General features: G+C 38.9%; 1 protein-coding gene across 2 annotated transcripts; it reads left to right on the forward strand.

The window, feature by feature from the left end:
• The first annotated feature begins 2873 nt into the window (after nucleotides 1–2873).
• LOC143856908 (Methyltransferase family protein) lies at nucleotides 2874–35335 on the forward strand. 2 transcript variants are annotated; one of them, XM_077367161.1, is made up of 7 exons: nucleotides 2874–3007; nucleotides 12660–12769; nucleotides 28365–28576; nucleotides 28690–28781; nucleotides 30876–30978; nucleotides 31181–31323; nucleotides 34896–35335. In XM_077367161.1, exons 1-7 carry the CDS (start codon nucleotides 2996–2998, stop codon nucleotides 34992–34994), a joined length of 771 nt encoding a protein of 256 aa, XP_077223276.1. In that variant the 5' UTR covers nucleotides 2874–2995; the 3' UTR covers nucleotides 34995–35335. The 2 variants fall into 2 exon arrangements, with proteins under 2 accessions (XP_077223276.1, XP_077223275.1); XM_077367160.1 differs by lacking the exon at nucleotides 2874–3007 and adding an exon at nucleotides 3604–4069.
• The last annotated feature ends 33550 nt before the right edge of the window (nucleotides 35336–68885 follow it).

The raw sequence follows: 68885 nt of genomic DNA on the forward strand, positions 1-68885 counted from the left end.
TCACCCCTATGTAAGCACCACAGAACAATCAAGTATAGCATGTGATACAGAAGTTTTGATGCATACAACAATAATAGAGTTCTGAAATATAAAATTATACCTGTGAATTTCATAAATTGAAAATATGTGATATGGTTTCACTTATACAATACCAGAATAAACCAAGTATTGCATTTTTTTATGTCTTTGGATTAAACCAAATGAGTATAATTTTTTTTTTAAGCTTTACAAATCCTTGTAATCAGTGATAACTAGGTGCCAATCATTCAGTGAACTATCCAACTACTAAAGAAACTACATACTAGGTCAGTCCATATAACACATGGTGAAGTTGATATAATTTTCTAAATGCCCAACACTAAAAGAACAGCATCCTCGAACATTCATAACACTACCAAAATATTTGAATGTCTTAAGATTATCCCCAAATGAAATACCCAACAAACACATACATTGCAAAATATACAACAGGTTATTCAAGAGGGCTGCAAATATCGAATGGGTGGGGGCTGCCATTATCAAGAGGATAGCTTCTTCAAACATTCCATAGGCACCATACACTTTCCAATTATTAGAACATTATATGGCTTAAAATTCTGTGTAATCAAGTAAGCAATGAAATCCAAAATAGAATCGGTGTAACCAATCAGTCATTAAACATGATTGTGATGATATCTATCCCAAAAGGGATACTCATATCATAGATATGACCTCAGTTATATGTTTATTTCATAAATCACATAGTCACACACACACACACACACACACACTCTCACACACACACACACACACACACACACACACACATTCATGGACATACACACATATACACTCACATACACTTACCAACATATACACACATACTCTCATAGACACACATACACATAGATACACACTCACAAAACACATACACATACACATACACACATATAGGTACTCACACTCAGCTACATGCACATATACATATACATACATGCGCTCACACTCACATATTCTTACAGACATATATATAAACACTCACACATATGTTGACCTTTCTAAAGCTTTATGAAACCATCAAATCATAGCTGTTAGCTTCCCATATGTTCTTTTCATCGTTCTCGGTGCAACGTGGGTTTCCCCATCTTGTTATTTGCAACTGTAAAATGGGTTCCCATTTTATTCTTGTTTTACTTTCATTTGAATCCGATTAATGATTAAACTGTATACTAATTGGGAGAAGGCATGTTTCTTCTTGGGAGTTAAAGGGGCAGGTTGATCTCTCCTTTTTCAACACCAAAAACCTTCCCCATCCTCTGTTTTTTTTTTTTCGATTTTCAATGCCTGAGCAAGCTTTGCCGATATGAGAAGGCAATTTGGATTGATTTAATCAGGAACCATGGGATTGTTCAATTCATTCCCTTCCAACTTCCTAATTGGAGATCCACGGCCATGGAGATCGTCTCTTTTCACTGGAATTTTTTCTTAACAAGTAAAGGGGCGAAGAGGAAGTGTTTCACTGAAATGGAAGCACGATCCTCCTTGATGTTGGGGCAGGAAAATAAGAAAAAGGAAGGATAGGATACCGGGTGACCTGTTCTGCGAAGTTTTAACCCTTATATTCTGAACCGCACGTTTAATCATGCGGTTCTTGCTTGGCAACGAATCTTTTTATAGTGAGTCGCGATGTAGGGGAAACGACCTCTAGTTGAGGCCGATTCACCTGCGTCGCTACACACTATAAATTCATTCGTCATGCAATTAACGGCCGCACGATTAAACATGCGGTCTAGATTAAAAGCGTGAAAAGTAAGTCGAACAGGTAACCCGGTTACCTCTTTTCTCGCTTTTCGTATCTTTTAGCCCTAAAACTAACGAATAGAATTGTCCCAAGAAAAGGACACTATCCTCCATTACCACCCACGACTCTCATCTTCTGCAAAGCTATGGAATGAGATAGACGAGGAAGAAGAAGGGAGAAGTTGAAGACTAAGAAAAGAGGATATGTTGTTCCAGGTGTTGAAGCACTTGGATGAGAAATCTATGGCGACCCCTTTCTTTCTTTCTGTCTTTTGATCGGAATTTTTCTATGTTAGTGTCCATTTCTAGATCTGTAACATGTAACCATATGTTCTTTTCATCGTTCTCGGTGTAACGTGGGTTTTCCCATCTTGTTATTTGCAGCTGTAAAATGGGTTCCCCTTTATTCTTGTTTTAGTTTCATTTGAATCTGATTAATGATTAAACTGTATACTGATTGGGGGAAGGCATGTTTCTTCTTGGGAGTTAAAGGAGCAGGTTGATCTCTCCTTTTTCAACACCAAAAACCTTCCCCATCCTCTGTTTTTTTTTTCGATTTTCAATGCTTGAGCAAGCTTTGTTGATATGAGAAGGCAATTTGGATTGATTTAACCAGGAACCATTGGATTGTTCACTTCATTCCCTTCCAACTTCCTAATTGGAGATCCACGGCCATGGAGATCGTCTCTTTTCACTGGAATTTTTTTCTTAACAAATAAAAGGGCGAAGAGGAAGTGTTTCACTGAAGCACGATCCTCCGTGATGTTGGGGCCAGAAAATAAGGAAAAGGAAGGGTAGGATACCGGGTGACCTGTTCTGCGGAGTTTTAACCCTTATAATCTGGACCGCATGTTTAATCGTGCGGTTCATGCTTGGCGACGAATCTTTTTATAGTGAGTCGTAGGGGAAACGACCACTAGTTGAGGCCGATTCACCTGCTTCGCGATGCACTATAAATTCATTCGTCGCGCAAATAACGGCTGCACGATTAAACATGCGGTTTAGATTAAAAGCGTGTAAAGTCGGTCGAACAGGTAACCCGGTTACCTCTCTTCTTGGTTTTCGTATCTTTTAGCTCTAAAAATCATGAATAGAATTGTTTCGAGAAAATGACATTATCCTCCATTACCGCCCACGACTCTCATCTTCTGCAAAGATATGGAATGAGATCGACGAGGAAGAAGAAGGGAGAAGTTGAAGTCTAAGAAAAGAGGATATGTTGTTCCAGGTATTGAAGCACTTGGATGCGAAATCAATGGCGACCCCTTTCTTTCTTTCTGTCTTTTGATCGGAATTTTTCTCTGTTAGTGTCCATTTCTAGATCTATAACATGTAACCATATGTTCTTTTTATCGTTCTCGATGTAACGTGGGTTTTTCCATCTTGTTATTTGCAGCTGTAAAATGGGTTCCCCTTTTATTCTTGTTTTCGTTTCATTTGAATCTGATTAATGATTAAACTGTATACTGATTGGGGGAAGACATGTTTCTTCTTGGGAGCTAAAGGGGCAGGGCGATCTCTCCTTTTTCAACACCAAAAACCTTCCGCATTCTCTGTTTTTTTTTTCGATTTTCAATGCCTGAGCAAGATTTGCCGATATGAGAAGGCAATTTGGATTGATTTAACCAGGAACCATGGAATTGTTCAATTCATTCCCTTCCAACTTCCTAATTGGAGATCCAAGGCCATGGAGATCGTCTCTTCACTGGATTTTTTTTCTTAACAAATAAAGGGGCGAAGAGGAAGTGTTTCACTAAAATGGAAGCACAATCCTCCGTGATGTTGGGGCAAGAAAATAAGAAAAAGGAAGGATAGGATACTGGGTGGCATGTTCTGCGGAGTTTTAACCCTTATAATCTGAACCGCAGGTTTAATCGTGCGGTTCTTGCTCGGCGGCGAATCTTTTTATAGTATGTCGCGATGTAGGGAAACGAGCTCTAGTTGTAGGGGTGGAAACATCAACAAAACGTAAAAGATGATACAGGAGTGCCAATATCAAACCAGGGCTGTAGATTTCATCCGTAAATATTTTCCAGAATGATATCACTTCTCGGCTCCGTCTGAAGACCTTGCTTTTGCCTTCCAAAGCACGGAGGAAGGAATGAGTGAAGAAACCGAGTATTTCTCGAAAGATTTCGATTGGGAAGAGCTTCGAGATGAGATTGAAAAGGATGTTTCACATCGCCATCATATCCTACCTTTTAGCCCCTCCCCTTCTCCTTCTTCTTCATCTTCATCAGAGGCATGGAAAAGCTTCCATAAGCGTCACTCTACTGGAAGATTTTTCAAGGTTCTTTCCATGTCCTTTCGCTTTCCCTTTGTTTGTCCTACTTGAAATTTCATCTTCATTTCACGCATATTTTTGCTTGATTATGTGGGTTTCTTTTTTCTTTCGAATCCTGTCTTGTATGGGTGCTTTTCTTTTCTGTTTGCTATTGTTTTGGGGATTTGATTCAATTTGGGATTTTGTGGATTAGACGTTGGATTTTGTTGGCATGTTTTTTTTTTGCTTCATTGAGAATTAACTTAGAGATGTGGATCTCCTTTGGCAAGACCTTATTTTAGCAAGTCTTTATTTTAGGCACTGTTACGTTTATTTTAAGCATTGTTCCGTTGTCTTTCTTATTTTACCTATTCCATCTTTGTGTTAATTCCTATTCGGGGAGCCATAGATCATCTATATAATGTAGATGCCGTATGGCTAGTGAATCATGTGAAATTCTATTGCTTTCCTGCTCATTGGGAGGCCCGGGTTACCTCGAATCAACCCATTTCTCTTTCTCTTTCCCTCTTTTTTTTTTTTTTTTTTTTCTCATTGTTGGGACCTAGGGTTCTAACAAGTTGGTATCAGAGTCCTTTCTTGGTGCATGGTACTGACTCGCCATCAGAAAGAGTTTTCTGGCATCACCAACCCCCACATCTATGCCATGGCGGATGCCTTGAAAGCTGAAATCAGAGAAGAACTCCATGCAGTTTATCAGGCATGATCCAACAACATTGAGATGCAGTTACAAAAGATCACGGATCTTCTTCTGCTAATGCGTCTGTCACCTGAGCCAACCATTACTCATGACAATTCGGCTGCTGGGCTTAGATCCGTCAACACACCGGATCGACGGGACGAAGATCGTGTTCGTCGGGAAGTTGGCTCCGGCTTTGAACGAGAGCAATACTGTCCCCGTATGAAGATAGACTTCCCACGATGTAATGGTAGTGATCCAGAGGGATGGGTGACACGAGCAGAACGTTTCTTCCGATTCTATCAAACTCCTATCGACCAACGGGTTATCATCGCCTCCATTAATTTAGAAGGTGATGCCATCCAGTGGTTGAAGTGGTTTGAGGGGATCTATCATGGATCACTAAACTGGAGAGAGTTTGTAAATGTGTTGTTAGTACATTTCAGCCCCTCCCAGTATGAGAACGTTCACAGTGAGTTAGCAAAGATACGACAAACTACGACAGTCATAGAGTATCAAAGCTGTTTCGAACGACTCGCCAATCGTGCACAATATTGGTTGCAAACTCAGTTAGTGGGAACATTTATTGAAGGACTTCGCCCCGAAGATTTGGCGGGAAGTCCAGATTTATTCTCCTCGCACTATGTCCTTGACGATCTCGTATGCCAGGTTATAGGAAGAGTGTCTGAATGAAGATTGTCAATGGTCTTTTCGTACCGCAACCAGTCGACCTTCTGAAGTCTCTTGGCAAAACCCTATAAAGGTCGTTAGTCAAAACCAGCCAGTGAAGCGGTTGATAGACGCAGAGCTCAAGGATCGAATGGCAAATGGATTATGCTGGCGATGTGATGAGAAGTGGCATAGGGGTCTCCAATGTAAGGAAAAACGACTTCTGATGATTGATGCTGCCGACGACCCTGATGACCCATGCTTAGAGGGTGGGGATAGTGACGAGCCAGAACAAGAGGACCCCGAGGGTAACAATGACCCTATCGCAATTTCTGTCAATGCTCTAGGTGCTTATTCGTCACACCAAACTATGCGAGTCAATGGATTCATCAAACGTCAACCTGTGACGATCCTGATAGACTCGGGTAGTACTGATAATTTTCTTGATGTACGGAGGGCCAAAAGAATCGGTTGTCCCATAGAGCAGTCAACAAAGTTTGACGTAAAGGTAGTCGACGGAAGAACTTTGACTAGTACGAGAAAATGCTCTCATGTTAAAATTTCCGTACAAGATCACGAGTTAACCACAAATTTATTTTTACAACCATTAGATGGATGTGACATTGTTTTGGGAGCCTATTGGTTATGCACGCTGGGTGACATTGCTTGGATTTTTTCAAAGCTACTTATGCAGTTCACACTGGATGGAAAGGCGGTCACAATCAAAGGCAGGAATGACAGCACTGTTACAACAGTAAGCAACCACTGTATGGAGCGCATCCTCCGAAAAGGATGTCACGCATACCTATTGCATCTTCGGTCACTTGAGAACTCATCCTTCGAAAAGGATGTGAGCATACCTATTGCATCTTCGGTCACTTGAGAACCCACATCCTCTACCAATGATGGAACATGAGCTAGAGTTGCTATTGTCAGAGTTCTCTGACATTTTTGAGGAACCCAAGGGTTTGCCACCACATCGTACCCATAATCATCACATTCCTCTCATTCCGGGTAGCGGTCCTGCAAATGTCCGTCCTTATTGTTACCCCCATATTCAGAAAGAAGAGATCGAGAAGATAGTTCAAGAAATGTTGCAAACAGGAATCATCTGGCCTAGTGTAAGTCCACATTCATTTCCAGTGCTTCTAGTGTGAAAGGACGGAACATGGCGTATGTGTGTCGATTATCGGGCATTAAATTAGATCATCATCAAAGATAAATATCCGATCCCAGTCGTGGACGAACTGCGTTACAAGCTTAACGGTGCTCAATACTTCTCCAAGCTGGATCTTCGATCTGGGTACCACCAAATTAGAGTGAACGAGGAAGATATTCCAAAGACGGCTTTCCAGACTCATGACGGCCACTACGAGTTTCTTGTGATGCCGTTGGATTGACCAATGCGCCATCCACCTTCCAGAGCTTGATGAAAGACATTTTTAGGCCACACTTACGTAAGTTCATTTTGGTATTTTTCGATGATATTCTCATATATAGTTCGTCATTTACGGATCATCTGCATCATATTCGTATTACTCTCACCCTCTTGCTAGAGCACTCCTTGTTTGTGAAGAAGTCTAAATGCAGCTTTGGGAGATTTGAGGTAGAGTACTTGGGTCACATCATTTTTAGTAAGGGAGTGGCAGCAGACCCTTCCAAGATCAAGATTATGATAGAATGGCCTGCACCCAAGTCCGTCAAGGCATTACGCGGATTTCTCGGCTTAACTGGCTATTGCCGCAAGTTCGTGAAAGATTATGGCAAAATTAGCGCACCATTGACAACCCTTTTACGGAAGGATTCCTTCAAATGGAGTTCAGAAGCTGATATAGCTTTCACGGGATTGAAGAATGCCATGTCATCCACGCCCTTCCTGATTTTAATAAAAAGTTTGTGCTAGAGTGTGATGCTTTCGGGTGTGGGAGCCAGTTTTTTCCCGTGTTGGCACAGGGCGACAGGGGATCACCCACGATTGGGATTTCAGAAGAAAGGGGGTGTGCATTGATCTGCGCTATTTGCGAACTCGGGACCAAGGTCCTAACTTCGCAAGTTTAGAGAACTCAGAGTCGCCACCTAGGTAGGGCCTAGGACCCGTGTTTATTCTTCCAAGGAAATGAGTAGCGAGTTGAATTTCGTTTGGAGAATAATAATCAGGGGTTCCTTTGCTCTGGGCCTAGAACCTTATATTTTACTTTGTTGGCCATAAGGCGTGGTCTTTACATATATTTGGGTAAGGGTCGTGGTTACAATTGGGGAAGGTCTTAGGCACCCCGCTTGCCCGGTTTAATCCAGTCTCCTAATTTGGATTGGCATTTTCGAAGGATTTGAAATGAAATAACTTGATTTTATTCCCTTGTTAGGTTATGCTTAATTTCGAATGTAAATGGAGTGGATTTATAAAAGAAGACGAAAATAAGCGAAAGTTAACCTGATTGATATTGTAAGTTGCTTACGGCAGAGCCTAATTTTGCAACTTACTCACAAAACGGGTTAACTTAAATCAAACGGAAAATGACTATACAGGAATTAAAGAAAAAAATCAAAACAAAGGCGCGGTTTGGTTCGATCCTATTTGAGATCATATGTCACAGCCTCCAAAGGAGACACTGCAACATCTCCCAAATAAATTCTCCCATCTCCGTAAATTAACGGAAAATGACAGTACAGAAAGTAGAGAAGGCGAAGGGGTTTATGTCATATCATGACACCACCTCGCACCTTCTGTGTGCAGAAAGCTGTAAATGACAGAAAGTAAGAGAAGAATCAAATAAAGGGTTTTAGCATAAAAAACCTGGGGGCTAAATGAGCCGGAGGTTTTAGGACGAAAACCACTCTATAAGTTTATTAGATACGCAACTGAAAAGTAAAGGGATTACATTTTTTTTAGTTTATATCGTGAATTGCTTGCGGCAAAGCCTGATTTCGCAACTCACTTTATGACAGAAAAGTAAATGGGTTATCCTTGTTTTAGATTTGTATCATAAGTTGCTTTCGGCAGAGCCTGATTTCTCAACTTACCAAAAACAGAGAAAAGGGATTACACTCTTACCACTAAGAAGTTGGGCAGCGTCCCCGCGCTTGTTTGAAGGAGAGGCTCCAAAGATTGCCGAAATTTTAGCACAACCACGACGCTATATTGAGAATAGGGCGTTGGGTTCTTCGAAATTCGGCAGCGCTACCGCGCTGTGTTGGAAAGGAGCCTCAGAAGCTGAAGAGAAATCGGTGGCGTAATGGCACTGTACAGTCGAATCGCCTCCGAGTTTGTTGAGATTTCAGCAGAACAACGGCGCTACTATGGAAAAGTAGCTCGTAGTTCTGCGAAATTCGGCAGAACAACGGCGTAAAATAAAAAAAACGCTCTGAACCTTCAGAAACTCGGCAGAATGCCGGTGTCCGAAGTGAGCAACCTAGTGTTTCTCTACTTTCTATCTTCTAAAGCAAGCTAACTAGGGTTTCTGTCTGATTTTCTGCAGGGGTTTGGGGCTTTGAAAGAGGAGAAATATACCGAAAGAGGGTGTATACACCAAAGGGAGAGAGAGAGAGGAGAAGAGGTGTAAAAAACTCTTAGGGAGGGGGTAAAAAATATCCTGGCTCGACCAGAATTTGTCCTAGACGAATTGTAATTTGTCTGGAACGAATTGGAGGATGACATGACCCATAAATATTTGGGTGATGTCGTCATCGGTTGCCGCGATAGTTCGTCTCTTCTCCGTAAATATCCGTTTTGTTTTGTAGTGTATTCGTCTTTTATCGGTACTTTCGGTCGTCCATATCTCTTCCGATTGGACTCCGATTCGCATGCGGTCAGGTCCGTTTGATTCCTCGTGTTCGGAACTTTCCAATGGACCAGACGTCAGGTGCTTTCGGGAAACCGGGTGTCCTTTGGGAGTAGAAAGTAAGTTTCGGACCCAAAGTTAACCTACCGATTGAGAATGCCGTGTGCAGACGGGCTCACCGACGAATGCCGTAAATGGCGGGTGCTGAGTGGACAGGCTTCTTGTTCAACGAAAATATCGTTTGCTGTGTTTAAACAGGCTTCCGGGTGGAGGTGTTTTCGTCTCCTGGAAATGCGGTTGGTCGTCCATATCTCTTCCGATTGGACTCCGATTCGCACATGGTCAGGTCCGTTGGAATCCTTGTGTTCAAGGCTTTCCAATGAACCATAAATCGAGTGCTTTCAGGAGAGACAAGGTGTCCTTTGGGTGCAAAAAGAGAGTCTTGGGCCCTAGGTTATCCGACTGATTGGAATGCCGTGTGCAGACGGGCTCACTGGTTTATGCTGTAAAGGCGGGTGCTGTGTAGACAGACTTTTGGTTTTGTTGGGAAAAGGCAGGTGCTGTGTTCAAACAGGCTTTCGGTGGGTAAAACAGCTTTTAGAAATAGTTCGTTGCCCTAAAGAGAGATTGAAAGAAACACAACTGGTGCTCTGGAACTCATCATAAGGTTCTTCCTCGCATTACCCATCACTAATTCTAACTTGACAAAATTGGGTGTCTACACCGGCGTAGGCATTGATGGTGTATTGATGCAGGACGGTCGTCCGTTGGCCTTCACTAGCAAGGCCCTTTCCCCCCTCCACCAGAAGCTTTCAGTATTTGACAAAGACATGTTAGCCATTGTTCATTCTGTTCAGAAATGGAGGCCTTACTTGATTGGACGTCGCTTCCAAATCAGGACAGATCATAGAAGTTTAAAATATTTTTTGGAGCAGAGGATCTCTTCTATGGAACAACAGAAGTGCGTATCGAAGTTGCTAATCTACGATTATGAAATCATTTATAAAAAGGGGGCCGAGGATGTAGTCCCTGACGCATTGCCCCGTATTCTAGAGCAAGCACAACTATCTACGATATATATGCCTTCGTGTGTCGATTTGGATGACATCAGGAAAGAATAGGTGGATGACCCGACTACGCAAGAAATTATTCAAAAGATGCAACATGATGCTATAAGTGTACCTCACTACACTTGGAATGGAGTTGACTTGAGGTATAAGGGTCGACTGGTGTTGACAGCCACTTCAGCCCGAAAGCACGTCCTACTTCATGAGATGCACTCTTCCCTAACTGTTGGTCACTCTGAATATCTTCGGACCTACAAACGGCTATCACGTGCCTTTTACTGGCGGGATGCGGAAGGAAGTCCAGCAATTTGTCGAAGAGTGTGATGTATGCCAACGAAACTAAGGAGAGACAGTGGCTAGTCCTGGCTTACTTCAGTCCTTGCCTGTTCCAGATCAGGTATGGACTGACATTTCTATGGATTTCATTGATGGACTACCAATTTATAAGGAAAGAATGCTATACTCGTGGTTGTTGATCGCTTGACAAAATATGGTTACTTTTGCCCACTATCCCACCCTTACACTGCTTTGACTATTGCACAAGTGTTCATCGACAACATATTCAAGTTGCATGGGATGCCTTAGTCTATTGTTAGTGATCGCGACCACATATTCAATAGCAAGTTTTGGAAGGAACACTTTCAGTTACAGGGTACCAATCTGAAAATGAGCACAGCATACCACCCAGAGACCGATGGACAAACAGAGGTGGTTAATCGGTGTCTGGAAACTTATCTCCGCTGCTTTACTAGTGACCGTCCCAAGGACTGGGTCCGATGGCTCCCGTGGGCTGAGTGGTGGTATAACACTAATTATCATTCTGCGACTAAGACAACGTCGTTCGAGGTGGTCTACGGGCGTCCACCTCCTCTCATCACCTCTTATACAGATGGGTCATCTAATGTCTATAAGGTGGATTGTGACTTGCGAGACCGCGATCGTATCCCTAAGCTCTTAAAGGATAACCTAGTTGGGGCTCAAGCCTGTATGAAGCAGCAAGCAAACAAGCATCGGTTGGAATGTGAATTTCAGGTTGGAGATTGGGTCTATCTTCGTTTGCAGCCTTATCGGCTGACCTCGATCAATGTTCGTGCATTCATGAAGTTATCATCCAAGTTCTATGGGCCATACAAAGTGCTTGAACGAATTGGGCCTGTAGCTTATCGATTAGATCTTCCAGAAGGGGCTAAGATATACCCTGTCTTTCACATGTCTCTCTTGAAGAAAAAGGGTGGGTGATACAATTGTGGTCCATAGCCAGCTTCCGGATTTGGTTCCAAATGGAGAGCTCAAAATCCAACCTCAGACTATGTTGGAACGACGGATGGTCAAGCGTGGTAATCGGGCTGTGACAGAGATATTGGTGCAATGGACAAATTTGCCAGCAGAAGATACTACGTGGGAATCCTTTCAGTCGTTACAAGAAAGATTTCCGGAGTTTGTGGCTGGTCAACCTTGAGGACAAGGTTAGATTGAAGGGCGGAAGGATGTTACGGTCCGTTCTTTGGCAAGACCTTACTTTAGCAAGTCTTTTTTGAGGCACTGTTATGTTTATTTTAAGCATTGTTACGTTGTCTTTCCTATTTTACTTATTCCATCTTTATGTTAATTCCTATTCGGGACCCATAGATTGTCTAGATAATGTAGATGCCGTATGGCTAGTGGCTTATGCGATATTCTATTGCTTTCTTGCTTATTGGGAGGCCTGGATTACCTCGAATCAACCCATTTCTCTTTCTCTTTCCCCTCCTCTCTCTCTCTCTTTAATTTTCTCATCCTTGGGACCTAGGGGTCTAACATATACCATCTATTGGAACTTATTTGAATCTTTTATCTTTAGGCCAGTTGCCTGGATGAAGGTTTTAGCAGTGTTGCAGATACCTTTTTTATATTATTATTAATAATAATAAAGCTACTGATATTGGCACTACCATGTTTTTATAATTCCATAAACTCAGCTTTTCTTTTCTGTTTTAATTGGCTTAGGAGAGCTTTTTGAGAACTGTACCTTTGACATTTTTTTAAATGATAAAAGACAAAATGAGTTAGTGCAATTATTAAAACATGGCAGTGCCAATATCAGTAACCTAAGAATAATAAGGAATTTGCTAGGGACCATCACAGAAGGCATTTCGTGGCTGGGCTGTTGCATGTGAGAACAGCCACACAGGCTCAGCTTTTGTCTTATTCAATTAATTCATCTCAGGTGGCTGCTGTCACACGCAACAGCACGGCCACGAAATGCCTTCTGCGATCGTCCCTAGCAAATCCCTAATAATAATTTAAAATTATTGTTATTATCAATATTGTTAATTACAGTCATTTGTAATGTTGTAGAAATGGGTTGTTGACTTTCCTCTCTCCCTCTCTCTCTCTTTCTCTCAACATCCTGCTTTTGGGTGCAGGAAAGGAGATATTTGTTGAAGGAATTCCCAGAGCTACTTTGTTGTGGTGAATTTTCCAAGGTATTGGAGGTGGGCTGTGGGAATGGAAGCACTGTTCTCCCCATTTTGCGGTAATCTTAGTACTTGCTGTGCTCATTTTAGTTTCATGATTCCTTTATTTTAAGTAAATGAAATATCTGAATCAGTACTTTAGAAATCATTTATAGTAATTGAGGTCAAGTCCCACTATACTTTTTTTGTGCTTTGCACATTGTGTGTGTATGGAGTTGGGTAGAGCCCAACCAGATTATTAAAGAGTAGAGAGATTACAAACTAGAGAACTTCTTATTACTTCAGTCATCATTTATAAGAAGGTGGAGATCATTAGGTAGAAGAGGGGGAGTAATATCTCTTCGTTTTTCCAGCGCATTATCTTTTGGAAAAGAAATTGACAGCAGCCTCCATGTATGAGTGATTTTCCTTTGTGAGAATTGGCACACAGGAACTGATAAATCAGGCCAGAAATTGATCTCGCTTTCCATGGGCAGATGTTTTTGTTCATGATGATATCGACAACCACGAGAGAATCAGACTCTACCCAGATTTTTTGAATACCCTGCTCAAGGGCAATCTCCAATCCAATTTTTATAGCATTCAGTTCAAGAATGTACTGGTTGAAGTGGAAGCTTGCCTCAGGAGTTCTGTGCAACCGTAAAATCCCTACCAAGTTGAAGGGAAAGTTTTATAAGATAGCTGTGAGGCCAGCCATGCTGTACGGCTCCAAATGTTGGGCCACCAAGAAGCAGCATGTGCATAAGATGAGTGTAGCGGAGATGCGAATGCTTAGATGGATGTGCGGACCCACAAGGTTAGATAGAATTAAAAATGAAGACATTCGTAAAAAGGTGGGGGTGTCACCAATTGAGGAGAAGATGATAGAGCACCGCTTAAGATGGTTTGGACATATCCAACGTAGGCCTTTAGATGCTCCACTGAGAAGAGGCGACTCGTGCCAAATTCACGGAGTAAAAGGAGGTAGGGCCAGACCGAAAACAACTTGGGTGGAAACAGTGAGGAAAGACTTGACAGCTAGGAACATAACAGAGAACATGACCTTGGATAGGATAGAATGGAAGAAAATGATCCACGTAGAAGAACCCACCTAGAACCAGGATTAGATCTGGGTAGATTCCTTTTACCTTCTTCATGAATTTTTTCTAAAGGATTCATTTAGCCGACCCCAACTAGTTTGGTACAAAGGCTTTGTTGAGTTGAGTTGAGTTGAGTTCAGTTCAAGAATGTAGATGTTAAAAAGATGGCAATTTATGGAGAAAGCCTTTATACTAAACCTATTTTCCTCTCTTAGAACTCCACCCACACTTTCAAAGGGGCCTAGGGAGTCATCTGAAATACCTTGAATTTGAGTTTTAACTAACAATTTATACAAGGGTAAATATAATTAATATCAAATTTGTAAATATAATTAATGCCCAAGGGAATTTACGGAAAAAGGAGGAGAAAGAATTTTTCTGGAAAATTCTGAGCCTTTAGCTGAGTAAGAGAGGATTTTAGCAGTCTTGACATCTGTAAATCCAGATGTCAAGTGACATCTAAGTTATAAATTCTGTTTCGTTCGCCGTTTCATTTTGGTGACCGGAACAGAACGTTTCGGTGTTTCATCAGTTTCGTTTGGTGTTTTGTTCGAAACTTTTCGTTCCGCTACGACGATGGAATTTGTTTTTTAATAGTTAAAAATATGAAAAAAATCCAAAAAACAGAAATGGTTAGAAAAATATAAGAAACAATTAATTGAACAAAATATGTAAAAGATCCAACATTTACTTAAAGGAAAATCTTAAGTGTGTTGACTAGTGCCTAACAAGATGAAAATTTATTAAAGGCCAAATTATGAGATTTTTTTACCGAACTTTTGGGATTTAATAATGTATGGACATGATTGAATTCATGAATTTTTAAAATTAGAAAAATGCCCCATTGTTTGGAAGTTATGGAAGTTAAGATTTTGACCCTACCCATTCTTTTCGAATTTTATACTAGAACTAGAAAGTTGGCTTTTTATCCTTTTAGATTTGGGTCTTGAAACTATTTTTAATAGATGCAAATGAGGGGTATTCCTTTTTTACATGTAAATCTTAAGTAAATGGATTTTATTGTCCATTTACTTAAAATTTACATGTAAATACTAAGAAGAAAAAAGGAAGAAAAAAGGAGAACCTAGAAGATGAAACGAGAGGAGATGAAAAAACACAAAAAATGCAGAATTCCAGACGAAACATGGCATTCCTCCTGTTTCGTTCGGAATTCCGAATTTCGACAGAATTCCGGCCGGAACGATCAGAATGGACCGGAACTGAATATATGGTTGTTCCGTTCAAGATTCTAGACCGGAACCAGAATTCTGGTCCAATCCGGCCGGAACGGAATAGAATTTATAACTTAGAGTGGCATGCTAAGTCTAATTCAATTAGACTTAAAATTAAAAAGAAAAATTAAGAAAAATTGATGAAAAGAGAGAAAAATAGGGAGAAAAAGCTGTTTGAATATGTGCTATGAGGAAAGGAAAACCAAAAGTGACTTCGGGTAAGTAATATAGTAGTCTTCTGTGTTTCAGTAGATGTTATGCAAATCAAATGATAAAATTATGCTATGATTGTTTGAATCTGGAATTTTATATATATGTATATATATGCGTGCATGTGTATATATATATATATGTGTGTGTGTGTGTGTGTGTGTGTGTGTGTGTGTCTCATTACATATAATGGAATCAAGGAAAATACACATATGTATATTTATGGGGATATACATATATGTATAGAGATGAAATTGTAAAAAGTAAAATGCCTTCTGAGCATAATATTGAAAAGTAACGATTGCTAATAGATAAGGGCATAGGTGCCAAGTTGATAGCTTTGTGTAGCTCTGTGAGATCTTGATGATACAATATTAGCTGATTAGCACTTTGTAGCTTTGTCATGTCTTGATGATTTGATTATGATATTTGGTTTCCGAGCACTTATCCTTATATGAGCATATTGCATGCTTCTTGGAACCTGCCAGTGGGTAGTGATACGCTGGAACCCGCCAGTGGGTAGTGATATGCTGGCATACAGATTGTGTTTTAGTATTATTTCTGCTCGCTATCATTGCACTCTATAAATGACCTGATAATGAACATGAATATGAAGTGCAATGATGTGAATAACCCAATATCTGATATTATTAAAACCAGAAACATATAGTGATAGATTGCTATTGTACTATATTGCTTACAAGCTTTGGCTTATGTACGTCTGTTGCATTCTTTTCAAATATTGATCGAGCCAAGCATGAGCATCATTTGACAGTTATTCTTGAGACACTCAGACAGTAGAGGCTTTATGCAAAGCTGAAGAAGTGTGAATTCTGGCTCGATCGAGTAGCCATTTTGGGGCATGTGATATCTGGGGATGGGTTGGCAGTCGATCCTCAGAAGATCGAAGCAGTGATGAGTTGGAAACAGCAGGGCAGTGCAGTGCAATCGAGATCCGGAGTTTTCTGGGCCTGGCTGGTTATTAGCGGCATTTTGTGGAGGACTTCTCCAAGATAGCAACACAACTTACCATATTGACCCGGAAGGGGGTCAAGTTTGTTTGGTCCGATTATTTTGAGCTCAGCTTTCGAGAGTTGAAGCATAGGTTGACAATTGGCACCAGTATTAGCATTGCCGGTGACTGGTCAGTTTACTGTCTACACAGATGCATCGAGGAGAGGACTTGGCTGTGTTCTGATGCAGGGTGGTAGGGTGTTCTAGGCAGCTGAAGTCACATGAGAAGAGTTATCCTACGCATGACTTAGAGCTCGCAGCTGTAATTTTTGCATTGAAGATCTGGATGCACTACTTATATGGGGTATCGTGTGCAATCTTGACGGATCACAAGAGTTTGAAGTATATTTTCACTTAGAAAGAACTGAATATGAGGCATAAGAGATGGCTTGAGCTAATAAAGGACTATGACTTGGCCATTAGCTATCATCCTGGCAAAGCTAATGTAGTTGCTGATGCACTTAGCAAGAAGTCATTATCAGGATTAATTTATTTATGGACTTCCGAGAGGCGAATCCTAGAGGATATGCAGAGGATGAGCCTGGAGGTATGTTGTAGTGGTGTTGCGACCAGATAACCCATTTGCAGGTCCGACCCATATTGTTTGATCCGATCAGAGGCACACAATTATCAGACCGCCTAGTTGCAGAAACTGAGTGAGGAGGGTACTAAGAGATATTTCGCCATGCACTTAGACGGCTCTTTGCGAATCAGATCCAGAGTCTGTGTACCAGACGACCCTGAGCTGGGGAGAGAGATTCTAGAGGAGGCTCATTGTACATGGTACACGGTCCATCCAGGGAGTACAAAGATGTGTAAAAGATCTGAAGACCATTTCTAGTGGAATAATATAAAAAGGGAGATAGCAAAGTTTGTGCCACGTTGCCTTACTTATCAACAAGTGAAGGCAGAGCATTAGAGACCTGCAGGACTATTACATCCCCTCCCTATTCCTGAGTGGAAGTGGGAATATATCACGATGGATTTTGTATCAGGACTTCCACGGACTTCTGGGGGACACGATAGTATTTGCGTAATTATTGATCGACTCACAAACTTGGCCCACTTTTTGGCAGTCAGGAAAGACATGTCACTTAAGATACTTGCCACACTCTATGTAGAGCAGATTGTTAGACTGCATGGAGTGCCAATGTCTATTATATCAGACAAAGATCCTCGATTCGTAAGCCGGTTTTGGGGCAGTTTACATCATGCCATGTGCATCAGAATATCTTTCAGTACATCTTATCACCCCCGACTGACGGACAGTCGGAGAGGATTATTCAGACTTTGGAGGACATGTTGAGATCCTGTGTTCTGGACCTGAAGGGAGCCTGGGTTGAGCATTTGCCACTGGTAGAGTTTGCTTATAACACAACAGTTACCAGGCGAGCATTCAGATGGCACCCTACGAGGTCTTATATGGAAGGTGATGCAGATCTTCTATTTGCTGGGATGATGCAGGGGAGAGAGTCGAGAGACAGCTCCTAAGTCCTGAGTTAGTGTAGATTACCGCTGAAAAAGTAAACTTAATCAGGGAACGTCTTTGTGTGGCTCTGAGCAGGCAGAAGAGCTACGCCGATGTCAGGAGACGTGACTTACAGTTTCAGCCTGGTGATAATGTTTATCTCATGGTGTCTCCGAAGAGAGGCACCATGGGATTTGGTGTTTGTTGCAAGCTTAGTCCTCATTATGTTGGTCCTGTTGAGATACTGGATAGAGTGGGCGAGGTGGCTTACAGGTTGGCATTGCCACTTTCATTATCAGCGGTACACGATGTTGTCCACGTATCGATGCTCAGGAAATGTCTTTTTGACTCGAGTCTCGTGATTAAGTTGGAGCCACTGGAGTTGGCAGCCGATTTATCCTATGAGGAGTTCACATAATGTATAGTTGCTCGGAAGGAGCAGGTCTTACATAGCCGTGCGATCCCTTATGTAAAGGTTAAGTCACAGCACCACTCGATTGATGAGGCTACGTGTTAGCGTGAGGAGGATATGCGACAACGCTATCCATTTTTGTTTTAATCTATTGTGTACATATGACATTTTTGTATATACTCAACAGTTATTTTGATGTATACATGTTTCAGGGCTTGTCTATTTGGAAATTTTGAGGACAAAATTTTTATAAAGAGGGGAGAAGGAAATACCCCGAATTTAAGTTTTAACTAACAATGTATATAAGGGTAAATTGGTAAATTCAAACAAATGGTAAACTTGTGAATATAATTAATGCCCAAGGGCATTTATGGAAAAAGGAGAAGAAAGAATTTTTCTGGAAAATTCTCAGCCTTTAGTTGAGTAAGAGAGAGGATTTTAGCAGCCTTGACATCTCCAGATGCCAAGTGGCATGCTACGTCTAATTCAATTAGACTTAAAAATCAAAAAGAAAAATTAATGAAAACAGAGAGAAAAAGCTATGAGATTTGGGGGATCAAATCCTTACTGTACTTAAAAGCTTTTGCAAAGATTTTAGTGAAGGAGTTGATGTGGAGAAGGAAAAGTTGAGAGAAAAGCAAAGGGGTGAAAAGTGAAGACGAGGAAGAGAGAAATAGAAAGGAAAAGCAAAAGTGACTCTGGGTAAGTAATATAGTAGCTTCTGTGTTTCAGTAAATGTTATGCAAATCAAATGATAAGCTGTGCTATGATTGTTTAAATCTGGAATTTCATATATATATATATATATATATATATATTCCTTTATTCATTATATGTAATGATACATATATATATATATATATATATATATATTTATTTATTTATTTATATAGGAAAAGGTTTTTGAGGTATCGCGCAGCCTGAGCAACCCTCTATATATGCCATCTCCCATGTTGTTTGAGTCATCCAATCCATTCATTCTATAGGACGTACCATAGGTAGGGTGTCCCTAAGAAATCATCTCCATAGGTTCATGGCAGCTGTTGATTTGTGGAGTTTTAGAATGGATGGCTGGAAAGTGGGCTTCCATAGATCGAATGGTTAGGATGATTGTATGGAGATGGTTTGTTAGGAACACCCTATCTATGTGAGGTTCTATGGAATGAATGGGTAGGATGAGTCAAACAACATGGAGATGGTGTGTTTATAGTGGCTTGCTCAGGCTGCGCTATAGCTCAGAAACCTCGCCCCCATATATATATATATATATATATATATATATATATATATATATAGAGAGAGAGAGAGAGAGAGAGAGAGAGAGAGAGAGAGAGAATTATGAAAAGTAAAATACCTTATGAGCATAATATTGAACAATAACGATTGCTAACAGATATGGGCATGAGTGCCAAGTTGATAGCTCTATGTAGCTCTCTGTGATCTTGATGATCCAATATTAGTTGAGGTTTGCTATATCTTGATGATTTTATTATTGTATTTGGTTTCCGTGCATTTATACTTATATGAGCGTATTGCATGCCTCTTAGAACCCCCAAGTGGGTAGTGATACGCTGGAACCCGCCGGTGGGTAATGATATGCTGGCATACAGATGATATTCTATCCCCCCCCTTAGTGGCCTTGGGTTGAGATAGTCTCTCGAAACTCTTGGGCTGAGATGATTCTGAGCACAGTATGCGATGCACATATAGCCACACATCTGACAATGCATATACACTGATTCTGGTTGTGTTTTAGTATTATTTTTACTCATTATGATTGTACTCTAGAAATGACCTAGTAATGAACAGGAATATGAAGTGCAATGATATGAATAACCGATTATCTGATATTATTAAAACCAGTAACATGTAGTGATGCACTGCTAGTGTACTATATTGCTTACAAGCTTTGGCTTATGTACGTCTGTTACATTCTTTTTAGATATTCAGTAGCTGATCAGCTTGAGGAGCTGATTTTTAGGGTTAAAGCCGAGACCTTACTACAGAGTATGGGTCAGGTGTATTTGTATATGATTTTGTACAGTTCTACAGTTACAATTATATATATATATATATATATATATATATGAGGAAACTGTTGGTGAGCTTAAAACGCACCAAACTTATGGTGCGCTTAAGCTCCCCAATCACATGGGTACCACATGTTCTGTGGTGATCCAAACCATTCATTTGCAAGGCCTTATGATAGATAGGGGGTGTACCAAAAATCAGCTCCATAGGATCACCCTAACCCCTCCATTTGTGGAGGACAAAAAATGGGCAGATTTGTGTCTGTCCATTTCTGTCCTTCACAAATGGAGGGGTTAGGATGATCCTATGGAGCTGATTTTTGGTACACCCCCCATCTATGTAAGGGACTTTCAAATGAATGCTTTGGATCATCCTAACAAAGTGGGCCCCCATGTGATTGGGCGCTTAAGCTCACCATAAGTTTGGTGAGCTTAAGCGCACCAACAGTTTCCTCTATATATATATATATATATATATAGAGGAAAAGGATTGTACGCTCGACCGTACCTAAAGTCAGGTACGGTAGAGTGCCAAATCACATGGGTCCTCCATTTTTGGTGGGCATCTAAACCATTCATTTGCAAGGCCCCATCATAGATAGGGTGCATACCAAAAATCAGCACCATTGAATCATCCTAACCCCTCCAAAACTGGAGGGCAAAATGGGCAGATTTGTGGACAAACACTGTCTGTCCATTTTGGCCTACACAAATGGATGGGTTAGGATGATCCTATGGAGCTGATTTTTGGTATGCACCCTATCTATGATGGCCTTGCAAATGAATGGTTTAGATGCTCACCAAAAATGTGGGACCCATGTGATTTGCCACTCTGGAGGGCAAAATGGGCAGATTTGTGGACAAACACTGTCTGTCCATTTTGGCCTCCACAAATGGATGGGTTAGGATGATCCTATGGAGCTGATTTTTGGTATGCACCCTATCTATGATGGCCTTGCAAATGAATGGTTTAGATGCTCACCAAAAATGTGGGACCCATGTGATTTGGCACTCTACCGTACCTAACTTTAGGTACGGTCGAGGAAAAGGATTGTACGCTCGACCGTACCTAAAGTTAGGTACGGTAGAGTGCCAAATCACATGGGTCCCACATTTTTGGTGAGCATCTAAACCATTCATTTGCAAGGCCATCATAGATAGGGTGCATACCAAAAATCAGCTCCATAGGATCATCCTAACCCATCCATTTGTGGAGGCCAAAATGGACAGACAGTGTTTGTCCACAAATCTGCCCATTTTGCCCTCCAGTTTTGGAGGGGTTAGGATGATTCAATGGTGCTGATTTTTGGTATGCACCCTATCTATGATGGGGCCTTGCAAATGAATGGTTTAGATGCCCACCAAAAATGGAGGACCCATGTGATTTGGCACTCTACCGTCCGTGCCTAAAGTTAGGTACGGTCGAGCGTACAATCTTATTCCTCATATATATATATATATATATATATATATATATATATATGAGAGCATTTCTTTTCTTGTATCTCTCTTTAGATGTTTATGTATACCATGCTTATCTGGATTGACTACTCATTCAGTAGCCTTGCACGCTTACCAACTTAACCGTGTAAGTGTGCGGCGCCTGTCACGTGCCCCGGGGTCGGGGGCGTGACAGGGAAGATGGTCCATCATAACATAAATTTTAATAATCCTAAGGAATTAAGAGACGATAGATAAGGAGTAATATGTGATAGCTTAATTTACTTGAGTGTACAAGGGACGCCTGGCTAATAGGATAGTTAATTATGCAAAAAGAAGCCAAGTAACAGCCTCGTGTGCATCAGGGACGCCTGATTGTACATGAGTAAGTTGTCTTGGCCAGTAATTATATGAAAAGTGTTCCAGAGAAAGTAAAATCGGAATTTAGAGGGAGTCCCTCAGGAGGGGAGAGTTGAGGATGCGTGCACTATCACACATCTGATTAGAGGGTGGAGTGAGCTTCTTCGAGAGGTTGTTGGTTTGGCCAGAGCACAGAATGGACAGCCTGCACAACACGTTCATTCATCTTCTAGTCGGGTGTCTCCATTGGGTCATGGTATTGTTGAGTATATGAGGCTGGCACCTCAGGTGTTCCGAGGGCCAGGCAGTACCTTGGAGGCAGAGATGTGGATGGAGAGTGTAGAGATGGCCTTTTCTGCCATGGACTGCATTGATGATAGGGAGAGGGTGCGCTATGCGATCTTCTTGTTGCAGGAGAGTGCTCTCCATTGGTTGAGAGGAGTTTTAGCAGTTTTTTGTGCAGCTTTCCATGGGAGATTCTATTCGGCCTAACGATGTGCCAGTTGGAGTAGGACTTTTTGTTCTTGAGGCAGGGTCCTCGATCGATAGATGAGTACGTAGCCGAGTTCGACTGACTGTTGCGGTATGTACCGGTTATTGCATCTAGTCCGCCAATGAGGACTCGCAGATTCGAGCAGGGGCTAGAGCCTCATATCAGATGAGATTTAGCATCATCTTTTGGAGCCAGCTTCGCAGAGTAGGTGGATCGAGCAAGGTTTTGTGAGAAGTCTTGTGTGAGACCAGAGATGCAATGAGAGGACTCTCTAGGAAGAGGGGTCAAGAATTTTCTTACGGGCAGAGCAGTGCAGTGAGGCCTCCACCAGTGGGTAGACCTTTGGCACCACCTGATGGCATGATTGGCCAGGACGTGCAAAGCAGACCTCCGAGACTAGTTTGCGGATGGTGTGGGGGTACTCATGAGACCAGGGTTTGTCGGGGTGCATCCGGGGCTTGTTTCAGTTGTGGTCAGTTTGATCACATATATGCACAGTGTCCATTGAGAGCACCAGCATCGAGGCCAGGCAAGATGGCATCTATTCCTCGAGCCCTGACTTTTCCGAGAGTGACATTTCCAGTTGAGAGGGGCCCGCGAGCCTAGGTAGAGCGATATTTATTTGTTCCTCTTGTGCAGAGCAGACTGCAGAGTGGGGGTAGACCTCGTGCAACAGGTCGTGTTTTTGCCCTGACCCACCAGGATGCTGAGGCATCAGGCATGGTAGTTTCAGATATTATTTCTCTCCTGTAAAACTACCAGCTATCCCAAAAGCTTAAGTTGATGGAGATGGCGTTATTTAATCTTTTATACTTTTAACACATTTGGCGCTCGTTTTGGTTAGTGGGTGGGTTGTTTTGGTTTTTCTTCCGGATGTAAAAAAGATGCTACGATCAGAGTTTTTTCTTTAAATTGTTAAAATTAAAAAAAATTAAAATTGTCAAAAAATAAAAAACCATTATACCAACCAAACTTAATAAAAAGATACATTTTATTACTTTAAATATCGAATTTATTGCAATACATCAATGAAACCAAGAAAAATTAATCTTAAAAAACGCAAAGTGGTAGCTATAAGTATTACAAATAAAATGAAGATTGAATTATTCAAATGTCTCACAGGTCAACTTAACTCATCTCCTCCGAGGGGCTTTCATAATCCGGATAGTCATACTCAACTGAATGGTGCCTGTTATCATTACCACCAACAAATCCACGAACATCATCCGTATTGACGTCCTCATCTTCGTCATCTGCCACCGCAACATCAGTAGGTTCTTCAACTTGTTAACAACCTAAATCCTCTCTGATGAAAACAATAGAATCATCCTTTGCTATCCAATCCATTAAGACATCAAGGTTTTATAGGCTAGTATGGTCGTAGTAGTTGATGTCTTCCTTCTTAAGTACTTGGTACAAAATTTAATAATTTCTGAAGATTTCAACTTTAAATTTAAAGTGTGATTCATTCTTAAGAAATGAGAATATTAATTAAAAATATTATGCCTTTCTCGGAAATTTAAATTGTAATGCACAAACAACAAGTCATCCAATCTCTGGCGTTCCAACCTATTCCTCTTTGCGGAGTGGATTTATCTCATGCACCTTTTCTTTAATATTGACCCTCTGAAGTTATGGTAAGATGGTGCCATATATGGGAAATGAGCTACGTTGAAAGGGGGGTTGGCATCATACCAAAGTATGCCAACCGCCATGCAATAGTTTCTTTTGTTGCCAAAGAATTTTTATGCTTGTCTGGGATTTGAGGGATTATTCGTCGTGCAAAAAATTGTTTCAAGCCCCTGATTTTATTTTATTTCTCTTTCCACTCCCCTCTCTTCTGTAACTTCTTTTCCTTTATATCCCAATCCATCATCTTCCTTATCCCCTTCTCCTTCTTCAACTTGTGATATTCCATATGAATTACCAATATCTGGTATAACTATACATTTTTTAGATTTTTCTCCTTTGTATTGTTTTATAAGTTTTGAAATTCTCCATTTTAGATCTTATGGGACTTTCTTACATACTGTCACTTCACTCGGAACACCCACCAGATGTTCTTTTCATCGAGTAATACTCTACCCAATGTAAGTTTATTATAAATATGCAAATTACTTTATTCCGATGACCCGATGCCACTGTACTATAAGCATATAACAGGTCATTGGATCTAGCGGGAGAGAAACCAATAGTTGCGGCTCCTCCGGAAGGTTCTGAACTCATCATGCTCTTTAAATTTAATTGAAATTGGAAAGGAAAGCGAATTACAACTAACAAAAGTCCAAAAGAATATAAATAAAATCTAAAATGTATTATGTATACTGTATACGGGGTACCTCTTTTGAGCATGGTTTAAAATTTCGGCCGAATTCCGTATTGAATTGGAAATTTATAAGATTTTGCTGAAATTTCAATTTCAATTTCGTTTTCAGGAGGGGTTCAACCTATTTACAGGATTTCCACCAGAATTTACAAGTTTCCACTGAAATTTAAGAGCAACTGAAATATTTCCATCGAATTTTACAAGATTTCGGCCGAAATTTCCGCTGAAACCGAAATATTTTGATTTCCATGATGGCTGAAACCATAACCGAATTTAAAACCTTGCTTTTGAGTAGGCAAATACTCCTACTTGCAAGCATCCTCTTCATTTATAACTAGAATTAGAAATCCTTTGGAAGTAGAAGAAACATAAAATGATTGGAAATAAATGAAATATAATGACAATAGAGATGAGTAGAAGAATTTGAGAACGATAGAAGTGTGGGAAAAGTGAAGAAAGTGGAGGATTGAATGGGTTTTTATAGGCTTTTTTTTTTGTTTGGAAAGGTAAAACAATGCAAACGACCATTCAAACGGCTATAAAACAGTCAAATGCGGACAAAAACTAGGTTAAAATGATCAAAAATAAAAAAGAACCGGATGTTGATGTTTCATTCTAGTAATTGGCTGTTTCTTTCAAATATAGGTGGAATAAGCTTTCCATATTCGTGTGGAGAAAATGGGGTATGAACTCACACATGCTTTGAAGAAAGTGGAGATCTAATTCACCGCATCTTCTTCTTGCAAATTTTTTTTTTTTGATATCCAATCAAATGGTAGTCGTTATGCTACAATTGGAGATGAAGACGATAGAGAAGAGAGGAGAAGAGAGTTGGAGAGAACGAGGGAATGAATGAGTTATCTCACCCATGCAATGTATGTATTAATTTTCCTTGAGGCGGGGACGGGGACGGGGAATGCAACATCCGGCTCCGCCCTACCCCGTTGCCAGTCCTATTAGCATCCCTAAAATCATAGCTAAGCTGCTGACAAGAAGAGTGAAAAATACCATGAGAGGTATCATATCCCAGTTCCAAGGGGCCTTCATTGAATCAAGGCAAATCTTGGATGGGGTCCTCATTGCCAATGAACTTATCAACTTGGCAAAGAGAAGCGGACGCTCGGGCCTAGTGTTTAAGATAGACATTGAGAAAGCCTATGATCACGTAGACTGGGACGTCCTTGATTTCATACAAGAAAGGATGAGTTTTGGTCCAAAATGGAGGATGTGGTTAAGGTCACTCATATCATTTAACTCTTTCTCGGTCATTATTAATGGTTCAGCGGAGGGCTTTTTCAATGCATCAAGGGGTATCCGCCAGGGGAATCCTTTAGCTCCATACTTGTTTATAATGGTGGTGGAGGCCCTCAGTCAAATGATGACGAAAGCAAATAGATCGGGCTTGATTTGTAGGCTGCAAGCTGGACCTTTTGGTGAAGAAATTACACACCTCCAATTTGCCGACGATACACTAGTGTTCTTGCAAAACAACTCCCAAGCCATCCCTAACACCATGAAGATATTTAAATGGTTTGAGGTCACCTTTGGCCTTAAAATTAACTTCAGCAAAAGTATGCTCTTGGGAATCAACATGGATCAGCGAGAGATCTAAAGGCTGGAAGGACAATTGGGTGCAGTGCTGGGACCTTCCCTGTGTCCTACTTGGGCTTACCTTTAGGGTTTGGAATTCCATCGGCTGCTCAATGGGATCCGGTCGTGGAAAGAATAGAGAGGAAGTTAGCAACATGGAAGAAAAGGTATATCTCTATTGGGGGAAGAATAACACTAATAAAAGCGGCACTGTCTAACATGCCGGTTTACTTCATTTCTCTTCAGAATCCCGGTCAAGGTAGCATTGACAATTGAAAGATTACAACGGAATTTCTTATGGGACGGAGACGGTCAGCCAAAGAAGCTGAAACATCTAATTAATTGGGGGAAGGTGACCCAACCCAAAAGATACGGAGGCCTGGGGATTGGGAGGCTCAAACTGCGAAAGAAGTCATTACTTGGAAAATGGTTATGGAGGTATGGTGAAAATGGCACTGTGGCACCGGGTAGTTGGGTTGAAATATGGATCTGAATGGGGGGATTGGAACATTAAAAAACCATCAAGAGGGAAGGGATCGGGAGCATGGAAATCCATCTGCTCTGTTAAGGAAGACTTTGAACAGGCTAAGAAGCACGGGTACGGGTACGGGGTGCGGGTACGACACGACACGGGTACGTGGGTACGTGATTTTCCAAAAAACCGGGTGCGGGTACGCTGTGGGTACACCGAATATATTATATTTTAATATTTTATTATATATTTATAAAAATTAAAAAAAAACAATTGGAGAATAGGTTGGGGAGAGAGGTCGAGAGAGAGGAGGGAGATTTGGGAGGAAAAAAGACCCAATGGTCTTTTTTATTGTTTTTAAACCATCCCCCATATTTTTAAAACCCACCCCCCGTTTTTGGTTTTTTTTTTAAAAAAAAAATGGTTTAAAACGTGTTGGGTGCGCTTGGGTGTGCTGGGGGGTGCGTGTCGGACCCACCTTTTTTTTCTTTTTTGAGTACGGAATTCCCATGATTATTCAGAATTGCAGTAAGTCCTGATGCAACGGTTTTAGATTATTTAGTCAGAGAAGCTCAGAGAGGCAGAGGTTTCTGGGATATACGTTTACACTGGAACCTCAAGGAGGAGGAAATCCATGATTTACAGAGGCTCTTATTTGTTCTGGAGTCGACATACTGTTCACAGTTTAAGGAAGATGAGCAGATATGGATGGGGCATCCAATGGAGATTTTACAGCAAAATCCTTTTTTATGGTTTTAAATGCCGGACAACCATCACCAATTGGGCGAATTTGGAAATTTCTAGCCCCTTCGATGGGCTTTCGAGAATAACCAACATCCTTTAATTGTTGAAGGTGACTCTACCAATGCCGTAGCTTGGGCCTCTGGTTCCTCAAAGGGACCTTGGAAACTGCAGGAATTGGTTGCAGAAATATTGGACCTGATAAGGGTGCTTGATCCGAGGATTGAACATCGTAGGAGATCGGCGAATGAGGTAGCTGATTGCCTAGCAAAGTTTGGAGCCCAAAGGGAAGAAATAGAAATACCATCCTTTCTGTAAGCCCGCTTCAGGCTAGGCTACTGAAAGGAAGAAAGGAGTAGTTTAGGATATTGTACTTTTCCTTACTTTTTGTATCTTCGAATTGGCCTCGGGTATGCGCGTGCCTTTACTCTACTCTTGAATATTTTGTAAAGCAGGGTGGAACTCCTGGTCCAGAATGCTATCTTAATATTAATGAAATGTCATTTTTCAAAAAAAGAAAAAAACCATTTTTTACATTTACAATTTTTTTTTGAAAATTAACTTATTCAAATTTTGTTATATTCATATTTGTGATCTTATTGCATTCCTTTCATTTTCATATAGAGTTTTCATTATTTACTATATAAATGATTTCTTGATTTTTGGCGCAAGGTGTTTTATGCATTCTCTCTCTGATGCATTAAGTTCAATTTAATCTATCTTGCTACGTATCTTACTCCCGGTGATCACTATAAGTTGTCCTAACCAGAAAGTGTTTCTTGTTTAGTGGAAAACAGAGTATCGTTGTTTATGCTTGTGACTGTAGCACAGAAGCCCTTAAAAGGGCAAGGCAGATGATAGATAATGCTGATGAGGGCTCAGTCAAACATCGATTCCATCCTTTTTTCTGTGATTTTTCTGTCAATGGATTTCCAAATCGGTTGATCTGCAGTTCGTGTCGAAAAGGTTCCCTGACAAAGCCATCTGACTGTCTACCAGGTTCCAAATTTAATGTCGTTTATTTCTTTCTAGATTCTACTGGATTTTATCCTTCAAAATTTTGCGAGAAATTCCATGAATGGGGATGTTGTCTGTTGTACTTGGTTTATTAGATGTTAAAGGGAGTGAAGACGCTGGCTTAGATGAGTTATCCTCCTTCGAAGGAGACCAATGTTGCATTGGTGGGGTGAATTTTGTTACCCTGGTAAGTTTTATTTTGTACCAAATCTATTCAATCATATGTAGTTTGATTTATTAGACCGGTGCCACATGAAAGTCCTCTTACTTTTTTTAGTACATATAAGTGTTTATTATACTCAATTGAGTGATGTATATACCTCTTTGCGCTGCCCATATAATCCTAGAAATATTGAAGTTTATGCACGATACTGGAATTTTAAGTATTGTGCTCATAGTAGAACCCTTCTTTCTAACCATGACAAAATGCTATGTTTGGATACTCAATGCTCCATTTATCGCAGATCTTTCAGGCGTTGGCCTTTGATACATTTCTGATCTACAATGATCCTGCACAAACAAATGAATGCCAATTCTCCTCATTTCTGATAGATCGCGGCCTTTGAATCTCTTTATTTGGGTTACATCTAACCTTTTTTTTGTTGCTGTGGAAGGCCTGCTATCTTTTTGCGTTAGAATTAACAAAGCTTGTAATGGTTATTTACTAACCTTACTAATTTAGAAATTGGATATTTGCAGAGAAAACAACATGAAAATTATATGGGTGTCCTATTTTGTGCCTGCTAGTTTTGCTCACATGCCTCCTTATGCTTCATATTGGGTGCTTGCATACTGGTTTGAAATGCTTAAATTTCTCCTTGGTTTTAGCTTTTTGGGAAACCCGGTTGGCACTGTTTCAATAATTTACCATTTCTTGAAATTGATAAACTTATCTGGTGGCATCTCACATTTTTTTGGTGGATGGCCTGCTAGCTCTGTTCATTAGAATTAGTAAGGCATGTAATGGCTATTTAATGATTTTTCAAATTTAGAAACTGGATTTTTGCAAAGAAAACAATATTTAAATTATGTGCATGCCTTATTTAGTGCATCCTGGTGCTGCTCACATGCCTCCTTATGCGTCATATTGGGCGCTTGCATACTGCTTTGAAATGCTTAAATTTCTTCTTGGTTATAGGAAATCCTGTTGCACCGTGTCAATAATTGGTACTGTTGAGAACTCCGTGTGACAAAATTTGATATGAACTTCAGAAAGAAACGGAATAATAGAAATAAACAAGCTACAAGATGCACCAACCGAGATTTTACATTGTTTGGCCAAGATGCCTACGCTCACAGGCGAGAACATGATCTTCCACTATGAGAAAACAAAATACATGGATTAAAATGGGATTAACCCGAAACCCACAATCTGCGACACTTTCCTTGTCCTCTCAACCGAAATTGTCCACCAGAGCAGCCTAGGAGAAAATCACCGGAGAAACTCTCTCCCACTCTTGTTCTTGCGCCTCACGCACCAAGAGAAAAAATCACTTTTTGCCGCTGCGTTTAGTCGTAGGTTTTTTTTTTGGAGACTTTTTATATCGTAGGTTTTACAAAAACCTAAAAAGCCCACATTCCCATTTTGGCTTCCCACCGCGCTCCACATCTAAGAAACCTAGATATAATAGTTAACTGGTGGGGGAAACAAGACTACTATCCCAACAAGTACTATTTCTAAACTGATAAAGTTTTTCGGTGGCATTGATATATTTAGTAGTTTATTCTTGTCTGAGTGGGCTGAAGTCATCTTTCTTGGCAGCCTTCAAAACTAAATGTGTAACTGCATCCTGACCCTACAAATGGATCTAGAATCGACTTATGGGAGTCTAAACTTTATGTTCAAATCTCTTAATTAGTCTTGGATCAATTGAAATGAGCAACCAAAAATCTTTCTCACACAAAAGCCATTCACCTTTAGTCACGATACTAGAATGTGATTGCCACATGGTTTCGAAAAAGCTTTACTTTCAAGACTCGATCTCCCTTCATTTGTGAGCAGTACATAGATTTATCCAGAACATACGAGCTAATCTCCTGATAGAAGAACAACAGTCCAATCCTTTTATAAAAGCCTCCTCCCAACCTTAAGTAGGCACAGTCCATAGTTGCAGTAATCCAATTCATTTTCAATAACGCTAATAAGCAATTAACATCCTATTTTTAATTTTTATGCTCTAATAATTATCCTCTTTAATGAGATCTCCATTCATTATCAATATATGGAAGAAGTTTATCTCCTTAACATTCTAATTTAGTTTTTTCTCATGCTATTTTTTAGATATTCACTTTATCAGCAATACCATTTCAACAAATGCCTTTTGTTATTGCGGAATGCCTCTCTGTTTTAAGGCCGGGGGGCTTACTCTTATTCAGGGATTATGGTAAGATGACCTAGCAATCAATAGCAAGTTCTTTTGATTAGAAGACATGTTCTTAGGAATGCTAAACATTTCAATTATTGATGCTTTTCGAAATGCCGATCACAGTCTAATCAGCTCTTGTGAATCCATTGGCTTCAGATAGTGACCACCACTTTCATTCTATTATAGTTGGTTAATTGCTTAAATTATTGTTGACTCTCAGGCCTCTATGACATGACTATGCTTAGATTTCAGCTGAACAAAAGAGTTGGGTTCAGGGAGTATGTGAGATCTGATGGCACTCGCTCGTATTTCTTCTCTCTTGATACTTCGAGGGACCTTTTCTTAAGTGCGGGTTTCATTGAGGTACTACTTAAAATTCATCCCATTTTAAATCAGACCATGTTTTATTTAAGGATTCAAACGTCAGTCTCGGTCGAAGTCTTATAAAAGTTGTTGAAGTCTATGGAAAGGATGGAGATTTAAAATAGAACTCTAGTAAGTAAATGCTAAAATAAGAACAAATGCTTACTTATAAACACCACATTATGCAATTCAACCATCTATAAAGGTTTAACATGATCGAACACCTAGTGACTTGCGTTGTCGTGCATGTCTAAAGCAATAAGGTTCATTATATATTTAGATATTTTTTTAATTTTAAACTTATTAATGAAATATTCATTAATATTTTCTAAATATATGAGGTTTATTGTTTATATTGGTGCATCAAGGAGTCAAACTTTGGACTTCAGTCCCGTCGAAAGTCGACTCATGTCAAGGAAGAAAAGGCTCTCCACATCAGCCTCCCTTTGGATGTTGAAAATACACGTACACTATAAGTAGAAGCATTTGGAGGGTGAAAATGCCCATTGATCTTTGAGATGGAAAGATGAGTAGAAAGTAGTAGTAGAAGTGAGATGGGTAACGATTAGTATGAGAGATAACATTTGGGAAAGAAAAGTCTCTTCACTTCCAAGCCTCCCTTTGGATGTTGAAAATACATGTACACTATAAGTAGAAGCATTTGGATGGTGAAAATACCCTTTGATCTTTGAGATGTGTAAAGATGAGTAGAAAGTAGTAGAAGAAGTGAGATGAGTAACGATTAGTATGAGAGAGAACATTTGGTTGGCAGAAGAAAAAAAGTGGGTTGATGGGTTTATACAGGATTTTTCTTATTTTGGGAGGTAAAATGGTAAAAAAAGGCTAACAAATAAGGGTAAAAATGGTAAAAGCCCCCAAAAAGAGTCTTAAAGGGATGAAACTGTAATTTTTTTTTTTCAAAAAATTGGTGTTTAGGCCAAAACTGGGTATTTGTCATGTTTCGGTCGAAACAGGGCGGAATAAGACGAAATGGACAGAACACGAGGAAACAGAACGAAATTCCGGGCGGAACGAAACAGGTGTTTCTGTTCCGTTTTCCGGAGCGTAACAGAATGTTTCGCCATTTCGGCTGAGATGAAACGAAATTGACACCTTAGACTATATCAGTATGTGTCATTTAGTTATATTTAGAAGAATTGTATGTGAAATACGGTGTATGTATTATGTATAAAATTTAAATGAATTACATGAGAAATGTATATATTGAATTATCAGACATGAGTGACACTGCCCGTCACTGGGTGTTCGATGTTTTTAAACTATAATGGATAGCTATCTTTCTTATGTGATGGTTACTAAGTGTGTATTTGTGCTTATTCTAGCATTTCTTGAACCTTCATTTTAAAATTATATCATTTGTTTATGTTTCTATGATTTTACATGATTTCTACCAAAAATTTCCAACCGAAACTGAAAAATTTCTATTTCCGCGGTGACAGAAACCAAAATAGAAATTAGAAGTTAAAAGCTTGAGTACAACCTATGTTGCATGGATTCTTTGCCCCCCTCTGCCGAATCCGTGTCGACGCGTCTCCGCATCCAAATCGGACATGGATTCACGTGGGACACACCTAGATTCTTGTCGTAGCTGTGTCCGGCTCGGGCGAATCCGGTTCATCGTTGTCTCTTTTGAAATGCGAATCCTGTATATCTTCTCTTTAAACGTATTTTCTTCTTAATTTTTTTTATATGAAAGCACAACCCGTACTCTTTTAATAAAAACCCTAGCGCCTCGACCCTCGAACTTCGACCCCCTTCCTCCTTAAACTCTTTTAATACAAACCTCGCATCAACCCTCTACCCACAAATTTTTCATGAATATATATGCAGACATACATACATAAATACACACACACACACACACACACACACACACACACACACACACACATATATATATATATATATATATATATATATATATATAGAGAGAGAGAGAGAGAGAGAGAGAGAGAGAGAGAGAGAGAGAGAGAGAGAGAGAGAGAGAAAACGGTTCCTACACATATGTGTAGATAAGTTATCTACACACTAGCTTAAAATACAATGGGGGCCACATTATTTGGGTGATCCAAACCATTCATTTTTAAGGCCTTCACATAGATAGGGTGTCCACAAAAAATCAGATCCATAGGATCATCCTAATCATTCGAACTGTGGAGGCAAAAAATGGACTAATTTGTGAAGGTTTAAAGACATCCATTTTACCTCCACAAATCGTAGGGTTGGGATGATCCTATGGATCTGATTTTTTGTAGACACCCTATCTATGTGAGGGCCTTGAAAATGGATGGCTTGGATCACCCAAACAATGTGGGCCTCCACTGTATTTTAAGCTAGTGTGTAGAGAACTCTCTACACATGTGTAGGAACCGTTTTCTCATATATATATATATATATATATATATATATATATATATATATATATATATATAAATTTGAAATTTTGAAAATTTTATTTTATTTAAAAATTACCGAATCCGAATCCTACTTTTGGGGGTTTGCAGCATCCGACACCTCGAATCCGTGTCGGATCCCGACACGCGAATCCGAATCCGTGCAACACTGAGTGCAACAAAGGGACATGCGTATGGGTGACTCTTGTGCTGCTATGAATGGTATGGATGATGCTTCATTGTAAAAACCCCTTCACAGGCATTTACACACACTCTTTCTCTCTCTCTCTCTCTCTCTCTCTCTCTCTCTCTCACACACACACACACACACACACACAGACACACACACACACACGCATGCACATACACACATAACTGCAATAATTCGTGTTAGGTGATGCTTTCTTTTAAAAACTCTTCCCAAGTATTGATTCTACATATACCAGATGTGTTGTTGATTTCTTGCAATATTTGAATATTTACATCATATACCAAAAGCTGTGATCATGATGATGATTTGTTTATCCATTCTATAATCGCGAAAGAAATGATCGGTTTCAAATACAAGAAAACACAACAAAATCTAAGGTACTGATTTCTTACAATATTTCAAGCTTTTTATCACGTACCAAAACCTTTGATCATGGTGATGATTTGTTTCTCCTTCATTGTATAATCGCTACAGAAAGAACATATTTCAATTTCGCTTAACAACTGTGAAGATATAGTAGTTTCTTCCTCTTGATGAATAGGGTTTTCGAAAGCCCCAAAAGCCTTCTGTTTCCTTTCAAAACATCCACATCTCAACAATTGTGAAGATATAGTAATTTCTTACTCTTGATGAATATGGCTTTGGAAAAGCCCCAAAAGCCTTTTGTTTCCTTCCAAAGCCTCTAGACTTCAAATAAGAGGCGTCTTAAGGTGGGAAAACGCTTTTAAGACCTTGCAATTAAAAAAAAAGAAAAGAAAAAAAAAAATCAGATCCCTCAATTTTGATAGCTCTGGTTGATTGTGGTTAATTTTCTCTGAGAGAATCTCATGCTACAAAAATTAAAACTGCCAAAACTAGTAGTATCTAGTGATTGGATATCTAAAAATGTTCTACTTATCTTTATCCATTTGAGTGCTCCTTCTGATTAATCATTTATGTGCATGCAGCTGGAGCTTGAATATTGTTGTGTTAAATCGGTGAATCGGAGGAATGGGAAGAAGATGCAGAGGGTTTGGGTTCATGGAAAGTTTCAGAAGCCAATTTGAAGCCACAGATGAGCATCTTGCCTGATGTACTGGAAGAAGAAGAATGTTGTTTTCTGGTTGCACGTCTAATTTTAGAAGGGAAGTATCCCAACTCAAAAAATGGGTGAAAGCAAATCTATCAGCTTTCAGACTCAAGAATAGTAACTATCCAAAGTAGAGTTCTTCAGTGGAGGTGTATTTGCAATGCCATGGACTCGGGGGCTGCGTTTGAATTGCCGGAATCAAAATCGTAATCGGCATCATATTCCAATCCCTATTCTGATTCTCTCTTGAACGGAATGAGAAAAGAATAAAAATAAAATTTTAATTTGAAAAGTCTAATAAAATTTCCATTCCTTCAATGCTGGAATAAGAATACCACCTCTGGTGACGGTAAACAGATTCTGACATTGCCCCTTTGATTCTGCCTGAGTGTCAATTATTCCCCTTGGTTCTGTTCTTTTTTTAAACCAAATGCTGGAATCGGGTAGAATCAGTATTGGATACTGATTCAAGCACCTCATTCCGGCAATCCATGCGCACCTGGAGTTACTAACTTACTATACTGGAGAAGAAAATTTTGAAGCGTCGCAGCGGTGAGATTTTGGTCATATCAGCTTAAATTTTTGAGAACTGGAATGGACTCACACTTGGCTGGAAAGGGAAATGATATCCCCCCCCTCCCCCTACGCGCCCGTTAACAGTTTATGTGAGAATAGTTCATTCCTTCAGGATCAATTCACCCCCTTTAACATTTTTCTTGCCTTTAAAAACTTAAGAAGCGGGGGGGGGGGGTGTATCATTCTCCATAACCAAAAACTGTCATCGCTAGCAGCTGACGCATACCCAAAAGAACGTCTTGTAATAAATTTTCCGGGACTGCAAGTAGCACCAAACCACTTCGTAGCTGCTTAACAAGTTCTAGGGGTGCAACTCGGGATGGGTCGCGTTGAAGCAAACTCGAAGCCTACCCGAACTGCTAATCCGCCAACCCGAGCCCAACCTGAATTTTATTTCTTCCAACCTGAACCCAACCTGATTTCCCAATCAGAAAGACAAACCTGCTTGTTGTGCCTAATTTTTTGTTCCTTCAGAGTTCAGACCTGTACAGGGCTCGCTCCCATTAACATACAGGCCGGTCAGCCATGCCACCACCCAAAACACGACCATTAGATTGCAAAAATCCCAAGCCATAAGCACCAAATGGAACAAAAATAAAACTGGTTGCATAAAATCCGTTCCATCGAAACCTCATATCTCCACCAATAATGCCCACTCCTTCAACTTGTTCCAAAAAAAAGAAGGATTCCGCGTAATAATCTTTTGATATTCAACAACTCTTAAAGAATAATCGCAGAAATCCAAACTCACCCTCCATGGACGTACCTTGCGGAGGAACCCTTAGGTTTTCGGGGCATTGGATTCTCAACAATGTTTGTGTTACTACAAATGACACCAACTCAATCTGGACATTTTTATTTTTGTCCAGGTTCCTCACCGCGGTCGCCCGGCCCAATGGCGGTCGACCGACCCGACCATGTTGGATTGTTTCTGAATATGTAGAAACACATCTTTGGTTGCCCGGGACTCCCCGGTCTACCGGCCCGCTATTGGAAGCCAAGTGCTAGATTTCCAGCCTTGCTTCCGTGGTCGCCCGATTGACCGGCCCTGTATGAAATTCCATTTTTACTTTAAATGATCGGGGGCTTTTGAGCCATGGTCTTTGGGCTTTATTCCTACATTTTCAAATATATTTTAACCTATGTTAAGTGCCTTTGACATCTCTAAAACCAAGGAGAGGAGTACAAACTCTATTGACTTGAAAAACATTTCAATCTTCTCTTGAACTTCAAACCTTCAAGTCCACCATGCTTCTTGGATCATCCTAGCTTTGGCACTCCAAATGCTTTCCAATTTAGCTTCAATGCCCTGATCCAAGCTTCCTTAATTGCTAACAAATGAAATCTACAACTTAGACAATCAAACTCATTAGTAATACAAAATCACTTGAGATTGGAATAATCAAAACAAGAATGAGATGCCAAGGGTGGGAACCATTGGGCTTACATTCTTCCCCTTTTTTATGATGACAACGACAAGGGATTTTCCAATAAAAGCATATACATTTCTCCCCCCTATGCCATCAACGAAAAGATAGGGCAAGAGACAAGAATCAAGGGAAAAGATATACAATAAATAAACTCCCCCTATTTAAAAACAAAATTCAAAACAAGGAGGGTTTAGAAACATAAATGGGGTTTTGAAAAATAATACAATTTCAAGCTTCCCCTAAATCAAATCTCCCCTTATTTGAAATACAAATAGAATATATGTGGGGGTCATCAAAACATATTGCCAAGGTAAAGTTGTAACAATTTAAACAAGATCCTTGAGCAAAAAACTACCAAAATCATAAAGATATTCAAGTTAAAGCACAAGCCCCTAATCTAATTCAAAAGCATAGAAAACTAGGTTGGGGCCTATGGAACCCACACCCATTTGGTTCCAAATGGTTTATATTTGCCTAAAGTACTCTTTTCAATCCACACAAGTTTAGTTTTAGGCAAAGTCTAAACACACAATCACTTTTATAATGTCCTATTCTACCACAAAAATTACATTTAGCACAACATGTAGAAGGACATACAAATTTACAAGAAGATTTATGATTTTCGAGTGTTTTCTTCTTTTCTTGCAAATCATGGTTTTCAAGAACCAATTTTTTATTTTCTTTCTCAAATGAATTGCATCTTTGAATCAAATCAAAATTAGCACTAATCAAGTTTTCATTCATTTGATTCAAAGCATCATTTTTTAGCAAAAAATTATCAATTTCAATTTTTAAAGAATCAATATCTTTTTGCATGTTGGAAATTGAAATGTTGAAATCCTTTTCAATATCAAAAGACTTTAAATGCTCATTAGGATTCTCAACACAATCATGTATATGAGATGCATTAGAATTTACAAATGCAAAATGACAATCATGAGATTTATATATATTTTCAAGTTTAACTCAAATTTCATGAGCATTTTTACATTTTGAAATTTTCTCAATTACATGAGGAGACAACGAGCAACAAATGATGATTAAAGCTTTAGCATTCAAATCAAGCCATTAGGAATCAATTTTCCCCCTTTTATTTTTAGAAAAAGATAAATCATTTTCAAGCACATCCAAAATGTCATAATCTAATGATTCTAAAAAGAAACTCTTACGAATATTTCATTTATCAAAATTATTTTTATAAAAGATAGGTGGATCTAAATTGATTGGCTAAGATGAAAATCCATGAGATGCCAAAAGAAATCTTTTTCTCTTTTAAAATTTTTACAATTCAAAAATCCCTAAATAAGAGCCTTGTGCTCTGATACCAAGTGAAATCCCAGGGGTGATGGCAACCCAAGAGGTGGGGGGGGGGGGGGGGGGGGGTGAATTGGGTATTCAAAAATTCTTGCCAAAAATAAATTGCGGAAGCAAAATCAAATGGCAAATAAATGATTAAGCACACAAAGTAAAAATTCAATGCACAACACAAAAGTTAATAGAGTGGGAGAGAAAGAGTGCACCGAGATTTTTAAGTGGTTTGGTCCCAACCTCGGACCTACTCCACTCCACCAACACAATCCGTTCATGGCTTCACTATGGATTTCCTTAGTGTCGGGAAATCAACCCAATTACAACTTGGTTCGGTTCCGCCTCGCAAGACTTACCACGAACCGGAGAAAGCTTCGCGTCTCCAACACTCGCTCTTGGAATGGCTCCGCGTCCTTTCACACTCGCCGAATATAATATATGATCAAAGAAAATGAAAATACAAAACCTCCCCCTTCAAGGGTAGATAGCTAGCAAGCTCACACAAATTTCACTCTTGAAATGATGTACAAAGATAAGCTCTATATCTAATCCCTTTAGATATATCCCAAATGAGGCAGAATGGTGTTTTCCACTCTCTAATATGTTTTGAACATGTTTGGAAATAAGAGAGATGAGTTTAAAAGATCTTGGATAAGTTATATATAGCCCATTTGAAAATCTGACCGTTTGGGGGTAAAACAGTAAAAAACTGAGTTGAAAAAGTCAACCTGCGCAAGCCCCAATGGCTCTTTTTTCAGGCCGCAGCGGTCGACCGAGCCATGACGGTCGCCCGCCCTTATCGGGCTTTCTTTTGAAATTTGAAATTCCTTATCGCCGCGGTCGACCGGATATGTCGCGGTCGTCCGTCGAAGGCAATCTGAATATTTTTATTTTTGTCCAGGTTCCTCACCGTGGTTACCCGGCCCAATGGCGGTCGACCGGCCCTACCATGTTGGATTGTTTCTGGATATCTAGAAACACATTTACGGTTGCCCGGGACTCCCCGGTCTACCTGCCCGCTATTGGAAGCCAAGTGTTAGATTTCCAACCTTGCTTCCACGGTTGCTCGGGACACCCCGATCGACCGGCCTTATATAAAATTCTATTTTTACTTTAAATGATCGGGGGCTTTTGGGCCATGGTCTTTGGGCTTTATTCCTACATTTTCAAATATATTTTAACATATGTTAAGTGCCTTTGATATCTCTAAAACCAAGGAGAGGAGTACAAACTCTATTGACTTAAAAAGCATTTCAATCTTCTCTTGAACTTCAAAGCTTCAAGTCCACCATGCTTCTTGGATCATCCTAGCTTTGGCACTCCAAATGCTTTCCAATTTAGCTTCAATGCCTGGATCCATGCTTCCTTGATTGCTAACAAATGAGATCTATAACTTAGACAATCAAACTCATTAGTAATACAAAATCACTTGAGATTGGAATAATCAAAACAAGAATGAGATGCCAAGGGTGGGAACCATTGGGCTAACATTCTCCCCTTTTTATGATGACAACCACAAGGGATTTTCCAATAAAAGCATATACATTTCTCCCCCCTATGGCATCAACAAAAAGATGGGGCAAGAGACAAGAATCAAGGGAAAAGATATGCAATATATAAACTCCTCCTTTGTCAAGAAATGAAACAATCTAAAACTCCCCCTATTTAAAAACAAAATTCAAAACAAGGAGGGTTTAGAAACATAAATGGGGTTTTAAAAAATAATACAATTTCAAGCTTCCCCTAAATCAAATCTCCCCCTATTGGGGGTCATCAAAACATATTGCCAAGGCAAAGTTGTAACAATTTAAACAAGATCCTTGGGCTAAAAACTACCAAAATCATAAAGATATTCAAGTTAAAGCACAAGCCCCTAATCTATTACAACAACATAGAAAACTAGGTTGGGGCCTATGGAACCCACACCCATTTGGTTCCAAATGGTTTAGATTTGCCTAAAGTACTCTTTTCAATCCACACAAGTTTAGTTTTAGGCAAAGTCCTAAACACACAATCATTTTTATAATGTCCTATTCAACCACAAAAATTACATTTAGCACATGTAGAAGGACAGAAGGACATACAAATTTACAAGAAGATTTATGATTTTCAAGTGTTTTCTTCTTTTCTTGCAAATCATGGTTTTCAAGAACCAATTTTTTATTTTCTTTCTCAAATGAATTGCATCTTTGAATCAAATCAAAATTAGCACTAATCAAGTTTTCATTCATTTGATTCAAAGCATCATTTTTTAGCAAAAAATTATCAATTTCAATTTTTAAAGAATCAATCTCTTTTTGCATGTTGGAAATTGAAATGTTGAAATCCTTTTCAATATCAAAAGACTTTAAATGCTCATTAGGATTCTCAACAAAATCATGTATATGAGATGTATTAGAATTTACAAATGCAAACTAACAATCATGAGATTTATAGATATTTTCAAGTTTAATCCAAATTTCATGAGTATTTTTACATTTTGAAATTTTCTCAAATACATGAGGAGACAATGAGCAGCAAATGGCGATTAAAGCTTTAGCATTCAAATCAAGCCATTTGGAATCAATTTTTCCCCTTTTCTTTTTAGAAAAAGATAAATTATTTTCAAGCACATCCAAAATGTCATAATCTAATGATTCTAAAAAGAAACTCATACGAATTTTGCATTTTGCATTTATCAAAATTATTTTCATAAAAGATAGGTGGATATAAAATTGATTGGCTAAGATGAAAATCCATGGGATGCCAAAAGAAATCTTTTTCTCTTTTAAAAATTTTAAAAGTAAAAAATCCCTAAATAAGAAAGAACCTTGTGCTCTGATACCAAGTGAAATCTCAGGGGTGATGGCAACCCAAGAGGGGGGGGGGGGGAATTGGGTATTCAAAAATTCTTGCCAAAAATAAATTGCGGAAGCCAAATCAAATGGCAAATAAATGATTAAGCACACAAAGTAAAAATCCAATGCACAACACAAAAGTAAATAGAGTGAGAGAGAAAGAGTGCACTGAGATTTTTAAGTGGTTCGGTCCCAACCTCGGACCTACTCCACTCCACCAACACAAACCATTCATGGCTTCACTATGGATTCCCTTAATGGCGGGGAATCAACCCAATTACAACTTGGTTTGGCTCCGCCTGGCAAGACTTACCACGAACCGGAGAAAGCTCTGCGTCTCCAACACTCGCTCTTGGGATGGCTCCGTGTCCCTTCGGACTCGCCGAATACAATGTATGATCAAAAAAAATGAAAATACAAAACCTCCCTCTTCAAGGGTAGATAGCTCGCAAGCTCACACAAATTTCACTCTTGAAATGATGTACAAAGATAAGCTCTAGATCTAATCCCTTTAGATATATCTCAAATGAGACACAAGGGTGTTTTACACTCTCTAATATGTTTTGAACATGTTTGGGAATGAGAGAGATGAGTTTAAAAGGTCTTGGATAAGATATATATAGCCCATTTGAAAATATGACCGTTTGGGGGTAAAACAGTAAAAAACTGACTTGAAAAAGTCAACATGTGCAAGCCCCAACGGCTCTTTTTCCAAGCTCCGGCTGTCGACCGAGCCACGGCGGTCGCCCGCCCTTATCGGGCTCTCTTTTGAAATTTGAAATTCCTTATCGCCGCGGTCGACCGGGTATGTCGCGGTCGTCCGCCTAAGGCAATCTGGACATTTTTATTTTTGTCCAGGTTCCTCTCCGCGGTCGTCCAGGTTCCTCTCCGTGGTCGCCAGGCCCTAGTACGGTTGACCAGCCCTACCATGTTGGATTGTTTCTGGATTTCTAGGAATACATTCGCGGTAGCCCGGGACTCCCCGGTCGACCGGCTCGATATTGGAAGCCAAGTGCTGGATTTCTAGCCTTGCTTCCGCGGTCGCTAGAGACACCCCTGTCGACCGTCCCTGTATAAAATTTCATTTTTTCTTTAAAAGATCTGAGGCTTTTGGGCCATAGTCTTTGGGCTTTATTCCTGCATTTTCAATTACATTTTAACCTATGTTAAGTGCCTTTGACATCTCTAAAACCAATGAGAGGAGTACAGACTCTATTGACTTGAAAAGCACTTTAATCTTCTCTTGAACTTCAAGGCTTCAAGTCCACCATGCTTCTTGTATCATCCTAGCTTTGGCACTCCAAATGCTTTCCAATTTAGCTTTAATGCCTTGATCCAAGCGTCCTTGATTGCTAACTAATGAGATCTACAACTTAGACAATCAAACTCAATAGTAATACAAAATCACTCTAGATTGGAATCATCAAAACAAGAATGAGATGCCAATGGTGGGAACCATTGGGCTTTCAATTTCAAATTCCCTAACCATGTCTATAAGTTGGACAAAGCCTTACATGGATTGGAATCATCAAAACAAGAATAAGATGCCAATGGTGGGAACCATTGGGCTTTCAATTTCAAATTCCCTAACAATGTCTATAAGTTGGACAAAGCCTTACATGGATTAAAGCAAGCTCCTGGAGCTTGGTATGATAGGCTTAGTTCCATCTTATTAGACAAGAGCTTTGATATGGATAAGGTTGACAAAACCCTTTTCATCAAATGACAAGGAGATGACATACTCATTGTGCACGTATATGTTGATGAGACCATCTTTGGATCAACAAATGAGAGTATGTGTAAAGAGTTTGCCCAATGCATGCGAAATGAATTTGAGATGAGCATGATGGGAGAACTTAAATATTTCCTAGGTCTACATTAATCAAGAAAAGCATATAAGAGAATTGCTTAAGAAGTTTGGGATGGATAGCTCTCCAACAAAGCCTACTCCTACGAGTACATCCACCAAACAAAGCAAAGATGATCTTGGCACATCTATTGATCAAAAGAAGTATAAGGGTATGATAGGGAGTCTACTATATTTGACTGCTAGCCGACCCGACATTATGTTTAGTGTTTGTCAATGTGCTAGGTTTAAGTCAGACCTAAGGAATCCTATTTGCGAGCTGTGAAAAGAATATTCAAGTATCTCAAAGGGACTCCTAGTCTAGGTTTATGGTTTGAAAGTTCCAAAGGATTTATCCTAGTAGGGTTTTTAGATGATGACTTTGCCGGATGTAGAATTGATAGAAAAAGTATTGTTTGTGATATTAAATAACCGCAAGTGCACGGATCGTGTGTAGATACGGGTCGAACTCAGGGAAGAGAAATCTAGTTGTCAATCCCATTCTAGTACCGATTAGAATACTAGCTATGATATAATGTTGCCTGGAATGGACTCAGGATTTTCGTGGACTTGACCTCGGAGCCAACACTATATATAAGCGTATATTCTAATCAATCTAAGAATCAAATTTAACTAAGACCTTTTTGATTTAAAATCCTAATTTAGGCAAAGTGTACCAAATTTTAATGATCTCTATTAACTACTTATCTAATTTAATTAGAAAACCAAATTCTAAGGGCTTAAGTTAATTGAAAAATTGCAAAAGTAATTTGGAATATTGTAAAATCCTTAATTCAATATAAAAAAAAGTACTTAGGGTTAGAATCCACCATGAGTTTGGATAAAATTGATTAATTAAAACAATCATTTGGATTAGGTTGAAAATCCAACTAAACAATCAATAAATAATAAGATCTAAAAGATGTCATTATTTATGAGTATTTAATCGAATTAAGTCTCTAATTTATATTAATTATATAGAATTTAATCTTTGTCAATCAACAATCATCCATACGAAAGGGGAAACCCAATGGCATGGATGATTGGGATTTGAACAAAAATAAAACCCTACATAATTTGTTTTATAATCCGCTTGTTTTAATTACTTCTCTTTCTTCTTCCCATGGCTTCATCTAAACTCTAAGTATAGTGGGTTTAGCTACTCATGGAAAAGGGGAAAGAAACACAGAAAATGAAATAAAAAGAGAGAGAGTCATTGAGAGAAAGTGAGAGAAGGGAGAAGAAACAATAATAACTTCTTTAATTGAAATTTGAACAAAAATACATTGAATTGGGAATTTGGACTATAAAAATAAAGTAAGGAAAACTTATTCTTTTCTCCTCCTTGCAATAGTTGAATCCCCGTTCTCCTTCCGTCGAACCTTGTTGTCGCCTTGAATTGCCTTGGATGATTGGATAGGACCTCTTTGATTAGCAAGAGATAAAGATGAACGTAAAACTAGTGGAGAAGAAGTATTGGATGAAGTATATGAGGGAAAAATGAATATTAGACGAAAATTTCAAGAGGGGAAGAGAAAGCTTTGGGCAAAATCTAAGAGAGAAGGTGGAGAGAAACGAGAGCACGAGAGTATTGAGAGAGTGGTAGGATTCGGCAAGGGAGAGAGAGTAGAGAGTGCAAGAAAGAGAGGTTATGAGAGAGAGCTAGGAAGAGTGTAGAGAGAGTACAAGCGAAAACCTAGAGAAAGTAAAAGAAAATAGAGAGAGCAAGGAAGAGATAACAAGAGAATAAGCAAAGTATATAGGGAGCGAGCATCCGAGAGAACCGCTTGCTTCTTAAGAAAGAGAGTACGCGTTTTCTTTCTTTGGAACTTTTCTAAAACAAAGAGGACTGAAAGAAAGAAAGTTGCCAAAATTAAATAAGAGAGCTGCACTTGGCGTGGGAGAGATCTTCTCTGGATATAAAAAAAATAGAGTTCAACTTCACGTGGGATCCATTTCCAAATATAAAAGAGAAAATGAGGTAAGCTTCTAGTGACTTTCTTCTTGCATCCCCTTTAAAATAAAGCAACCACTAGATATTCTTAGACCATGAAAGAAACATAACCGTCCAAACTAGTGAATAGAAAATTTTCTTGGAAACTTGGCTTTGGTGGGACCCACTTATGTTGCTATTTCCTTGCATGGCTTGCATGGCTTTCCGAAAGCCACGTTCTTGCCCATATTATAAATCTCACAAGATCTTCTCCAAGTGGGTCCCACATATGACGTAACCAAATTAATTGTTGGTTTCTTTCCCTTGCAACGTTTCTAAAAAAAAAATCCACTTTCTAATAACCAAAGTGGGATGACCGAGTATGGAAACCATCCATTTAATTGATAATAATAGCCCAATTCCATTTGATGTTAAAAACAGCCCACCTCCATTCGGTAACCAATTATAGGTTTCATGGCTCTCATGAAACGTAAGTTGATCCAAACCGTCCATTTCAGCCCACTTGATAGCGATTGATAACAACAGTCCCTCTTTAATTTGTAATTCCAAACAGCCCATCTTCAAGACAAATTGGATGGGTCCTACTTAAAAAAAATAAATAAGAAAGAGAGTGAAAGGTGGGCATCATGTGATGTAGTCCGATGGGATGAGAACATGGTTAATGGTGGCATGCATACTGTTGTGGTAAAGGGATTTGAATAATGTAATATGAGATGAGATATGGTGGAGGTTGGATAAAATGCTCTGGAATGGGGTAATTATTATGGTCGGGTGTGAATGATGATGGATGGATGGAGGGCATAGATGTGGTCCCACTTGCACCTCAATGGAGAAATGATATATTCAACTATTTTTCTTTCCTCTTTCTGCGTATGGCCCACATCATGATTTGATCCAAATCGTTCAATTTAATGGGCTACTAGTATAGGTAGAGAGAGAGAGAGAGAGAGAGAGAGAGAGAGAGAGAGAGTTAACCTGGCAAAAAGTGACTCGGACCCATGATGGGCCCCATTGTAACTTGGCCCAAATTTATATGGTATAAGCCTTTACGTATTTCTAAAGAGTGCTATACTAGTCACGCCACATGATGATCTAAACCGTCCAAGTGATGGCCACAACATAAATGGGTTGCCCTCCAAAACGTCATTCTCATGGGCTGATCTTAACCGCTCATTTGAATGCCATAATATAAATCAATTGTACTCCTTCATAGGGTGATCCAAAATGTCCACTTGGTGGGCCATACTGTTAATTGATTGAATCGCCATCTTAGAGTTTCATCTCTTGGAACTAAATTTTTCATAAGGGAAATTCCTTGAAAAAGATGGAAAGTTCTTCCATTTTTGGTCTTCTTAGCTCCATTTTAAGTGGAATTCATGAATAACCCTGAAACACCAAAAGACACACAAAATACCTTAGTAGCACCGCTTTAATTATGAAAAATGCATGATTCCTACCACTATAATTCACACATAAATGTGTTCATCAGATTCCCCATACTTAGGCTTTGCTTGTCCTCAAGCAAATAAGAAGAAAATAAAGAAAAATAGAAACAAAATAAAATCATAACTCACTTTCGTAGGAATCACGATTGCACTTAGCACGTGCAGCAAGCCTTTGAACCCCTAGGTTACTCTAGTGGACGAGTTGTGTCTCGTGAGTGTTTGCAGTGAATATACACACAAAATTCCAAAAATAAACTTTTCTTTCCAAATCTCACTATAGAATAAAGCTAAAAATTTATAATCATTTTTCTTTGATAAATTACTCAAAATAGAAGAGCAAGAATACCCCCATACTTAAACTTTGCATCCTATCCCAAGGTGGAAAAATTAGAAAAATATTTTAATCAAGGAATCCTCTTTTGAATTTGTCCTACTTTGCTCCTTTAAAATTGCCTCTAATGTAATCGTATCATAAAAGAAATTTGATTTTGAAACTTAATAGAAAGATTGCAATCTTATATGATCCACCATCCTTTCCATTTTTTCATTACTTTCTAAGAATAGAACTCAGTTTTTGTAATCCTCTACTGCTTTTGGCGTGAATGACATGCAGGGCATGCACCAGACACCCAGGCTACTAAGCAGTGTCCGACTAATCTTTGATTTGCATATATCATAGACATTGATGCATATGAGTTCAAGTTTTACCTTTGATTACGTGCAATGCTTTGATTTATTAAACTCTCTAATTGACCCATGTATGGAGTTCTCTTGTGTATTTAAACGTTCATTCATTACTTGTCAAAAGGAGCTCTTTGTCATTTAGCTTCAATCATTTGAAGAGTTAGTGAGCTAGAGAGTTGTATTTGCCTTAAAGAGGTTTGAGATCTTTTATTTCTTTCTTCCTTTATTTGGTGTATTGCAAAAAGGAGTCTCCGTCTTCAAGGCGGTGTGCAACGAAGAAGAACGTCCTTGGAGGCGGATTGTACAACAAGGGTTTGTCCCATTGTGGAGGTGGTATTTGTTTGTAACGCTTGGTGAGGCGGCGTTCAGAAGTCTCACAATAGTAAAGAAAATCCCAAGGAAAGGCCAAGTACTTGGGTAGTGGAGTAGGTCAAGTTGTGACCGAACCACTATAAATCGTCGTGTAGTCTCCTTGCTCCTTCTCCCTTCTCTTTTGGTGTCATTGGTAATCTCTTTTCTTTTTCTATTTGATTATAATTGGAACAAGGGTTAGAACTAACTAGGTTATTTTCATATGCCCTTTGCAATTTAAGAAGAAATTTTTTAAAACACCCAATTCACTCCCTCTTGTGTGTTGCCCTTTGGGATTTCACTTGGTATCAGAGCTAAAGGCTCTTATAGAGATTTGTGATCCAAAAATATACAAGAGAAAGATCATGGGAACAAATAGTCCCTCCTCATCCAATCCCTTTCCGGTAGCCCCTTCCGGCTATGCCGAAGGTCAATCTTCAAATAGACCTCCGTATTTCAACGGTTTAAGTTATGGATATTGGAAAATAAGAATGGCTTTTTATCTAAAATTCATAGACTTTGAAATGTGGGAGCTAATTGAATAAGGGTATGTAGAATCTACCATGGAAAGGAAGACTTGGAGCGTCGCGGATAAGAAGAAGGCCACATTGGATGCTAAGGGAGTGACACAACTCTTTTGTGCACTATCTCCTGAGGAATTCAATAGAGTTTCCAATTGTAAGACGGCAAAAGAAATATGTGTTAGAGTTAGTGCCCTAAAAACCAGTATAAATTGATTGAATATCAATCAAGTTTTCTATTTCATGACAATATTGGGTATTATTATTATTTGAATATGTGAGATGTGCTTATGATATTGACACATACTTGCTCTTAGGTAGCAAAGTAGGAATGCCATGCTTAGAGATTCACAGATCATCACAGGAAGCAAGGAGATATGGAATTTCAGTTCTTCGCAGACCTTAAAAGTTCATAGTTGGGGACAAGATTGAACATCTTCTCCTGTATACAACTAACACCAATCTAGCCTACATGTACGTGTCATGGAGTGGCTTATCTCAGTCACTCTGGTAGTTGACCATAAGCAAGAAGAGTGGGTGCGACGATGGGATCGCGCACTGAACAGGATCATATTAGATTAGCCTGTGGACACGAGATAGTAAGGCTATTATACTAGACATGACCCTTTACATGTCCTTTGACCTGAGGGATCATATTAGTCTGTGGGGCACGTCTTTCTTTCTTGGTCTATCTAACAGTGGTTCCACTAGGGATCTTTAAGGGTAGTACTGGAATGTTTGACAAACGTACGAGATTAATAAGGATACCCGACATGAGATTCTCGGCCCAAATTATTGCAGATCATCTACAGTTTTTGTCAAGAGCAGTAGACCTGTGATATTACCTAGCCAAGTGGATTTGATAAAAGGTTTATCAAAGGTTTTACAAATGCATCTGCGGTTCAAAACTGTGTGACTAAAAGGTATACTAAGAGTGGGCCGACCCAACTCAGTAGATGAGGATTGGGGAAAGGACTTGCACATATTGGATGCCGTTTGGGGTAAGATAGTTTAACGGTTATCTTCAGAGTTACGTCTGGATGGAGGCTACTGACTCAATGCGATTGTAGCGTTGACTACAGAGCATGATCGCAGTGGGGCCTCTTATTCGGTTCTGGAGGATCTACTGTTGAACCCCTGCAACGATCCCACTCACTACTCGTTTGACCCTTGTGTATCCATTGGATACGGGTCCCGCATTTATAGAGTTGCACACGCGAACTAGGTTCGTGACATTTGAAAGGGAAAGATATACATATAGAAGTAATATGTATATATTAAAGTATTTAATATAATTGCTTAGATTAGTTAAATGTTAACTAAAGCCATTAAGGGAATTAAATAATGGAGCTTTATTGGATATAATATTAAGATGGACATTAGATGTGAATATAAAATAAAGTGGCAAAATTGGGAAGGTCCCATCTAAAACCGTTCAACACTTTTTTGTCTTTATTGAATGTGCATCTTAAAGTCGGTTGCTTTTTGCATAGAATCTGATGATGAAAAACGAAAATCCACATCCATATATGGATGCACGGTGAGAAAGAAAGAGAAGGATATTTTATTTAAATAGAATGTATATTAATATAAACATGTATTTGCATGGAAAGTGTTTCTAAAAAGTAATGATTACCTCATGCATGGCATATGTAAAAGTTAGTCCAAAATAGAATGATTACTTTTTCATGGTGTATGTAAAGTTAGATAGTTTATATATGCATGGGAAATGATTCATGCCGTTGTGTGAAGAGTTTCCAAAAACGTAATCACTACCTCATGCATGGTGCATGCAAAAGTTAAAAAGCTTACCAATTATGCATGTTTCAGTATAGAAACCAAGTTGGGGTTTTTTAGTAATTGAATTTCACTTTATAAAAGAAGAAAATGATGAATTTTGAGACACCCAAAAAAGTTGGTGGAATTTCTTTGGGAAATTAATTCCAAGCACAATTCGTCTCTCTCTTCTTCACTACAAGAAAAAGGACATTTAGCGACGTTCACGAGCATCCATAAAACGTCGTAAAAACATCGGTGAAAGTAATACCGACGGTTTGTCATAGCATCGGTAATGCTACCGTGACTAAACCCTTTTACCGACGGTTCTAATAAACCATCGCTGTATGATATTCTACCGACGGTTTTAAACGTCGGTAAAAAAGGGGTGAAAGAGCCGGAAAAAGGACATTCACCGATGGTTGTTAACAACGTCGGTAAAGGGATTTTTTACACCGACGGCCATGAGCGTCGGTAAATGAGACTAAAAATTAGGACTTTCTCTTAAAACTATACCGACGTTCATTGGAACCGTCGGTGTGCAGGACATACACCGGCCTTCTGGACCGTCGGTAAAATATGTCGAGGCATTTTCTTTTATTATTCACCGACGGTTTTATGACCACCGGTGATTAGCATTTTTTATTTTTTTTTGGAAATAAAGCAGCACAGTGAATTAGAACTTGTATAAAACCTGTACCACCATAAGAAAGTAACATATATATACACATATTGGCATCCAAATGATAGAAAAAAAAAAACCACCATTTCCATTTAAATTAAACCCAAGAAGGTCCTCCAAACAAAAATCATCAAACCAACTATCTCCATCTCCATATAAAATAAACAAATATACCTCCAAACAATATTCATCAAACCAACCATCTCCATCTAAAATCAACCCATATACCAACAACTTCTTCCTTAGTGTGACATCCAACAGTACTAAAAAAAGACTGTTTAAAGGACATTAAATGAGACTATAATGGCATCCATCGTTTCAAATACAATGACAAGAAACAAAATTATATAAAAGGTTCCATCCCTTCCTCTAAAAATCCATAGATCGACGATACTGAGAACATGAAATAATCTCCATACACCCTGCATGTCACATAATGTTATCATAGTATAAGAGATCTCAAAATATTAAAAAAAAATGAAAAAGTTAGGATTGTGTAAAGGAGCAATGTCCTCTCTCCCCTAGGATTACATGATGACCAAGGGGAGCTTTCAGGGATAGCTTTCATTTCAATTCCTGACAACCTAGAAAAACTTGCCAGATCATTGAGCTCTTTGACCATTCATCAGTAAAAAGAAGAGAAAAGTGTTTGCATAGTAAATCAATGAAGACCCCATCAAGACAAATTACATAATATTACCCCAAGTTATATTGCCTTACAGCAATAGCATTTGTTTAAAAAGTTATCTCGCATTCCTTCATGGTCATTTGATGATTCTTTTTTTTAATATTTTCATCTGCTGTTTTTGTTTTATTCTTTTCCATTTTTTTCCCAATTTTCCATTTGCATTTTGTATTTTTTTTTGGAATCGCTTTCCTCAATAACTAGAAGCTTAGTATGATATGTTGGCGAAATACCAATAGGAGATAACGGGGCCCTTACAAGAGGCTATGGATATCATGAGGAACACTGCTGCGCCTCCAATGGCTGCTGTTGGAGCTCTTTTGCCCCACCCAAGTTTATAATCTATTGTCTTTGGTTCGATTACAGTGATGGAAATGATTGTTTTTGTTCAACAAGGTCAACATACAAGAATACATGTCATCCATCCTTTAATCTGGAATTACACCAGTTCTATGAATACCATAGATTGCATCTTCTTATTGGGGTAAAAATCATGAATTTAGCTTTGTCTTCATTCATGAGGTAGCTCATCTGAAACATAAAACAGACCATCCGCGATGGACGCTAGCAAATCCCTTTATAGAAGAAGGTTCCTCGATATTTTACACTCAAGTTGTAATGGGTTGGGCCTCTATTTTACACCCATGCATAGCATGGAATCACATACCTATACTGTCCTGACGAGTAAAAGTGAGCATCTTATAACATGAACTAAACAGAAATGATTTTCAAATTGATATACTTTGCAGATTTGTTCCAAGTCTATAGAGATTAAGCATCAAAATTCCAGCATTTTCAAAATAAGATGCAATAACCTCAGATCTAAAGTGTCTGTATATTTTCTGAGCCATTGAAAAAGAGCTATGTCACAAATATCGTTCTTGGGATTCTCAGCAAGGGAAAATCACAGGATAATTTATTAATTTTTATTTTTCTCAGGTTTATGTCGGAAAAAATGGTAAAAGAAAATTATTAGAGCCTCTAATTTTTTAGGGACAACCTACAAGTAAATCTACTATGTTCCAAATCTTTGAAAGTAAAAATCAAGTATAAGAGCAATGTTAGGGTCATGAACCTTCAACTACCCAAGTCTAACAGAGGCTTGACCATAGAGGAAAAGCAAAGTTACCTGAAGGTGTATCAGGTAATCCGGAATTATGTAACCTGAAAACAAAGGAAAACCAAGTGTAATGAATAACAAATAAATATACTACTTGTGAATAAATTTAGCATCAAGCTATAATAAACCTGTCATCCTATTAAAACTACTTACCCAGTTCGATGGCCAAGTGATTACTCCACCTACAGCGTCTCCAATCTCAGTGGAGAGATAGGTTTTTCTAACCAGAGGCTCTTTTGGCTCCAATGCAACCGTGATCTGAACCTCAGTGAAATTATGGCCTAATGGCACCCCCTCGACTTCATGTGTCGGATCGACACTCAACCGAATACCACGGGCCACTTCATAAAAAAATACAATTATTTATTAAGTCACAAACCAATATATCATTTAAGCTAAAATTAAATAGCATTTATACCCGATCGCCATGGATATATCTATGGCTGCCTGAGGAGGTTGGATGCGATCGTGACTGAGTATGATTGTCGGGTGGCTAACATACAACAAGATAGATACATATTAAGGTAATAGTGAACTAAAAGAACTATGTATTGAATACAAAATTAATGTCATACATTGCTATTTTGGACGCCTTGGAACTGTGCTACGAGTGCCGCCAATTGGCGTGCCTGATTTTGTTGCATTTTTTCTTCCATTTGGGCTTGCTTCTCTCTCAAACATCCCACCTCATTTGTGAGTTCCTCGTTCGCCCTTTGAAGTGATGCAGCCCTCTCCTGCGACATCCCACCGCTGCGCGTAGAGCCAAATATGGAAGTAGGGGTAACCCCGCCACCTATCATGCGTTCCCTGCCATGTCTCTCCACACCAAGTATAAGGCCGAGGCTGTCATTTGGGGCAACAACGGGGCTGATATCGGGATGCTGAGACTCAATCTCTTTTATCTGATCCTGAAAAAACCAATATGTGATAGAATAAAATCTTTTACACGGTTCTATAACATTTTTTTAAACAAGTATCAATGTTATGAAACATACTATAATATTTTGCTCTACAGCATCATAAGTCCCGTCTTTCTTGCGGTGAAGATGAATGAACATGTCACCTCGACTTACAGCATTACCATCATTATTTTTAATCTGTCCTCAAATGAAGAATATCATTGATAGCTTGTCATAATATACTTTTTTTTTATAGAGTGAAGAATATACTTTTTTTCTTCCAATTATGTTCCTTACGAGGCTTTTCCTTGGTCTTCTCAATAGCAGAAATAGACATTTCCGCGGATTCACTTGGTTTCTTCCCACGTTTCCTCTTTTTCCCACCAGTAACCTCCTCCTTCCCATTGATATTGGCCTCATTCCCACTGGTATTTGCCTTCTTCCCCTTTGTATCCTTCTTCTTACCAAGGATAACATTAACATTTTCTAATTGTTCTAGGGCCTGATGCCCTTTCAGCGACCTTGGAGCTGGCCTCCTTTCCTCGGTGCCATCAAAACTCATTTTATCAAAACGGAATTTATGCTTTACGGTTAAGAATCGTCCATAGTTCAACCACTGAGAACATGTGTCCTTACAGCAACATGGGCAAGCACTGAGAACATTGCTTTCTTCCATAGTTCAACCACTGAGAACATGTGTCCTTACAGCAACATGGGCAAGCAAGTTCACCTTTGGTGCTCCATCCTGACAGGTTAGCATATGCAGGAAAGTCACTAATCGTCCACAACACAGCTGCATGCATCTAAAACGTCTCATTAAGTCCCTGAGGAGAATTCTCCAAAAACCGGAGACCTCGGGAAGAATGGTAAGCTGGGCCGTCGAGTTGGGAGAGTTCGACATACAGGTCCGACCAAGGTCGGCCATTAAGTCTCAGGCCCTCGCCGACTTTATAGTGGAATCTACAGCCCCCGTCACGGAACCTTCAATAATGGAAAATGACAGGGGCCCCACCGAACAGACCGCTCACGAAGACATAAGGACAGGCTCGGCGGAACAGAGCGACGAGATTCGCTGGACCCTGCACGTTGACGGCTCCGCAGGTAAAACGGGGCACGGGTCTGGAGTGGTCCTTCACGGCCCCGAAGGATTCACGCTAGAATACGCCCTCGGCTAGACTTCAAAGCCTCCAACAACGAGGCTGAATACGAGGCCTTACTGGCAGGACTAAGCCTAGCCGCGGAGCTCAGCGCAGGAGAGCTAAAAGTCTATAGCGATTCCCAGCTCGTCGTTAACCAAGTAAATGGGACATACGAGGCAAAAAGCCCCAGAATGAAGAGATACCTCCATAAGGTAGAAGAAAAACTACAGAGAATGGGGAAAGTTGAGATCCTCCAGGTACCGCGAGACATGAACAATCGAGCAGATGCATTGTCAAAAATGGCCTCCGAGGAAACCCATGACTTCGACAGCGTGCTCACAGAGATACTGTCCCAACCCAGCATCGATGAGGTACCAGTCTTGGAAATTCAGCCAGGACCAAACTGGATGGACCCCATCATGCGATACCTGAAAGACGGGATACTGCCCGAAGACAAGCTGGAAGCCCGACGCCTAACCGCAAGAGCCGCCCACTACGTGGTCCACGGGCCCAGGCTCTACAAACGATCATACACATGGCCGTATCTCCGATGCCTGGTACCCTCCGAATCGGAGTACGCGCTACGAGAAGTACATGAAGGAATCTGCGGAGACCACGGAGGCGGCAGGACTCTAGCTCATAAAATCGTAAGGCACGGCTACTTTTGGCCTACGATCCTCAGGGACGCCAAGGAGTTCGTCAAGAAACGCAGCCCGTGCCAAAGGTACGTAATCACCCCCCGTCAACCGGCCACACCAGACACCGGGATGGCAAGGCCCCTGCCTTTCACCATGTGGGGCATGGACCTGCTCGGGCCATTCCCAAAAACCTCCGGGGGGCACACGATGTTGTACGTCGCCATCGACTACTTCACCAAGTGGGTCGAAGTTAAAGCCGTGGCAAAGCCCAATTCAAAAGCAACGGAGAAGTTTTTCTATCATGACGTGGTCTGCCGCTTCGGCATTCCAAGGATACTTTTAGCAAATCAATTCAACTAAGCTAACTTGTGTATTGTAACGTAATAATACTAATATTACAAATTTTGTTAATCACCTTAAGTCTATCATGAGATGAGAACAGAAATTGCACTATTGAAGTACACTAAAAAAAAACCTTTAGTTCAGTACATGTCCAAGAAACCAATCTAATTTCTTCTAAATGCTTTTGCTTTTGCTTTTGCTGAACCTTTAAAATCATTTGGGTTGCTTATAAATTAAAGCCTCCGAACCATACATCTCTATACTTGATAAAACAAATTCCACATAGGTTTTTGTCTTGAACTTACACAAACTATGAAAAAGACCATCTCTAAAAGTTTTCTAGACAAATGCCAAAATTTATTTAATCAAATGAGTACCTTTAAATGAGCTAATCAGAGCAAACATTTTCACATATCTTAAAAAAAATCAAACATCAATCATTTCATCATTTATCACTCTAATGGCTGATACATGCTGCATTGCATTCCCTAAATAACTCTCTTAAACTCGATAAAAATAAAATAAAATTTACAAATAATACTTCAAAGATTTACTGCCAAGAACTTATGCACCCTATATTAAACTCCATATTAACCAAAACATGATTTTTATAGTAAAAAAAATAAAGGCTAGCTTCAAACAAAGGAGATCAAGCAAACAAGTTGACTTTCTACACTGTTGTATTTCAATAAAGACATCACTTTTATGTAGGTGAAGTGACCCCAAAGAGGAACCAATAGAGAACAAGATAATAAAATAATGCTACCTTTGAAAAATAATTACGTTAACATTAGAACATCATAGCATATATATAGACAAATCAAGCTGTGTACAGGCTAAGCACAACTGAAGTTCAGTTATCTATGTTCTAGTATGTCTAGGGGTCTCAATATCATCAGCTAAAATAACAAATCATAATAAAGTAACATCAATCATTACTAAATTTAAACACTTGCAGTACCTTGTGTCTCTAATTTTATTATCATGACCACACAAATGAAAAGAGAACAAAAAGACATTATTGCTAAAGCACCATGGTAAAATGTCTACCACTTAATAAGAATAGATTCTACATGTAGAGAATGATCTTAGGCTAGCTTCAAAAGGAAAAATAGGTTAAGCCAGCGCAATTACAGAGGGAAAGGTTGAGTTGATAGTACTTATCTTAAAGAACTGATACAAGCATTACCCTACTTTAGGTAACCACATCTATAAAAAATGTCAGTAACTAAAATTATAACAAACTTTTTCTTTGTTAGTGCAAATATTAGTTGCCCAAGAACTGATAATATTACAGTCCTATTCAACCCATAGCCCATGCTCATACTGTCTTAAGGCATATCATCTTTCAATCTTGAAATCCAGACTCCTCACAAATTAGCAGAAACCTTTAATGAACAAGGTATCAAATGCTATTTAGACAGATTATCTAAGATCAGAGACAACAAATAAATTCCAATCCGAAAAAGCATGCATCTGCCCAGTTCATGTGGAATTGAATCAGAAGCTACTAATACAACAACTCAAAAGGCAAAATCACCTCTAAAACGATGTCACAAATCAATTGCTACCCACCCTGCGACTATATGGTTTGTTTATCTACAGGATGCTACATTGTATATGCTTATTAAGGCAATCGAGTAACAGATGAACAGTTCCCTATCAGCAGATATGAACTGCTCCACCGATGACCTTGCACGTCCAGTGCTAACGACACTAGGGAGGTAACTGTAATAGGGTACTTGGGATCAATTTGGTAGAACACTGGAGGAACACCCCTTTGGATTGAAACTATTAGAAATCATAAGCATGGTACGTTTCATGGTATCCATTAGAAATGCAATCCAATGTACAATTGGAAATCCGTTATTGTTAATTCAAGTACCCTTGCTTTGACATCAAAGAGGACCCTTCACCATAAGACATCTTCAATTGACCATGCTATTCTTCATGAGAAGCAAAAACCTAACCCTGTTTTGCAAGCCCAACATAGTTAAGGGCACTACTTGCAATGTTCCTATGTCTGTAGTCTTCCAAATGATGCAAGGGCATGCCGCTATGAATGAGGTATCAACCTATCATTATACTCATTGACTTATAATGAATAATTCTTCCCCTTAAATGCCGGTTCTAGATGTAAAATCATTCCATTTCTATCAACAGAACCAATCCTACATGATTAGTTCCAATGCTCCTGCGTGCATGTGTTTTTTTTTCTAAAATAACACAATACCATTACCACAATGTAATGTACAGATATCAACTCTTTTTAATTATGGAATACTGATATGAGCCTAATTTGATAGATAATTATATATAATCTAGAATCCCTTACCATGTTCATTATAACATTCCAAATAAAAAAACAAAGAGACAGATTGTATGGAACAAACACTCACAATTCAAACATCCATAGTCAGACTATTATTTGTACTTTGTCTTGATTATGAGATCTAAATTTTCTAGCTACTAGTATCAACCGTAAACAGAACAAGATGATCTCAGTATTTATGATTATAAGCTCATAAAGCTATCATCTCTCAAGCAATTTAGGATGAAAATTTACCTCAATGTTAGAGTCAAAATCAAACTAACAGCAAATCAATGAATTAAACATTTTTCATCAGAAAGGACGAGCATAAACATACACATTTTCTACCAGAAAATAAAAAAAAACAACCATACATGTCTCGACAATACAAGAGAAAGTTATAGATGTTACCTGAATTATTGATGAAGTCTCTCATGAAGTGCAAAAACGTCAGTATCTCAAGAAGGATCTTTAGAAAACGAATTAAGATCGCTGATTCTTAGAATCCGGATTTTAGGAGTCTAATTAGAATTCTATTTACAGGGAAAAGCCCCCGGCTCCAAATGCTTATCTTCACGAACAGGAACCTGTTCAGCTTCCCCCAAATACACAACCCTAGAATTCAACACTTTCTCCCAAACCCTACTCCGATCCTTCCCCACAGCTTGAGGCTCTCTGATCAAAGTGTGGAGGTGGTGAGGTTTCCGGAGTAGAGAAGATCTCGCCGGATTTGACGGGGTTGCCGGAGAGTGGCTGGATCTAACGGAGAAGATGAATAAAAATGATGATGGTGATAGAAAAATGGGTTTGCAAGGATGACAACTTGGAGGATGAGGTGGAATTAGGGTTTTGATGGTCGGAGATGGTGGAGGTGATGGCCGTGGGTTGAGGCTGGAGAGGGTTTTTGTGCGCGGGAGAGAAAAAAATATCGATGGATTGTGTTCTGTGCCTAATAGAGTTAAAATATCAATGTTTTTGTATTAAAGAACCACTGACGTTCACTATAAAATGCCGGTGAATATTATATTTAGGGATGTTCTCCTCAACGTCGCTAAATTCCATGGCGCAAAAAAATTAATTAACGACGTTTTAATACAAAACGTCGGTAATTTATCTACTTTAGTGACGCTCAGTGAACGTCAGTGCATATTTTTTTGGACGGGACAACTTAGTGGGGCGGGAATATCAATTCACCGTCGTTTTATTTAGTAAACGTCGGTGTATATACAATATTAGCGACGTTTTTTTAGAACGCCGGTAAGTGAACGTCGGTAATAACCCTTTTTCTTGTAGTGTTTCTTGTTCTCAAACTGTTATTTCAAGGTAGTTTTTACATTCGATAGAGCTCAAATAAAAGGCAAAGTATTCTCTCTCAAAACAACCGAATTATATCAGTGAACCTAAGAGAACAATTGTTGTTCTCATTCTCTTCTGCGAAAGGATCCCATCGGATCAACTTGCGGTGTTCGCGACGATTAGATTGCACGCGGCGATTCGAGGAGTAGATCAAGCAGACGATCAATTCCGCGATCACAAATAAGGTATTTGACATTATATTTGTGTTTATTTTGTCATCATAAGGTGATCTAGTCCCTAGGAATCCTGGATAAAGGGCAAAATCTTCAGAAATGTTTTGTTCTACGCGATTTCTTTTTCCGCTGAGCATAGGGATTTTGCCCGAGGGTTACGACCCTTCCAACAAGTGGTATCAGAGCTAACTAGGGAATAGATTAGGAGGCTAACAAACCAAAGATATATCATGCGGTATATCTGCTGTGAGTCCGAACGTTTATCCCGACTATCCGGAAGTGTTCCCGGTAAAGAACTTTTGTGTTTTTCTCAACCAAACGGATTTGTTTTCTCACAAAAATTTTATGGTGATTTATCTGATGTTAAAAATGGTTTCTAACATGTTTGAATAGAAATCGGTGCCATGGCTTGTTAATTAAAAATTGATTAACGTGTCTTAAATGCGAATCAATTGGTATTGGTGAATTTGGGCAAAAAAGGATGTTGGACTCTATTCATGAACAAGATTCATGGGTTATTTATTTGTGGATATGTTGATGTGTTCTCTTTTCATATTTAATGATTTGTATTGATTAAAGTCGGCAATGTATTAAATTTAATTTTATGGATTCACTCCCTCTGGGCAGTTGGGCAGACGATTGGTTTCCCACGAAGAATTTTATCATGATGTATGGATTAGCTAGGCTAGTATAGGACTGATGAGTAGTTTATTTTCATGTTTATTAAAGACCATAAAAGGATGAGATCGCTCTCTTGGAGATGGAGGATAGATCGTATCAACCGTGGCATGGAGATGCTCCAGATGGTTTGGCGGATGGAGGCGGTGTTCGATTCAATCAAGGAGAACTAGTACGCTAATGTTGCTGATGTTGTTTGCCTTATTATTTGAGGCAAATTTCAGACTTATACCCCTTGGAAAAATTTGCCTTCAGGTCGGCGGATTTGCCCTTGTGCGAAAGCATTAAGTTGCCCAAATTCACCCTCAATTTGGTAATATGGCATTGTAGGGATTCCCTTATTCAAATAAGGTCAGTGGGAGGATCCCTATAATCCAAAACACCTAATTAAGCTTATGGATGTGTTTGTGATTGTTTCCATGGTTTGGTTGGATGCTTACATGTGATGGATGTTTGCTTTATAATGGATCATGTACGTTTACTTTTCCCATGTGATGGTTGTTATTTACGACATGCATGTAATAATCTAACACTCCCAAAGGAAATTACCCTCTTAATTGATATTAAGTTGTGAATGGAGCTTGAATTGAAATGATTAAACTCCATGGCCTTCCATAGCCATCTAATGGCTGGCTAGTCTAAAGGGTAGAACAGTCATATGCCAAAGCAGAAGGTGATTCTATTATTTAGACTAGAGTACCTATTAGATTCCTACATGGATAAGGGAAATGTGCAAAATGCAGTGGTCATACGCCAAAGCAGAAGCTGTTGTAGATTTGCATAAGTTTTCCGAGGCGACATGTCTAACTTAACCAAGCAAAGGGTATTGATGCCCAAAGGATAAACATACCGCGATGCTTGGAGGCCAAAAACGAATTAAATATTATGTGAGACATAATGCATTAGAAGAATCTAATGTACGTTTACTTTTCCCATGTGATGGTTGTTATTTACGACCATGCATGTAATAATCTAACACTCCCAAAGGAAATTACCCTCTTAATTGATATTAAGTTGTGAATGGAGCTTGAATTGAAATGATTAAACTCCATGGCCTTCCATAGCCATCTAATGGCTGGCTAGTCTAAAGGGTAGAACAGTCATATGCCAAAGCAGAAGGTGATTCTATTATTTAGACTAGAGTACCTATTAGATTCCTACATGGATAAGGGAAATGTGCAAAATGCAGTGGTCATACGCCAAAGCAGAAGCTGTTGTAGATTTGCATAAGTTTTCCGAGGCGACATGTCTAACTTAACCAAGCAAAGGGTATTGATGCCCAAAGGATAAACATACCGCGATGCTTGGAGGCCAAAAACGAATTAAATATTATGTGAGACATAATGCATTAGAAGAATCCACTTATTCAAAAGTTTTATGAATAAGTTTCTAATGCCCATTGGAGAAATCGTCGATTTCTCTTGATTCACGAGGTTGAGGGGCCCGTGAATGAGACACACAATGGGCAAAACCATCGTAGATCGAAAACCCAGATCCTATGGAATCATGAAACTAATATAATATGAGATGGTCGTTATGCTTACACATAAATTTTCTTTTGCTATAGATTTGATGGCTTCCTTCAACCCATTAGCTAAGATTCTTGATGATAATAAGTTGACTGGCCCAAACTACGTAGACTAGAAAATGAACTTAATACTGGTGCTCACAGCCACTAAGGTTTACTAGGTTCTGACCACTGGTGAACCTGAATTGCCTGGTCCTGATGCTCCCCAAGCTGAAAGGGACAGAAAGCAGAAATGGCTTGATGATAATGAATAGGCAAAATGCTATATCATTGGCTCCATGTCCAATGTGTTGCAACAGCAACATGTTGGAATGGTTGTTGCCTCTGATATAATGCTAAATCTCAAGGAGGTGTTTGGAGAGCACAGTCGCAGTGCTAGAATGATTGCGATCAAAGGCCTAGTATCCACAAAGATGGTAGAGGGAACCCTAGTAAGAGATCATGTTTTGAAAATGATGGGCTTCCTTAATGAACTCGATGTCCCGGGTGCCATCATGGATGCTGAAACGCAGGTGGATATTGTTCTATCCTCCATCATTCAACGAGTTCGTGATGACCTATCATATGAACAAGTTGTCAATGACGTTGACATAATTGTTGAATCATCTTAATCAACAAAGGACCTGCAGAAAAAGAATAAGAAAAGTGTTTTCCTGGCAGAAGGTAGTGTACCTTCAGCACCTAAGCCGAAAGGTAAGGGAAAAGGGAAAAGAAAAAGCCAAGCCTCCAAGAAAAAGGTTCATGTGGTCAAGAACAAGAAAACCTTTAAGAAAAAGTCAACCAAAGGCAACGATGCGTGCTTCCACTATGGCAAGTCTGGCCATTGGAAACGCAATTGCAGGACCTACTTTGCAAGCTAGCAAGGCGACAAACCTTCTCAAGGTATGTTGCAAGTTTTTGTTGGTGAAACCAATATGATTGGTGGGTGCGACCTCACACATATGCAATGTTTTGCAAGCATTCAGGAAAAGCAGAAGAGTGACTGAGGGCGAGCTCTACCTATAGGTTGGAATGGATGCAACAGTTGCAGTCCAAGCTGTAGGTGATTGTGTTCTGGCGTTCTCTAGTGAATAAATACTATTAAAAGATTGCCTTTATGTACATTCCATTAGAAGGAATTTGATTTTTGTTTTTACACTTATTACTGATGGTTATACGGTAGACTTCAAAAAAACTTCTATTTTGATTAAAAAAGAAAATTCCTTTATTGTAAAAGGTACAATAGAAAATTGTTTGTATTTAACAGACTCCTTAGAGAGTGTGAGCAATATTGAGAATGTTCAAAGATCTAATTTCAATGTAGATTCTAAATGTGTATCTTGATTTCTTAATTTGTTTGAATTCAATCTAAGTGAAAGTTCTCCTAAAATTCTAATTTCATGGAAAAATCCTAAGTGATTTAATTAAGCATTTACAAGAAAATTAATATACAAAACCCCACAATTTGTTGTGGAGCCGACTCGCGGTTGGTATGCCATTAGACATCCAAGCTGCCTACGTACCCAAGCCTCACTGGGATCAGAGTCGACGTAGTTCGGTGCACCTAAGCTAAGCTACTTATGCCTAACTCAACTAAGACACCGATCTAGACTGGATTGACTGTTTCAACAGTTTTAAGAGAAGTTATTTAATTCAAGTTGAAGATTTTATTATCCTAGGATTTCATCTAAGATGCTATATGATCCTCTCTAAGTGCAAGTTGTCCCTTAGACTAATGCAGGTTAACCTACATCCTAGGTAACTAGGTTTGTCCTAGGAAAAATTTGGGTGACTAGTGTAACTAGACCTATGGCACGGTTGCTATCCATAGCAAACGTCCGTGATGAAGCTGGACTCCTAACTCTAGGACTCCCTAAAACCTAAGACTCCCTAAGACCTAGGACACGACCTGACATAAGTGTTCCTAAGTTGGGCTCTAATGGTTCTTATATCGGAAACCATAATCCAATGGCTCTGAAAGACTCGAGACAAATCGATTCAAGTTCTTAAAGTTAATTAATTTCAGATTTCAAGGATTTTCGGTTTCTGGACATTTAAGGAATACTAAATGTTCTATGGTTCACCAATTTCGGCCTCGAATGGATCCAAGGAAGGGAATCGTGCGCTCTTTCCTTGTGCAATTTAATACTTAGGTTATAGCACCTTATTGCCTGGCATATCTCAGGATTTTCGTGGACAGTAACCTCGGAGCCAATAACATGCTATAGCTTAAATATTCAAATTGTCAAAGATCGGTTGCAGTTGGGATACGATTATGGATGCACTGGCCATTTTACCAGGAAAATCTAAAGATCCTAAGATTTCTGTTTCAATGGATTAAAGAATTAATATGTAACAAAAATTTAAGGTTCTTTATCAATTTTGATAATCATTTTAAATTAATTTCAATTTTGAGTGGATTTTTTCAATTTTAAACCGCATGAGTGATTTTACAAGTGAATTTATTGCAAACGAATTCGAAATGGATTAAAATTTCTACAGAAGCAGCAAGATGGGATTGCATGTAGCTTACTGGAAAAATTTTGCAGATTTTTACATTAAGCTCCTATTTAATTTTGATTTAACAATAATATGACCAGATTGTTAAAATAACACAGAAACTACTAGAAATAGAAATCTAAATTCATTGAAATTTCTACAAAAATAAGATATGGATAAACATAGCATGCTGTGAGATTTTCATTAATTTTAAAAACCATTTACTACCAATTTCGGATTTTTCAATTTTAAGACCAGATTATGGATTTACACTACAACCCTTAGGAAAAAAATCCAAATCACTTGAAAATTTTACAACAGCAAGAAATATAAAATATAAGACTACTGTAAAAATTTTGAGAATTTTAATTGTGATCTGATGTCAGTAAATATTCTCACAAAATCTAATGATTTTCAAAGAACACATTAAATAATATATCAAAAAAAATCCAAAAATTCTCAAAACTTCATGGTAGAATGTATCAGTATCATATTATTTTTTCACAAAATGTCATTAATTTTGAAATCTGTTTAGTATATATTTTATTTTTCTTCGTCAAAAAGATGTTTTTGAAGAGTTTTCTATTTTTAAAACACGATTTTCGAGAAAATTACGACTCCGGAAAATGTCCTTTAACCTTGTTCTGATGTGATGAACACAACAAAAATTTGAAATTCCACAAAACAAATCATCCTGAGATAGCTAGTTTTTCAACTTTTGTAATTTCTCAGCCATTATTTTAAATGAAATTCCACTCTTCACTCAGATTTTTAAAATCCTTTGGTTCAATGTCCGATCCGATCCGATGGTTATTTTAGTCTATTTAAATAGATCATTGTATTAAATTTTGGGACGAATCGAAATTGAAACACTCATGTAGATCATGATTTTGAGCACACACATATAATATCAAATTAAATTCAACTAAATGCTAAAAACCATGCAAAAATATATAAAGAATACCAAATAATCCTGGAAAAATTTGAGAACAGTGCACCTACCTGTGATGGAGATCCTCGCCGAATCCAAAAGCCGAAAATTCTGAAAAATCTCGCCGACGCTCGATCCTGCGTCCTTTCTTCCCTTTCTTTCTTTGTTTTTGTTTTTATTTCCACCACGTTGATCGCGCTTCTTGTCTCTAGGGTGCGTAGATCCGAGGTATACACTTTGTCGTACCCTTTTTTATGATGAAGAAGACCCAAAGAACACTCCAATAATTCTTGATTGTATGATGCCTTGGAGAAGAAGAAGGAATTCAAGAATTCCTTTTGTGAAGAACACTTGAGAGAGAGATCACACTTCAAGGGAGAAAAAAAATTTGGGAGGAGAGAGAAAATGGACGAATTTCAATTTTTTTCCTCTTTTTTTGGATTGTTTACTTTGATTTTTATATAAAAAAAGTTAGGGTTAAGAGAGAAATAGCAATTTCCAATGTGAGAGCTCCCTTTTTGGCTTGTTTTCAATTTTCCCCTCTTGCTTTCTTTCTTTCTTGTTTCCAAATTGGATTTGATTCCAATCTTAATTTCTTGTCAATCAAGACATGTTATTCTCATTCCACATTACTTCTTTGGAAAAAAAACCTTTTTAAGCAATCATTCCTCTTTTCCTTCTTTCTTTCTTTTTATTTTTTATTCTTTTTATTTTTCTTTTAACAAATATGATGTCACCATTGTGACATCATCAAGGTGGGTGCTCAACTCATGTGGGTCAACCATGTGGGCCGCCCACCATGGTGGTTGACCCATATGGGTGAACCCACATGAGCTCCATCTTTGCGGGCTTTAGCCCAATGGGCCATTTCACATGGGTTTCGGGTTTTTTCGTAAAAAACCAATAAAATCTTTCTAAATTCAACATTCTATATATAGACCCAACCCATTTGACATTTATGGTGCATCCCTCACACTTGATCGGACCATTTTTTTTGGGAAATAACTTTTCGGACCAAAATGCCCCTACTTGACTGTTAGACATCCAAATGCGACCAAAATACCTTCAGATTGGTTCACCCCTAAAGGGAAAAATTAAAAATGGAAAGTCTTTGTGGTCAAACTTCAAAAATAGAAACTTTTAAAATTTGGTCCTTTCGGTGAGCAATATTAAACAGAATCATTTGGTATCCCCTGAAAATACCCAAAATGCCCTCAACACTTAAAATTTCCAAATTAAGCGAAACTCCTGAGAAATTCTAAATTTAGCAGGTTTTCCAAAATTCAGAAAATCATTCATAATCTCTCAGACATATTTCGCGGATCAAAAGAATTACACAGGAAAAGACCAAATTACCCCAAGGTGCTAGAATTTGGCGAGACTAGGGAAAACCCTGAGAAATTCTAAAAATAGCAGATTTTCGAAAATTTATGAACGGACTCAAGATTTCTTAGACACAACTTAGGGACTAAATATGATATGTTTGGAAATGTCTTAAATACCCCCAAAGTGCAAGACTAAGAGAAAATTTTGAGAGATCTAAATTTAGCAGGTTTCCCAAAACTTACGAAACTACTCATAATCCATCATCCGTACCCTCGAGATGGTTTTGGACATATGAGAAATGATTGAAATATCCATAAGATGATGAAAATGTGGAGGCCCCATGAGTTTCTAAAAATAGCAGCTTTTTCAAAATTTGTAAAATCACTCAAGATTTCTCAAATATAACTCGGGGGTCAAACGAGACACATCGGGAATGACCAAAATACCCTGCAGTGCAAAATAGGCAAAAATGAGGGAATCCCTGAAAATTCTAAAAATAGCAGGTTTTTTCATTTGCTTGGAAACTTGAACTTTCATCTTTCAGAGGCCAAAGGAACCCCCTAGAGACCTTCAGGATTGCGAATCAACTTCAAAACTCTCATAATGAAATGAAATCTACCCTAAAATGCATGGATGCCTAATCTAATGCTGAATACGGATATAAAAATTGATGATACTACCGAATCTTTTGCTTTTTAAAGCCTAGCAAAATGGGGGTGTCTACAGATGCCCCTCTTCGGTAGAGATGACGTAGTCATCGAATACCAAAGCAAAAGTGACAGTGCCATTTTGCGTAGCTTTGATCGACAAAGGACTCTCCAGACATAATGCAACCTAACATAATGCAAGGCCCTAGATGAAATCTTAGAATTTGAAGATATATCAAAATCATTTACTCTAAACACCATGAGATGGCAGTTTAGAATAACAGAGAATCAGATTTATTCTGGGTGCAAAAATCTTGCAATCCAGAACAAAAGATGATTATGATGCGGCGCCGTTTTCGAACGGGCAATGAAGGAATGGGATACCATTTTCAAATGAATTTTCGGAGGAAAAAAGGAATACCGTTTTTGAACGGTTTCCGAGGAAATGAGACGACATTCTCAAATGGTCTTAGAGAGAATAATGGATGACTTTCGAAAGATTTTTAATGAAAACGAAGCATCATTTTTGAATGAGCTCAGACATATTTATATGGATTCAAAGGACACTAGATATCATTTCGAATGGATTCAACAAGAATGAGGCCTCGTATTTGTAGAGGCCCACAAGGAATGAGATATCAGAATGAGACACCGACTTTGTATGGTTTCCCAAAGAATGAACAACCATATTTTTATGGATCCCAAAGAAGAATAAGAGACTATTTTTTAATAGACTAAGGAAGAATAAGATATCGTATTTGTACGGTGCTCAAGAGAGTAAGAGACCATTTTCGAATGGACCTGGAGAGAATGAATCAACGCATTTATACGAATTCCACGGAAATGAGACATCACATTTATATGATGTCCAAAGATAACTCAGAGATAATGGAACATCGTATTTATACGAATGCTAAGGAAAATGAGACACCATATTCATATGATACTCACAGATAACTCAGAGATAATGGAATATCGTATTTATACGAATTCCAAGGAAAAGAGACATCATATTCGTATGATGTTTAAAGAGAAAAGACCACTTTCAAATGGACTCATGGAGAATGAAATGACGTATTTATACGGATTTCCATAAAACGAGACACCATATTCATATGATGCTCAAAGATAACTCAGGGACAATGGAATATCATATTTATACGAATTCCAAGGAATGAGACATCACATTTATATGATGTTCAAAGAGAAAAGACCATTTTCAAATGGACTCAGGGAGAATGAAATGACGTATTTATACGGATTTCCAAAAAATGAGACACCATATTCATATGATGCTCAAAGATAACTCAGGGACAATGGAATATCGTATTTATACGAATTCCAAGGAATGAGACATCACATTTATATGATGTTCAAAGAGAAAAGACCATTTTCAAATGGACTCAAAGAGAATGAAATGACATACTTATACGGATTTCCAGAAAACGAGACACCATACTCATATGATGCTCAAGGATAACTCAGGGACAATGGAATATCGTATTTATACGAATTCCAAGGAATGAGACATCACATTTATATGATGTTCAAAGAGCAAAGACCATTTTCAAATGGACTTAGACAATGAGGCACCGTTCACAAACGGCCTCAATGAGGATATGAGACCATTCACAAATGGACTCGAGAAATGAGGCACCGTTCACAAACGGGCTCAAGGAGGACATGAGACCATTCACAAATGGACTCGAGGAAAAGAGACATCGTTCACAAACGGGTTCAAGGAGAAGACGAGACCATTCACAAATGGACTCGAGAAAAGAGGCACCGTTCCCAAACGGGCTCAAAGAAACGAGATAGCTTTGATTGATGAATTCAACAGCGAAGAATTTAGAGATTTTTCATGAACTTGAATTTGACGTAAGATTGGATTTGATGAATTTTTGATTTTTTGAACTCAATGAAATCGGGGATATTATAGATCGTGCCCGACAAAGATATTGGAAACTAGGACTTTGACGAATGATGAAACGGCCAACCTTAGGAACGAAGAACCATTACTAACAAGAATGGATTAGGAACACTTTTATGAAACTTTAATAAGATTTTTCTCAAAGAGACTGCTGGTCTTGTCTTCTGGGGATTTTGATAACTGAAACCTTGAACAAGATACTTGAAATTGGTAATCTAGAACAACGGCTGTCTTGGATATAATCATGAAAAAGTGGGATTTGCCTCTTGACAGGTGT

This window comes from Tasmannia lanceolata, unplaced genomic scaffold (genome assembly GCF_043159265.1).
Source record: "Tasmannia lanceolata isolate RefF3 unplaced genomic scaffold, GAP_Taslan_0.1 ptg000024l, whole genome shotgun sequence".
In the NCBI taxonomy this organism is placed as follows: domain Eukaryota; kingdom Viridiplantae; phylum Streptophyta; class Magnoliopsida; order Canellales; family Winteraceae; genus Tasmannia; species Tasmannia lanceolata.

Bases quoted from the DNA above. Each gene is read 5' to 3' on its own strand.
- LOC143856908 (XM_077367160.1), top strand. From the start codon at position 3,881: ATGAGTGAAGAAACCGAGTATTTCTCGAAAGATTTCGATTGGGAAGAG. The intron at 4,070-12,659 runs GTTCTTTCCATG...TTTTGGGTGCAG, and splicing joins CTACTGGAAGATTTTTCAAG to GAAAGGAGATATTTGTTGAA. The intron at 30,979-31,180 runs GTAAGATGACCT...GTTGACTCTCAG, and splicing joins ACTCTTATTCAGGGATTATG to GCCTCTATGACATGACTATG.